This window comes from Tetrao urogallus (assembly GCF_951394365.1).
Source record: "Tetrao urogallus genome assembly, chromosome: 18".
Lineage (NCBI taxonomy): Eukaryota > Metazoa > Chordata > Aves > Galliformes > Phasianidae > Tetrao > Tetrao urogallus.
Window position 1 is genome coordinate 811597 of NC_136831.1, and position 69327 is coordinate 880923.

General features: G+C 49.7%; 3 protein-coding genes across 3 annotated transcripts; 1 reads left to right on the forward strand and 2 right to left on the reverse strand.

Annotated features, from left to right (window-relative positions):
* Positions 1-1939: 1939 nt before the first annotated feature.
* LOC306953449 (ankyrin repeat domain-containing protein 40-like) lies at positions 1940-5233 on the reverse strand (the record flags this gene model as incomplete). The annotated part of the gene is made up of 5 exons (XM_079544353.1): positions 1940-2083; positions 2731-2906; positions 3433-3906; positions 4501-4649; positions 5106-5233. The coding sequence occupies 5 exons, from the start codon at positions 5231-5233 to the stop codon at positions 1940-1942; spliced, it is 1071 nt and encodes a 356-aa protein (XP_079400479.1).
* Positions 5234-16491: 11258 nt separating this feature from the next.
* Positions 16492-20331, forward strand: WFIKKN2 (WAP, follistatin/kazal, immunoglobulin, kunitz and netrin domain containing 2; the record flags this gene model as incomplete). The annotated part of the gene is made up of 2 exons (XM_079544447.1): positions 16492-16692; positions 18820-20331. 2 exons carry the CDS (start codon positions 16492-16494, stop codon positions 20329-20331), a joined length of 1713 nt encoding a protein of 570 aa, XP_079400573.1.
* Positions 20332-38195: 17864 nt separating this feature from the next.
* On the reverse strand, positions 38196-39173 carry TOB1 (transducer of ERBB2, 1; the record flags this gene model as incomplete). The annotated part of the gene is made up of 1 exon (XM_079544196.1): positions 38196-39173. One exon carries the CDS (start codon positions 39171-39173, stop codon positions 38196-38198), a length of 978 nt encoding a protein of 325 aa, XP_079400322.1.
* Between the last annotated feature and the right edge of the window lie 30154 nt (positions 39174-69327).

The following is a 69327-nucleotide window of genomic DNA, read 5'->3' on the forward strand; positions in this document are numbered from 1 at the left end:
TGATAGCATATATGCTACTGAGAATATAAGTCCTGTATCTTTTTTTTTTTTTTTCTCCTTTAAGTCTTTTTAAGATAAGAAACCAACATAACCTGAACACATGGCTTGCTCAGTGTTTAATTGCAAGTTTTCATTCTTGGACTTTAAAACACAAAAATAAATGTTTAGTATTTGTGTGAATCGAACTAAAACGAATCCCATTTTTACAACTAAGGTATTCCTAGCTTCTTGATATATGAAAAATGGAAATAAAGTATCTTTGAATTTCTGTTACAAATTTGATGGTCTCTGTCATTAACATTTAGTATTAAATAAGTTTTTCTTTCCTAATAAATCTGCTTGTGTCTTCAAGCTTAGTCTATTAATTGGATGTTCAGTTGTTCTGTGGTTTGGCATCCTGACACCACTTTTATTTCTCATTTAAAAATATACTGCTATATGATTATTATTTTTTTTTAATTGTCTTTTTCAAAATGGTGATGAAACATCAGACTGGTTCTGTCCCCTGTTATCCTGCCCTCCCCCTGGGCCAGGGACCTGGGCAGGGAAACATCCCTGCTTCATGGAGCCCAGTGCAGTGCAGGTCTATAGCACTAACAGCAGCGGTTGGAAGAACAGAGACTTCTGTAGTTTGTTTCAGTTGTTGTTAACAAGTTTATTGTTCAAAGAAAGCAAAAGGAAATAACCCTGAAGTAGTGTGCCTTAGAGTTTATCAAACTGCATAAAATATACAAAAATATTTCTCTGAATGCATAGACTTCTTATCACAGTCAAATCGCAATTAATGTTTTAGTCTCCTCTCGTTAACAGTTACTCCTTGTCAAAACCAGAGCAAAGAAAGCTTTAAGACCAGCTGCTCCTACAGCTGCACGTTCAGTAATTGGTAGAGGCAGTCTTCACAGTGATGTCCTAAATACAGGAGCTGGAAGCAAATAACACCCAGTGCGGGTTTGGAGCAGTTATTGCACGTCGTCTGAGCTAGTCTGCAAGTTATCTCCTAAAGATGAATGTGTAATGCTATGGTGAAAGTGCCTTTCCTAAGAACAAAGTGGGAGCCCAGGGTGGGAATTCCTATTTCATAGTGTGTCTTTAGCTTATGAGGAGCTGGGTTTGGGCTTCAGCTCCTGGACCGAGGAATATTCAGTGCATTCATAGTGATAGGGAACAGGGGAAAAGGATGGCAATTGCTTTCAGTCCACTAAGCAGGAGTTTTAAGCCCAAGTAACTTAATGGGAAGCCTGAACAGCAGAATCTCAGCTGCCTCTTGGCCGCTTTTCTCTGAAATGGGTGCTGATAGCGGCGTCCCTCCCGGGGCCCTGCACTGCACAGTGGTGCTGGGAGCCAGCATGGGCGCAGGGCATCGCGCTGCCTGCTCGTGTCTGAAGGCAGCAGGGTCTGCACCACAGGGACAAGGAAAAACTTCTTAAAACTGTGCTACTGCTGAGGTGCAGGGGTGGTTGGAGTGCGGGTGCCTTGGGCCGGCTGGCACAATTCCCAGAGCAGTGCTGCTGCCTGGTCCTGTCCCCGAAACACTGCTTTAATACCACACAGTGTTTGTTACTGTCCGTGTTACTCCTGCACCGCAGGCCTGGGCCTGAAGGGGGGTATGAAAGCCTGATTGTCTTTTCCATCACTCCGGCTTGGTTCAAAGAGGGGGAGTACTCTGCAGAATTTCTTTGCTGCCCTCTGTTGCTTCATACAACTAAAGAACTTAACTGCATGGGAAGCATGTGATCTTAGTATACAAATGAGGTATCCTGAATTATCTGGATATAGTACCAAGTAAGAAAAATAAAAGCAAAGGGGGATATTAAATACCAAAGACATTATTAGTTCAAATATTAGCCCTAACAGTAACTCAAGGTTCCCCAGATGCCCATTCACTGCCTCCCCAGGGCAGCAGTGTATAACTGTTGTGCTTCCAGGCTGCAGGTGGCACTCAGTAGGTCAGCTTGGAGGCTCTGCTGTTGTAGCACGATCTCTCAGTCAAAGCTGGTGCAGCATTTCTGAAGGGAGAGCTGTCGCTTCTCACAAGAACCAACTCCAGCTCTTGGAAGTCCTGCAGCCTGGCAACATCCTTGTCCTGAGAGAGACAGAACAATTGCCCTCAACATAGCTGGCCGTACTTGGCACGTACTTAGATTAGCTAAAGAAAATGAAAACTAAAATTGGGGAATGCAGATGCAATGATAGGAATACGTGATGGATAAAAAGCAGCCCTGTCAGTACATGCTCTCAAAGCATAGTTTTGTTCTCTTGAGCCTTGTTATAATTTGGCTGTGTTTATGTAACTGAAGTCAGAGTTGGGACCAAGCACGTTTCCTTTACAAACTGCAGAACTATCTTTGGACCGTTAGAAATGCTTGTTTGTTAAAGGCTTATCTATAAATTACGCAAGTACCAGTTTCTGGTATTTCTTCCCCTAATATTTTTCTCCTTAAACAAGCTAATACTGAAACCCTACATGGCAACCCTATTAGTACACTAATGTACCCTGATATATTAAAAAAGAAAATGGATCTAACATTCCGTGTACTTGAGGAGCTGAAATAATGGCTTCCTTTGACAATATTTTAAGTGAGGTGCAGGACCAGTCCAGTGTCCTTTCAAGTTTGTGAGCTTGAGTGGTTTTGTTTTTTAGCACGTCACACTTTGCTGATGACTCACAGAAATGTCTTTGCTGGTGCCTGCAAAGCACTCAGTCAGATCATCCCCCACTCCACTTCCTACCTTTCTCAGCACTGTGTTTGGTAGCTTCCTGATCCTCTCTACGTGCTGAGGATTAACGCCCAGCTCACAGCAGCTCACTCTGAGCAGATCTTGGTAGGTCAGCTCCTGTCTGTCCAGTTCAATTTCAATGAAGTCGTCGTCTCTGAGGTTCTGCACTCTCACCTTAAGCACAAGTTCTGAATTAAAACAACAAAAACTGATTAGTTATTTCCCTAACAACTGGAGAAAACCAAACTAGAGTATCACAATTATCTTTTGAGCTCAGGTTGTACAATGCAGTGTCTGTTGCCTCACTGCGCAATGAAGGGAAGCGTTCATTCAGAGCAGCTGCAGCTGAAGGGCGCAGGCTGACAGTGCTGGCAGTCTGACCCACCCTGCTGCCACCAAACCACCGTGCTCTGTTCTGTGCTACGTCATATTTTGCAAAATGTGAGGTTTTCTGTTGCTTAGTCATAACAACTGATATTTTCCAGGTGTAGAGGAATGGAGCGTGCAGAGCATCACTGTGTTTAAGGTACAGTACAATAGCTATTCTTTCTTACACGAGCAGGAAGAAATAAAAGGTCTGTGTATCGTCTGTGGATTTGTGGCCAAAGAAATCAACATCCCCACAACACTGTGAAACTGGAACGAATCCTTAACTTCACCAATAACAAAAACATGGAACAGTGCAACAGAAGGATGAAAATTGCCCTTTGTTACCTTGCACGTTGCATGGGAAAGTTCCAGTAAAGAAGAAGGGCTGAAATGCAGGCGCAGGCCCAGGCGGTGGGCGGCTGCTCTGCGGCACAGCCTGGCTGGGTGCTGCCGGCACAAACAGAGCCGAGCTGCGTGCTGGGGGCTGGCAGGAGCTGCTCTGTAGCCCCAGCTCTGTGCATTCTGCAGCTGAGGGCACAGCGGGCAGGACGGGCAGCTGTGCTGCAGCAGGAAGGCTGTCCTCACTGGAGCACCGCGTGGATGCACACACACTTTCAACCTGGGCTGCTGAGGAACGAGGACTGATTTCGCTCTGGGAAGCTGGAGAGATGGAAGTGCTTTCATTTGGAGATTCTGCTGAGCTGTGCGGGGGGCTTCCATCTGGACAGCTGTGAGGGAACGGTGGGGCGGCCGGACAGCTGGCAGCAGCTGGGGGGGTCACAGCGCTGACTCCTTGACAGTCCTTTTCTTCTTCTGTGACTGAAGTTCAGCAATGGGGCATAGGGGATAAAGACAGAAAAGCCACTGCGTAACTGAATGCATCTCCCTCATTGAATACAGTGTTCATATGAAAGATACATCACGTCCAAGGTAAATAATACAAGGATAATACTACATTTTAAGGATGCAACATCAGGAAGACAAGTGGCTATGAAATGAAAGAAAATCAAGAGAAACGCAAATATCTCTGAAATGTGCTATTTAAAACAAAGTAGGAGAAGAAAAGCCATTGAAAAAGGGCGTTTCCAGAAGTGCAGTTCCTGTTACTCCAGAGCTGACCAGTGGTATTTCTCTATATCCCATTCTGCAATGCTTTAAATGCAGCACTGCAAATGGTTTATTACAGCCCACACCAGGGCATTAACCGCGCATCTCCGGTGAGGGGATGCAGCTCCAGGCCTCGTCCCGCCCCGCAGCCCTGCAGGAGGCCGAAGGAGGAGTTGGGAACTCGGCTCACAATGAAACCACCGGGCGGGAGGCGAGCGGCAGGCGCCGTTCCCCGAAGCCACGGAATCGGATGCGGCCCGAGCCGCGCGGAACGAAGCCCCACGAAGCGCGAAGGCGGGGCGGTACCTCCCAGAATCCTGCGGATGTGCGCTTTGGCCGTCAGCTGCTCGGCCAGCTGCCCCGCGCCCGTGGGGATGCGGCGGTCGGCGCCCGCGTCCAGCAGCAGCGCCACCACCGGCGCGTGGCTCCGCTTGCAGGCCCAGTGCAGGCAGGTCCTGCGGAGGGAAGCGGCGCCGTCAGAGCCTGCGGGGCGCGGCGCACACGGCGCGGGTTCCCGGCACGGAGCACGGAAAGGTCCTTCAACTCCGCTCCTACGGTTCTATGAACCCCTGGAGCCGCGATGCTCTCCGGGCCGCGCTTTGCCCCTCCGCGGTTTTCTAGCGCAGTGGCAGCGGGAGGAAGGGCGACTCGGCATCTCGGAGCCGCCGAGCTCAGCGTTTCTTTCCGTGTCACTCCGGGATGCGGAGGAACCGCTCCTCGGGTACAGCGCGGCCGCGGCCCATCCCGCAGCACGGCATCCCACAGCACAGCACGGCCCATCCCGCAGCACAGCACAGCACGGCATCCCACAGCACAGCACAGCACAGCACAGCACGGCATCCCACAGCACAGCACAGCACAGCACAGCACAGCACGGCCCATCCCGCCGCAGGCCCCTCGCCGCCCCTCACCAGCCGTCGATCTCGTTACGGGAGTTGACGTCCGCCCCCGCCGCCAGCAGCCGCCGCACCTCCTCGGCGTCCCCGAGCGCCGCCGCCTCCCGCAGCCGCTCCTGCAGCTCCTCCGGGCCGCCGCTCATCGCTCTCCCAGGCGCGGACCTTCCTCGGCGCCGCCACCCCACCCGCGGCCGCGGATCCCGTCACGGAGACGCGGCGTTACGCGGGGCCGGGCGGCCGCCTCCGCTCCCCGCCGCTCCGCCGGGCCCCCGCCGCCCCGAGGCCGGCCCCGCGCTGCCTCCTCGCTGCCGCCGCCATTTTGTGCGCGGGGCCGCGCGTCGCCCTCCGGCCGTGCCGTCCCGCTACCGCCGCCCGGGAGGATCGGGGCCGGCCGGGACGCGGCGGCGCGTTGCCCCGCGGGCAGCTCCCGCTCCTTCCCGGCCCATCGGCGCCACGGCTCCGAGCGATCCCTGCGCCCGAATCCATGCGGTGCGGCGGCTCCCCGCGGCCACCGCTAGGGGGCGGTGCGGCACCGCCGGGCTGCGCTCCCCGCTCCGGCCCCCGCGCCGCTCCCACCCCGCGGAGCGCCAGGCTCTGCGCGGCACCGACCTCGCGGTTACACAACGCGCCGCTGCCCGCAGTCATAAGATTTCCTCCCGCGAGAAAGGCTGCAGAAGAGGATTAGGACTCAACGCTCCCGCCTGCCGGCTTTGCCCTTCCTGCTCTGAGTCTCGGCCCAGCCTCCCCCTTACCCTGCTTACTGCCGCTAGCATACGTGCATCACAACTGAGCGAGGCCGAAAACTCGCCCTTCCCTCCCTCCTTTCCTCTCTGTCAGCCGACAGTCCGCCATCCCAACCCGCATGTGATTTCTGCACACTGAGCAGCAGGTCTGTGTGCCCATGTTGCACTGCAGCAGCTGTTGGCCATCAGCTGGGATCTGCACTCTGCTGCCCAAAAGACACCACGGAATTGGCTTCCTAAATGTCCCTCTGAAATGCCCTTGGCCTTCATCAGCAGCACACCGAGCCCCTGCTCTGAGCCAGAGGTGGAGGCACAGGAGGAGCCCAAGGCAGTGATATTTGGTTTCCACTGGGACTCATGGGTGCTCACCACCTGTATTCACCTCCCTTTGGGTATCGGTGGGAACAGCAGAACACACAGCAGTGCCAAGCAGAGCTGAGATGCGAGGCACTTTGACAGCTTGCGGCTCACAGCAGCCATCAGGGACCCGTCCACAGCAGCTTTGGGCCATCCTTTGTCCTCAGAAGTTTCCTGGATTTAATTGGCTAACTTGTTAGAGCTGCCTTTTTGCGCACTGCTGGCTGGGGCTGAGCTTCTGCAAGGGTTCTTTTCTCCTTTTTTGGTGAAACCACCATCCATGCATTAGGTTTGAGCTCCTTTTTTCCTCATTTTTAAGGCTTATGAATTCTTTCACTCCTTCCGCATTTCAGGTTTAATTCCCCAACTCTTTTAACCAACTGCTCAGCCATTTAAAGTTATTATTAAGCACCGTTTCAAAGGTTTAACCCCCAGTTGATCAGTGAGCATAGATACAGCTGCATTATTGCATTTGAAACACCCATTCCCCACCCAAAAAACATCTCTGAGGATTTTCACCAGCCCTGTACTGGCAGTAAGGTATTGGAAAATGCAGGGATAACCCAAAAATGTACCCATCACACTTAAAGCACAACTGCACACACAGCTATGAAGCCGTAGAGCATGAAGGGGCATGCAGATGGCAGGGCTGGTGGGGAATGAAGGAGAAATGAATTAAAAGCCAAGCCCAGTACTCACACTGGGCTAAGCAAACTCTGCCTTTCTTTTGCCCTAACCTCACAGCTCCTCCAACTGAGTAGGAATTGATGCACAGAAGGTGGTACAAAGTGCTGGGAGAGATGGCAACTCTCATATTTTTCCAGCACGTTCTCCTCTTCCCTTCATTTTTGCTAGATCTGCTCAGCCTGACCAATCCCTTCAAAAATCACGCAGACCATCTATTTGTGCAGTTGTTGATTTGACATTGTTCCTATCTGCAGGGCAAACAAATCACCTCTGAACAAACAGGGAACTGGAATCTGAGGGGGGTGGTACATCAGCTCAGGGACTTGCGGTTAAGAAGTCTGGTAGATTTTGATAACAACTGGAAATTGTTCAGTGGATTAGCGGCTGAAGCCAGTTTGGCTCTGAGCAGTGACAAGCCTGAGCTGCAGTGCGTGGATCCAAACTTCTGCCCTGGTTTGGGCCCAAAGCCCCCCCGGAGCTGAGTGGTGTCCAACCCAGAAAGCGAGCAGCCGAGGGGATCCCTGGCTTTTTGCCGGACGTTCTGCCGCGTTCCTCCCTGCCCAGGCCTGAAGGCCCTTGCCCTGCTCTCCAGGGCCATGGAAGCGGCCTCTCAGGAGCACGTGGGGCTCCTGTTCAGAGTCCTGCCTGCACCTTTGGAGCCGAGATGTTTCTGTGGGTCTGCTCCAAGTTCAGCTCCCGATGGCCTGTGTAGGAAATCCACGTGCTGGTAGCAGGACGCTGGAAAATGTTCACCTGCATTCACAAAGGCAGCACTAAGGTTTAGGCCTTGCCAGCGAAATCTTGCACCTGTGGGGCTGTGGTTCTGTCAGGAGATCCTGCCCCATGGAGAAGACCAGAGCAAGGCCTAGATTCCTCTTCAGTTGCATTTTAACCATCACAGAGGAAGCCATGAGTTATAACCAGTCACACTCGGGAGCTTTGCCCTGTGCCCTCCTCGCAGTGCTGAGGTGCAGCCAGCTGAAGCTACGCATCAATTAGAAGCTCTCCATTGACTTGGATGGGCTTTCTACCAGACGCTATTCAATTCCACAGAGTAATTAGCAAAGCTGTAACTAAAGAGGTCTCCATGGAGATTGACAGCATCACCTCTCAGCTGGTACATTCTCTGCCTCCTATTCTAAATTTGTTCTTGCTGTCTTCCTGGCTCTAATCCATAAGGTTTGCTAAATCTTCCAACGTTTGTGATACATCAAAGCCGTGGAGAGAAGGGCAAAGGCAACTGGGGAGGGAGCAGAGAAGGAAATAACCCGGTGCTATAAGGAAAAGAACAGAAACTGTTCAGACACACATAGTCAGAGTTTTGAGAATGGGATTAGGCAGAACAGCACCTCTGCCTGCCTGTCACTCGCAAATTCTTGCTAATACTTTAGGAGCTTATTGGACTCAGCACCAAACACCCAAACAGACTAATCTGTATTATAGACACATAATCAAAGTCACAAGGTTTTACATAATATATATTGGTGACACAAGAAGTGTTTGTTCGCATAATTTTGTCATCAAGATTAGCAGCCATGAAAGCCCCTACTGTGCACTAACCTGGTTTTCTATGGCCACTCCATTGGTATGCAGCAATTCCTCAAAGAAATCAGAAGGCACTGAGAAAGTGCAAACCAAGTACATGCTCTGAAGCAGCAGCATGAGTAGATGGCAGAGCAAGGAGTGGGTTCAAGGTGGATAATAATGCCATATCAACAAATCTGACCATTTTAAAAATGAATTTGTTTATGAAGTGCACAAAAGTGTATGGAAAGTCTGTTTTTTCCACTGCACACACAGAGCTGCTTGTAAGCACAGAGCTGCAGTCACAGCTCCAGCCGTGGGTAGCAGAGGCGATGTAAAGATTTTGCAGGCACACGGGTCAGCTCATTGTCATGCCTGAGGCACAGCAGAGCAAAGCAAAGGTCCTGTGAGGGTGCCCCACATCTTCCCATCCCACTCCAGGCAGCCTGGCCAGAGTTCACCCCTCTGAACTGAAGCGCCCCACAAGGAATCCCATTGCCCTAAGTGTCCCCACAGCCAGAGCTGTGCCAGCAGGACGCCTGCAGTGCAAACCGGCGCTCAGGAGGGCTGAGTTGTCCTCTGGGTTCACAGCAGTCCACGCGTTGCTCCCATGTGAAGCTGAACTCGCTCCTGAAAGCTGCTTTGTGGAGCAGAGCTCTGGACTGCCTTCAAGCTGAAGAAAAACCAAGCACTGGGTGGGATCTCCGGAGGGGTTGGCTACAAACTCACCCCACTCTGCTTTGAAATCAGGAGAATATTTACCATCTTCATCCATCAGAGGAAGAAAAAAAAAAAAAAAAAAAAAAAAAAAAAAAAAAAAAAAAAAGCCCTCATGGAACACGTTTGAAACATTTGCCTCTAATGATGCTACAATTCCTTTGTACCTCACGACTCACAGAAGACCTGCTGCATTCACCATTAAAACACAGCCTCAGCAATTGGTCCCAATTGTTCTGATAACAGAGCGAGCACAACACGCCCAGGGAGACAAGAGCTATTAAACCACACGGATCTCTTAAACGTCACCTGCAGTTGCTGTGCCGTCACATCAGGGCTGCTTATCTCCAGCCCTGCCAGCAAACAGCGAGCACTGCAGCTCATCAGGTCCCACTGCGCTGCAGGTGGACTCCTCATGCTGCAGACAGGGAAAGATTAAAAGGAGAACGTGCACTAATAAGCTGAAATCAGAATGAACAGCAATGGAAAAAAAGCCACAAAATACAAACATCCTGTCAGCAGGGCAGGCAGGAGTCCCACACATGAAGACCCATGGAAGCTGAGCATCACGGCTTGGCAGGCAGCACCTGCCAGCTGTCTGTGTGCTCAGCTCCATGCCCTGTTTGTACCATTGTCTGCATTTGGTCACCATTGGGTGTTTCCAGTAGTGGTGCCAGTGGCCCAAAGCAGATGTAGGAGCTGCAGCTGGGGGCCTTCACCCAGGTTTGGGCTCTGCAGGGCACAGCATGTCGTGGAGCTGATGGTGAAGGAGCACACAGAGCACTGCAAGCTGAGCAGCTCAGGATCGAGGGCTGCCAAGACGCCCAGCTCTGGGTGAGGGGCTGCTCCAGGCACAGCCTGCACTGCAAGTGAGATCCGGGAGTGGGGGTGTGCAGCCAGGCAGAAGAAGGCAAGAACTCTGAAGCTCAGATGATTTTTGTCCTAATTTAGATTTAAACTCCAAAAAGACAAAGTTGACGATGAGGATTTCATGGTATTTGCAGAAATAGAAATAGTTCCATTTTGTGAACATTAGTTATTGTTTATAGCTGAGTTTTGGATACCAAACCCTCAGAGGAGCTCTGGCACTTTCAGGTTATCCATAGAGGCTCCCAGGGCCCCGAGCTGCTGCAGGTTGGAGGGTCTGGTGAAACCTCTGCTCTGCTGCAGCCGACTTTGCAAGAAGCACAGAGACGGGCAAATCTGCAGCAGTTTTATTTTACTTCACAGCATTGCAGCTCAGACCTCCTTCACTGAAGGGTTTGTAACTTCCTAAAAGGAGCAGCTCAGAGTGGTGATGAGATACTACCTGCACATGGAAGTTGCAGGGAATTCAGTACAAACTCTGGCTTTTCAAGGGGGAAACATGGGGGCTGGGGGCTTAAATTAGTAGCTCTTGCACAGCGGCTTAAAGCTGTGCAGCTCGCATAAGTCGACTCACATCGCAAACAAAAGCAACGAGATGCTTCTCTATTAAATTAGGTTTTTGAAAAGCAAACAGTGCCTGTGGGGTTGGAAGCGGAGTCTCATACTGCAGCCTTTCATGGCCGCCACTGTGTGATTCTCAGCAAGTGGCTTCCTCCCAGCTATAAATTCCTTAAAATAAATAAGGAAGGTTGAATTAGGGTCACTTGCAGACTGAAGTGGGTCTGCACAATGGGTTTAATGATATTCATTAGCCTCCTACAGCAGTACATGTGGAACTAAATTAGCTGACGTTCCTGGAAGGATGTTCCACGCTCTGGTGAAAGATGAGCTGAGCCTACATCAGGCCAACGCTGGCGCTTTTACTCTGAGTTTGCATTCAAATAGAGCTGAAAGCAAGAAAATCTGAAGATCACCACTGAAATGCTGTAATGCCATAATGTGATGGAGAGCATAGCAGTAACAGCAGAGTGGCACAACCCTAAACCACAGCAAATGATAACAAGCCCAAATGCAGCAACCAAAGACACAGAAACAAAGGAAGAAAAACCATTACCTTTAAAAAGCCTCAGGTACACAGAGCTCTCCAGGAAGACGCCCTCATCTCCCCCTGCCAGCCCTTAAATGAGGGCTGGGAAGGGGTGGATCCTGGCTCCATCCCTGCTGATCAATCAGGTACATTGCATGCAGCTGAGCTCCCCTGGGTTGGCTCTGTCTTCCCACCAGGTGCTCCATCACTGCTTCAGGCCCTGACTCAGCATTTCCACTACAACCACCAACAACCAAGGCATCTGTTCACCACTCAGGATCGCATCTGTGGTGTACGCAGAACAGCAGTGCTGCAAGACTGGCGCTTTTCTGTTTGCTCCCTTTGCCAGAGTGTCCTTAGGTGCTGTTATCCAGACTAACAATCCTGATGTAAGGCAGGATGAATGCATCCCCAACATTTGACCTTTGCAGTCTTTACAACCCAAAAATACCAGCTGCATGGCCTCCCTGAATTATCTATGGGATATCTGAGCATTACCTCTGAAAGAGAGACAGAGAGACAGAGAGACAAGGTGGTGGAAAGTAGGCTCCTGCACCCAGCTTCCCGCATATCTCACTGATAACGGGTTGATTCTCTTCCTTTGCACCCTCTTTGCCTCTTGCAGTGCTGTTTCAAACAGAATAAACCTAGCAATAATGAACCATCATCAAACTGGCAATTGCTTCCTGCCCGGCTTACGTTAGCAGAGAAAGCAAATGATGATTAGTCGTATGTCTGCACTCAAAGATAAAACCCCTGAGCAGAAGCCATCTGCCAAGGCATAAAACAATAATTCTGGCACCGGCGTCGTCTGAGAGCAGTGCCATCAGCCCTCACCGAAACAACGCAGCGCAGGCCTAATGCTGAGCTCTAGCAGGTGGCCCATAACCCTATAATAAACTCCCTGACGTTATTGATTTTTCCCCCCGAACCGATCCCTTTTGTCTAACTACATTAACTTCTGCTTACTGAGCATCTGCACGCCAGGCAGGGCAGGACGTGCAGCCATGGTGGCTCGTTGTGGTGAGCAGTCACTGCTCTGAACGTGCCCCACACCTGCCCTGCGCGTGGTTATCTGCTCACATGGCTCATTTCTGAAGCCAGAACCAGCACCTGTGGGTAATCGCAGGGAACGCTGACAGGAATCTTAACTGGTGGCAATGTAAAATATGCTTCCATTGCTAATTACACATACAAATAGCCCCACAAATAGGTTCCAGGCACACCGGTGCATGCCTTCAACCCAAATATGCCTCTGGAGCTCTCTGAGTCTAATACAGCCTTCGCTGTGATGTGCAGAGGTGCATCGCATGATGCCTGCAATCCTGCCCTCTTGGCCAGCCCATGGCCAGGGCGGGTGTGAGATGCGCTGCTCTGAGCATCCCCCGTGGCCCAGGCTCCAAGCAGGTCCCAGCGGTGTCAGTGGGCGCCATGCAGCACTCACAGGGAAGACGTGGCCCTTTGCAGGTCCTGGGGAAACTAAAGCCAAGGCTGCAGAGTCATCATCCATATTTCGCAGTGGGTTTGGAAGCAACGTTACTGCTTGAGACAAGAGCTTGGCCACTGCGCTCCTAAAGGGACCTGGCAGCGAGGCTCCCTCTGAGACGCTGAGCTACCTGCCGTACACGCCGTAAGCTCTGTGGGCAGAATGCAGCACTGCTCCTTTCTGGATGAGACAGAGGTTTTTTCAAAAGCACTTTTCCGCTCAGCGACATTCGCGTCTGTGAGGTGACCAGGGCCGCCGAAGGCCCATGAGCGGCGCTGGCGGGGCTGTGGAAGACGGGGCTCCCCGTGAGCTCAGCCCCCGATGCCTTCGGAGGCCTCACCGTGAGGCAGAGGCTCCCGCAGCCCGTTCCCGGTGCAGCTGAAGCCACGGAGCGCAGGGGCTCCCGGTGGCACAGCGCAGTGAGCGAGCTGCCAGCCGGCGGTGCTGAGCGATGGCCTGGAGAGGGGCCGCTGCGTCTGTGTGCTGTGTTTGTGTTGGCAAAGCGGGCTCCGAGTGGCTGCCGGCCCAGGCAGCACGAGAGGGCGAATTCGCAAGGGCCCCTTCGCCATGGCAGAGATCAATGGGAGAAGGGAGGCTGAGCACTGCGGGGTGGCAGCTCCTGCCAAGAGCCCTTCCACAGTAACGCCAACAAACCCATCTGCCACCGCCTGGCAACTGCAGGTGAGGATTGCTCGTTTTGCCTCATAAATACCATCAACAGCTTACTGTTCCTTTCAGAGCAGTTTAAAAAGCAGCACCTCAACTGTACTTTATCCCATTTCCCTCCTCAGATGGAAGGGGCCACAGCAAACATTGGATCAGCGCTTGGCACGGTGGAGAGGGGCAAGGACATCTCACTGGAGCTTGGGAAGAGTAAGATAAAGGGCAAAGAAATTATCATCAATGAAAACAGCAGCAGTTAGGTCAATTGTAGGTCACAGCCCTAACCAGGAGCCTGGGCATCCTGGGATGGATTTCAAGGCTGTGGTGCAGTGTCGGATGGGCATCTGTGGAGTGTAGAGTGGGCTGCATGAGGAATGAGCCCTCAGTGAAACCCCAGGGATGCTGGGTGCATTAATCCCACAGAGCCCAGCTGACCCAGGGCTGTCTGTGTACTCGTGTCACCTCCTGGATGTGCCAGGCTGGGTCACGGCCTTTTGGTGATGTCCTGGCTGTGACAAGGCAGCTGACGAGAGTTATTCAGAGCCCTCACTGCTTCCTCCGACCTTGGGAGCTGCCTGCCCCCATCAACGGGAGATTTGTGGGGCTGTTGTCCTCACTGCCGGCGATGTTTGAGTGGCCAAGGGCTCCTTGTCCCTGCAGCAGTGGGACGCAGGGGGACACAATGTCTGTCCATGTCCATTGGATCCAGACAGGGTTTGATTCCCTATAAGGCTTCTTCTGAAAAGGTTTGGCTGAAAGCCTGATTTCTCAGTTAACAGAAATCTCCTATGCCTAATTAATGTCAGTCCCATCCAACTGCCCCTCCAGATGGATACATCTACCCACTCCTTTTTTATCTCCGTCAGCCTGGAGCTGAATATATTCTCATGTTAAATATGAGAATACAAAACGTGGGTGCCAAAAGACACAAGAGGAGTTACCTGTTCTGTGAGAAGATCCCTCTGGATGGAGGTGGCTGTAGCAGAGCAAAAAACTGCTCTGTTTGCCACCAACATGCACCTGGTCCTTCAGAGCCCTGCTCTACTCCCCCATGGCTGAAACACTCACCTGGGTCACCGATCCTCAGTCTGGAAGGGGAAAAATAAATCAGAGTTATTCCTTCCCGCTTACAGGCAGTCTCACTTAGGATGCACCCCTGGGTCTCTTATCAGCGCATGCAAGAAGGTGGCTTTGTGGCACCAGGCAGGGACCGATGATGCAGACCCACATTTGGGCCATCACAGCCCCGGAGGACCTTGGTAGGGGAAAATCACTTCTCCAAGGGAGCCACCCCATGGACTGAGGACAAACCCTTCCCTCCCTGTGGCTGTGGGTAAGACCCCGTGCTCATCACCATCACCAGCGCTGTGACAGCCGCACGGCGAGCCCCACGTACAGCTGCTTTCAAAGCCCGTCTGTAGTCAGTTGTACAATATAAAGTGTCTTTGTTTAGTCAACAGAACCTCTAATACATGTGATTTTGTTGTTAATAGAGCTGTAAGAATTTTAAGTACCTCTTGGGAATGTGTCATTTTGGGTTGGCTTTTTTAGGCATTGCAGGGTGCTGCGCTTGTCTTTGTAAACAAGTTTTGAATAAAACATTTGCGCACAGCCGCACTTTGTACAAGTGTCATGCAGGTTTCAGGAGTTTCAGAGAGAATAAATCAACTACAAACTGCTGCCTGGTGGTTGACTTCACTCCTTATAAATAGCTAATTTGGACAACTTTTCTCTACATGTCAGATGAAATCTAAATGCTGTGCCTATCGTTCCTGTGGGCGCACAAATCCCAGCAGCTTGAGCCCCTCTCATGAGCCCGGGGCGCTACAGAAATGCCATGGGGGGGGGGAAGACCCAACCAGGCTGCTGACCTTCCTTTAGAGGAAATTCTCAGGGGGCACCAGCAGGTAAACGCACCGGGGAGGAGCAGGAACCTCAGCTCCTGGGGCATTCCCACATTCAGGCCCATCCACAGCAGCTGCTGGTCATTCTGGTTTGCAGCCATCGTCTCTGAGGAGAACGGGGTCCTTTCTCAGCCGTTAGAAACAGCCCTGCTTGACCAAACCCAGCAGCATGGTGGCCATGCATGCCATACAGATGCAGAGCTTTCCCCACTCGCCGCTCTGCAGAGCCCTGCAGGGATGCAGCTCACCTGGAGCTCCCTGGGCACTGCAAGCAGGGGCTGCTCCTGGCAGGTGCTGAGCAGCTCTGACCTCTGCCACTTGTTTTGAGATTTTGGCAAGCATTCAGCATGAAAAGGATCGGCCTCTTGCTGTAATAATCAGTGAGTGAGGAACTCGTTTGGCTGAATTTCCACCACCCCCCCTCCTCAAATGCAGAATTGCTGTACATTCCTTTATGCAGGTTTCCATAGAGTTGAACTTCTACTTTTTTTTTTTGTTTTGTGGCCGTTAAAGGGGTCAGCAGTCACTGAACGCCGGGATCTCACTGTTGGGAAATGGGGGGTGGAATTTGGCCACAATTTAACATCTTGCCGGTGGGGTTGGAGGGTGGCATTCAAAGCAGCATCCTGGAAACCTCAGCACCACAGAGGAGAAAAAAGCCTGGAGGAGCCCAGGGGAATTGTGAAGACATTCTGCTTTGCAGATCCTAAGTTTAAATAAGTTATTTCTTCCCTACTTAACTGGGTTAAAATATGATATTCTAGCTTTAATTGCTTCAATCCTATTACTGGTTCCTTTTAGCGAGTGATTGTGCAGCCCCTTGCCGTGGGGAAATCCCCTGATCGCGGGTCCCTGTTATTCAGACAAGTACTCTTTCAGAAGTAAATGCCATTCTTAGCATAGGGAAGTACTTTAGGTCTAAAGGGGTTAAGAAGGCCTCCCTGCATTCAGAAACATGCAGGGGTCCCACCGTGCCAGTTCCAGCCTTTTAAACTCTTTCCAGCTTTTTTTCTTGCAACAAATCTGTCTGACTGCCACCAGGACATAGGAAGCGTGTGCCTGTCAAAGAAATCAAGTTTACTTTTTCTGACTTGTTAACAGAGGCAGGGTATAAATAGGGCTAACGCTGCTCAGACTATTAGCATTTCTCTTAAAATAAGGGGTGACTTCCTAGGACCTTTAATCCAATGAGGTCCAAACCAAGCTGCTCAAGCAGGACAGGCAGCAAAGGAGCTTGCTGAAGCTTTTACAGACATCAGGTGCACTCGGGTTCCTCGAAAATTTAAGGCTGACCAAAAGCAGCCCCCCAGGCAGACAGGCGCTGCCTCCAGCTTGGTCATTGCCGCTGCCCAGGAGAGGTTCTGAGATGGTGTTGGTGTTGTTCACGCGGTGGATGTGGATCTTGCTGGGGAAGAGCAGTGTCCTGTTGCTTCTGGAGGTCTCTCTGCAAGGGAGAGCTTTGCCCCCGATCCGGTACTCGCACGCGGGGATATGCCCCAATGACATGAACCCCAACCTGTGGGTAGACGCGCAGAGCACTTGCAAGAGGGAGTGCGAAGCCGACCTGGTGAGTGATGCGCTTCTGCACATCCGTGCGTGGCGGGCGGTGGGTTTTGTTGGTGTTTGCTGCAGGCAGCAGAGCAGCGGCGCCGCGCCGGACTGAATTCAGACAGCACACGTATTTAATTGACCCGTGACCTGTGTGTGATAGACAGGGTCTGACAAATTATCAGCGAGGCGAGCAGGTGTGTGACAGCTGTCACTTGTGCTGGTGTGGGTACAGAGCTCATTCTGTTGGATCATTTTTCTTGCTTTCTTGTCAAAAGAAACATCAGAATTTGATACTCTGGAACTCGGTGTGCCGTGGGGTCGATCCGCAGTATTTTGCAGCGTCACAATGTTCTTTGTTGTTGGTAGCCATCATCAGTGCTTAATACTCCTGTGGGGAGCTGTGTATGAAATCATCTGATTTAACACGTAAGTTGTCAGCCTTTGCTGCACTTGAAACACAAAGCATGCTTGGCGTGCAGAACAGGAGCGCGGTTAAAATGACCAAGCAGATGTTCTCTATGATGCTCCCAGCTCTAAATGTGCTTAACTCACAACCCTAAAACGCATTTTTCAACCTGTCAGCGCTGCAGCTCAAGCTGGCATCTGACAATACCTGCTCTTCCTGCCTCTTACAGCAACAGCAAAGCTCCTGCAGCCCAGAGCAGGCTGACAGCGCACGTACCAGGCAGGAAGGAGTCGCTGTGTCCGTGCTCCATGGCCGTGTTGTTTCTGCAGCGCTGAAAGCAGGGGGAAAAAAAAGAGGGGAAAAAGGCCGGTCATCAAGTGAACAAAGAGATTTGCTCCACGGATCCCATGTGCTATGAATGAAAGTATTCTTTCTACTTTTGCCCTTCTCAATTAAGCCTTCTTTATTTCAACTACCAGGTGCAGCAATGAATATTAAAAGCCTTGTAAAAACCCAGAAGCAGTGGCAGCAGATGATATTGTTTTAATAATTTACTGAAAGCTGGAAGTCACTGGATAAAAATGCTCATTTAGCCTCGTGTGCCTGCAGAGACCTGGGGACTTGTGTGCAGTGCTCTGCAGGCAAACAGACAGAGCCACAGGCTTTGCTAAACTGTGCTCCTTAACCTCATCTGAAACCATTTTGCAACTTTCCTTCTGAAACCTAGCAGTGTGCAGCTGGAAATGGGGAAAGAGCTGTGTTATTAGGTCATCTTTTTTCCCAATAAGGAAAGCATACTGCACTCAAGGGAAGCTATTTAGTTTGGCAGCTTAAAAAACACGCTGTTCTCACTTACAGAGAAATTTGGTGGATTTCAGGGGGGTTGTGGAGGTTTAACACACACTGGAAGTGTGCCCTGGTGTGTAGCAAGGTTCTTGGTCACTTAAAGTAATCCATACCGACAGCTGCGTGTCAGTGCACACAAATCAAATACCTTTTCTGTACAAAAGACAAAAATCCTGCTAAAATTAACCACAATTTAGAGCTGACGGTGGCTAATAAATCATCAGAAGAGCGATGCTGCATTTGAACACAGGGCTAAAATAGGACAGAGAAGCCATAACGAGCTGTTTGGGGTTTGTTTTTCTAAACACCATAGAAAAATTATTTTGGGAGCAAGAATTCTCTTACTTTTGAAATATTCTATTATTTCCTCTACAATGTGAACAATTACAAATCCTTGGCAGTTTCACCCCCAGAAGCAGGCTGTTAGTCTCGGGGAATTCAAATAATACTTTACATACTTTTCTGGAAAATAAGACGGATTACTGCCCACAGCCATATGATAAGTCTTTCCATCCGCTCTTGTTTCTCAAGGCTTGTCCTCGGGCATTTCGGAGAGTGCCGAAGGGGGGTTGTTAGCTCTGCAGTCAAGGAATCCATGTGACTCTAGGAGAGACTGACGATGTTTAAGAAGTAGCAATGCATTCTCTTCTCTAGAGGCTTCTCTCGGAGACCTTTGCAAACCCCCGCATGCTGAGCCTCCTCCTGGGAGCTGCTGGAGAGGGTGACACGTTGCTGGCGAGGACTCTGAGGTTTGGACCACGGATCTCTGTGGCAAAACTGGGTCCACTGAACTTGAAGCCTCGAAAGTTTCTGGGCTTTCTGCTTGTTGAGTCCCTAAAGAGGTCTTAGCTCTGTCCCCAGTAACGAGCAGGTTGCTTTCTTTCCCTGCAGGAATGTGAGACCTTCGAGAAGTGCTGCCCCAATGTCTGCGGGACGAAGAGTTGCGTGGCGGCTCGGTACATGGATGTCAAGGGGAAGAAAGGGCCGGTGGGGATGCCCAAAGAGGCCACCTGCGACCGCTTCATGTGCATCCAGCAAGGCTCAGAGTGCGACATCTGGGACGGGCAGCCTGTCTGCAAGTGCAAGGACAGGTGTGAGAAGGAGCCCAGCTTCACCTGTGCTTCTGACGGGCTCACCTACTACAACAAGTGTTACATGGATGCAGAAGCTTGCATAAAAGGCATTACTTTGAACGTAGTCACCTGTCGATACCATCTCACCTGGCCAAACACCAGCCCAATCCCACCAGAAACAACAGCTCGCCCTACTACGGCCTATTCCGAGACGACGATCATCGATATCTTGCCACCGGCATTGGTGAACAACCCCGTCCATCAGTCAGTCTATGTGGGAGAGACTGTCAGCTTCCTCTGTGATGTTACAGGGAGACCCAAGCCGGAAATTACGTGGGAGAAGCAGGTTGAGGGGAAAGAAAAAGTCATTATGAAGCCAAATCACGTCAGAGGGAACGTTGTGGTCACTAACATAGCCCAGCTGGTCATCTACAACACCCAGCTGCAAGACGCGGGTATCTACACCTGCACTGCCAGAAACAGCGGCGGCCTTCTCAGGGCTGATTTCCCACTGTCCGTCATCAAAGGAGAACCCGCATCCAAAGAAGCTGCCCAGAACAGAACACACTTTCCAACCGATGAGTGCCTGAAGCAACCAGACAGCGAAGACTGTGGAGAAGAGCAGACCAGGTGGTATTATGACGCAAAGAAAAACAACTGCTTCACTTTCATTTACGGGAACTGTAACAGCAACCTCAACCACTTTGAGACCTATGAGAACTGTATGTTAACGTGCATGAACGGCCCAATCAACATTTGCAACCTACCAGCCCTCCAAGGTCACTGCAAAGCCTACGAGCCCCGATGGGCCTACAACAGCTTGACAAAGCAGTGCCAGTCCTTCATTTATGGTGGGTGTGGAGGTAACGAGAACAACTTTGAGAGCAGGGAGGCCTGCGAAGAGATGTGCCCCTTCCCAAAGAACACGCACTGCAAAGCTTGCAAGCCGCGCCAGAAGCTGGTGACGAGCTTCTGCAAAAGCGACTTTGTGATCCTGGGCCGCATCACTGAACTGACCGAAGACCAGGACTCAGGACATGCGCTGGTGACAGTGGAGGAGATTCTCAAAGATGAAAAAATGGGATTAAAGTTCCTGGGGAAGGAACCCCTGGAAATAACGCTCTTCAACATGGACTGGAGCTGCCCGTGTCCCAACATGACCACGGTGGACGGTCAGCTCATCATCATGGGAGATGTCCACAACGGCATGGCTGTCCTACAGCCAGACAGCTTTGTGGGCACCTCCAGCATCCGGCGCGTCCGGAAACTCCGTGAAGTCATCCACAAGAAAACCTGTGAGCTTCTGAAAGAGTTTCTAGGATTGCATTAACCTCTTTCACACATGTCAGCCTTCCAGACCTGTGTGTTACGTAGGGCTAACAAGGGCTAGGCTAGTGCACAAACTAAACAAGCTGCTTGAAGATACACTGTAGGAATTATGCAGAACCCTTATTTTAATCCATTAATGATGCTTAGCAACAATGTAGTATGGTCTTTGGCAAGCACATAAAACAGCAGCAAAAGGCTATTAATCTTGCATTGAAATAAATTTGTCCATATAGGAATGCCATTTAACTAGATGACTCACTGCAGTAATTATACAATTTTTATATAGCTTCTATCATATATGACGGAATTCATAGCATTCGTGTAGCTAATTGATACACAGCTAAGTAATATATAATATCAACTTAATCTGTCTCATTTACAGTATGGAAATGTGATGGTAAGTTGTTATAAATAAGTCATACTCTTGCCTTCTCGTAGCAGCACTAATATATTTCAAGAGAAAAGCCTGTAAATTATTGTCTGTATTTACAATTGTGCAAATCTAACCAATCTATGCACTATCAGCTTCCTTATTCTAATTCCTAGCTGTTATCCTTTGCATTGTACCTCATTTCTGAATGGCATCTGCTGCCTGTCTAGTAATCCTCATTTGAGAAAATTCCCACAGAGGAACTCCCCAGATCTGAAATGCAGGACAGCAGGTCCATGCAAAAGGCCAAGGCACAATCTCACCCCTGAAATTACTTTTCTATCATAGCAATGTCAGCAAACACTCTTACTCTATTGCACTTTCCTATTTTTGTTTTAATCAGCACGTCGTCTGTCTCATGCAAACTCCAGGCAAGGAGCTGGCTCTGTGCTGCCAGCTGTCATGCTTTTGAAAATCCTTTACATTTGCAGCATCGCATGCAGCGATGTATTGCTTAATTTCATCTGAAAGCCTGTTTCTGTAGTTGGGAAAGCAAAATAAAAGCAGCCAGAATGAAGTTCAAAATAGGAAAGTGCCACACAGTCTGCAGAATGCATTTTGTGTGCAGTCATGAAGGCAGTGAAGGGCTGCACAGACACGCAGCGGACGCTTTAAAGGCATTTATCAATCTGATCATTTTAGGGCACACTTTCAAGCTGCCGAAAACGTTTTGCACAGAGTCATGTGCATGAATAAAAAGCCTGAGAGACAGCGCGAGCTGTGGGTGTGAGTGTGTGTGTCCTCATTTTGACATTTGCATGCCCAAAACGTGTAACTTTTGCCTATGCAAAAATCCTTAAATAAAGAAAAGGCTGTTCCTGGAAAAAGTCCTTCCTCCGATGGGGAATATCCCATCTGGCAAAGAGGGGAGAGCTGCACGGTGAGTCTTATCCGTGGCACCTCCTGGTTGGGTTGGGTCACCTCGTTGCCCAATGTGCCCCACTGCGGCGTGAGGGCATCTCAGGGCTGGGAAGGGAATCGGAGAGCAGGGAGGGTAAACTGAGGAGGTAAAGGTGGAGCCCATCTCCTGTTTTCCTAAAGGGTTTTGTGCCCAGCAGCCATGCTATGGTCAGGGTCCCCAGGATGGGCTCTTCTGGTGGCCTGGGCCTGGGTTGCATTCAGAACACACCAGCAGCAGGAGCAGATGTAAGTCTGTGCTTACCTGTACAATGTCAGAAGAGGCTGGGGGGGAGGAAGGGGAGCCTGGATCAGATTGCTGGTCAGGTAAACACCTGCTTATTTTTTCTATTGCATCTTTCTGAAGTGCATGTGAAAAAAATCCCAGTTCAAGATTCATAACATTTGTGTTCTGCTGAGGGCTGCTCTCCGGAGCCGAGCGCTGCCAGCCCTGTGTCCCCCAGCTGTGGGCAGCCCTGCCAGATCAGCCTGGGTTGTGGCATCTGTCATTTCCCAGGGAAGCAGTAGGAAGTGGTGAGCTCTTGCCATACCTTCCAACGCTGAGGCCCTGGGGGACAGAGCTTTAATAAAGATTGACTTTGTACGGTTCTTTCTTCCAAAAGCTGAAGGATGGGAGTGGGAGTGTTAGAGAGGCTCTGGAGATGCGCACCCAGTTGTTCCAGAATTTCTGAGAGCAAAAAGTGCCCCTTCGTGGCTTTTCCAGTGAGCACGGCGCTGTGCCTAAGCCTGGGCTCACACGTGCATTCCAAACTGCACGACCCTGAGGCAGGAGGAGCCGTGCCATGGGCGACACATGCAGAGGGAACTCAGTCCCTGGCTGTCCCATGGCACAGGGCTGCCCCAACCAGATCCTCTCTACCTCCTGACCTTGGAGATCTTAGCTCACCACTCCAAGCTAAAATTTTAGTTCCGCCTCTTCATAAATCCTTAAGAAGCCTAAAATTCAAGTCTGACCAGTCCTCCAGCTGTGGAAAGTACACGCACAGGGCCAAGCACTACAGGGTGTTGTTATAGCCCTAGCAAGGCTAATGGGTGCCTGTGTGTGGCTGCTGATCAGAAAATCTCTCTCGCATTGCTCACACTCCCTTGTCCATCCTGCTCCCTGGGCGCACGTCTCAAGGTGATCCTAAGGTTGTCAGAAATTTGAAGGGGAACGCCCATTTGTATTGAACACATGGGAGAAAAGGAAAAGCCTGTGTGTCTCTCCTGGCCCAGGAGGTGGGCAGGACCCACTGACCCACATCGCCTGGACCAGTGCCTTGTGGGGGAAGGCCTGCAGGTCCCACAACCCACACCAAGCTTTGCAGCAGGAGGGTGCCCAGCGATGGAGACATGCAGGGACAGAGGACCACAGAGATGGAGACCACCGGGGTCCCCCCCGGGGCTGAGGGATGGAGCAGGAGGTGCTGGTAGATCGGGAGCACGCAGAGCCGCTTGCCCACTTCCCAGTCTGAAAGTGAAAAGTGTAACACAACAATCAGCAAACCCTGCGGCTAAAGCAAGATGGAATCCATCCAGCATATGGATCTGAAAATGAGTCACAGGTTATTGCGCAAACCATCTGCACAGCCAAGCTCTATTAGAAGGACAGAATAACAGCAAAAAAGTGATGGTGAGCAGCTTGTGACAGCACACCCAGAGTGCAGGTCCCGGCTGGCATGAGGGACGGGTGGCAGGGCAGCTACACAGAGGTAGGAGGTGGCATCAACACAAACCCAGAGTGGCTGAGGTCAAGAGAAAGAGGAAACTGGGAAGGAGGAAATATTCTCATTGCAAGGGCTGGGGACGAGGTCAGGCGGAAGCTTTGGTGGGTGATCAGCTCCAGAAGTAGGAACAGAGATGGTGACACCACTGGGGTGTGATTCAGATGGCAGAGGTATTTAAGAGCTTAGCTCACAGTTGTTTGGAAGCAAATCAGGGGCTCCTGCAAGAACTTGTGCCTGCCATGGGCCTCAGCTGGCACCAGATGGGCACCACTGCCCCCACTTGAAGCACCTCCTGCCCCACATTGCTGTAATTCACGTGGTGTGTGCAGAGCAAGGAATTCTCAGTATTAGACAATTGCTAGGAAAAGAGTATGGCCAGAGTGGATATCCCCATCATGAGTGCTGGGGGCTTCTGGAGTCCATGAGAGCCCTTTGCTGCTCTTCAGCTGTGAGGACATCGCCCAGGGTGGGAGCTGTGAATGTGGAGCCCATGTTTTTATACCAAATATTTTGTGTTTTCCCTTCATGAGCTCTGGTTACTTATTGACTATAAGTGACCTCCAGCTGCCTTATAGATTTACAGCTGCTGTCACAGGACAAAAAATGAGTCCCGTGTCCAGGGCCTGAGAAGTACTCTGAATGGAGGTTGCACAACTGAATAAATGTCCCGCCAGCTCTTTAAATCTTTGGGAAAAAAACAAAAAAGCCAGCCTGGGCTCCTGATCTACAATGCAAACACCAGTGGGATATGAAGATAACGCTGTGGCATTATTGGACGTAACTATCAGCTCCAAAAGCAGCCCAGCCTGCTCAGTTCACAGCTATTTATGGCTCAGCAAATGATAAGACATTCAGACTTGAGAGTTTGGAAACGGAATGGAAAGTCTTTCAAAGGCTGTTTGGATTTCAGCCAGCAAACCCCAGTGGTGGCATTTCACTCTCTGCCTGTCGCAGCCTCCCCTCAGCCAGCTCTCCTTGGGCCAGCACCGAGCGCTGCTTAAGGACTCACAGCGCAAGTTCTCACCCCCTCATTTGTCAGTGATGGCCAGAAACGCAGACAGAAAGGAGGAGGCTGGAAAAAGAGAGAATGAGGAAAAGAGAGAGGAAGGGGAGCATCTCTGCACCTTAAGCTGGCACAGCAACGTGGTGGTTGGATTGTATTAAAAAAGAGCTGCCCCTTCAGAAGTTTGTAGCTTCTCTCCCTCCTTTGCTCCGCTCCTAGCGCACTCAGACCAAAGTGGGCATTGTAACACGTGCAAAGGACATCACTTCCTCTACTGCTTGAAATAAATAGAAAAGCAACAGTCATAAATCTCCAGAATCAGATGGTATTCACCCAAGGGTAAAAGTAAGAAATTGCTTAACTATTAACTGCAGCAGATAACCTTTGCTTCAGTCTGCTGCAGCAGCGGAGGGCTGGGGGTGGCACAGACACGGCTAATTTGGGGTTCAGTTCCTAGGGACTGGGCACCAAAACTCAGCAAGTCTGGTAAAAAGGGTAAGAGACAGTAAAAGTCACCAGGCTGACCAGAGTGTGATACAGAGAGGAAGAGTCTGCAGATGTCAGCAGGGCAAAGAGATGCTGCAGAGCTTTCCTTGAAGCCACCACAGGAATGATTCGGCTTGATGGAGCTGACGTCGATTTCTGTAAGGCTCCAGGGGAAGTTCTCACCCTGAAAGGTTAAGGCAAAGTGGCTGCCTTGCAGCAAGACGAGAGGCAGTCTCCTGAGTCCAGGACTGGTTAACACAGGACAGGGGTGAGAATAGAAGGTCAGCTTTTCATCGGGGAATCCATCGGCGGTGCCCCACGGAGCCCTGCATGGTGGCCAGGGCTGCTTCATGTGAGTGGTTGGAAAAAGGGACTGGAGAGGCTGGTTACCAGCTCTGCTGCTGTACAAGATATTTGGGGCTGCAAAAAGGGAAGCTGGCTGCAAGGACACTGCATGATAAGCTGCAGGATATCGTAATACCCGGCAGCAGGATGACAGAACAGCAGATGAAATAGAATATTGCTTAATAATCTACACTGGGTGGAAAAATGAGTCCTAACTGCACTGCTGTGATACCTTCAAGCAATCTATCCTCGTCTGAGACCTGGCTGATCCATCATCAAATTTGGGACTGAGATTCCCCAGATTTGCTACTCTCTGTATTCTGGGTCCCCACCTCAGCACACAGGGCAGAGCCCAGCTCTGCTCGGCAGCATCCGACCACAGGAATGTAATTACAGGAGCCAAACCCGAGCAGCTGCTCCCACCGCGCCCCGGCGAGCGGCACCCCGGCTCTCGCACAGCCACCTTTTCCCATCTGCGCGCTACTTGTGGCTCAAAGTGAAAACTCCTCACGTCCCGGCACCGAGGTGACGCCGGAGGGGCCGCAAACCGGGAGCCGCGGCTGCTCCCCGGCCGGACGCGAGATGGCGTGCGGGATCGCGCTGCGGGATCGCTGCCTGCAGCCCCGGCCGACGCTTCCCGGGGTGAAAGGTTCTCCCCCGTTGGGGTCAGTTGGCCTCGCCCTGCTGAATTTAACTGTTCCGCAGAAGCTTTGCCGTGTAATTCAGAGTTTCCGAGGGGAAAGCAGACCCTGCAGAGCTGGGTCACGTCGCTGCTTCTGTCCCTGGCTGCCTGGAGATACAGCTGGATGGACTGAGGCTTATCGGGGAAAATGGATGTGGTCAGGATGTGATAAGGCAATCAAATCCATCTCCAGAGCTGCAAGAAAAGGACGCAATGTATAATTTATTTGGCACTTTTCGTCTCCCTGTTTGCAGATTGCTTGGTTTCTAAATATATTTGTCCAGTTATTCAAAATTACTCATGGATCTCTTCAGTGAGTAATACTTGACCTGCAGATCATCCGAAAAGTGAATATTGCAATCAGACTCTCAGTTTCTGCTGTTGTTTCTTGTAGCTAACAGATGTATGCGACTTAGGTAATCAACTCAGGAGGAAACTCCAATTTGATTATAATGTTTGCAGTTCAGTTTCCACTGTGCCCGCTCAAGAAGTCACCCGGTCAGGAGATGGCCAAAAGGATCTCATCTCTGGCACAAAGCAAGGGCTGCCTTTTCTGCTCACTACAGACACAGAGCTGCTGCAGGGGGAGACTGAGTGCAGCCTCATGGACCCACAGAGTCATGGCCAACGCACAAAGACTGAGCGCCAAAAGGTAACGGCTTTCCACTTCCACAGGTGCAAAATGAGACTTACACCAAAGGTGTCCTCATCACCAAGGTCTCTGATAACTCTTTCTCCAGGAAGAGACATGAAATTGGAAAAGACCTTCACATCGCTTCCTCAGGCAGCCCGTCCCAGTGCCTCCCCGCTCTCTCGTTAAGTTCTTCCTAACGCCCAATCTAAACCTCCCTCATCACAACCTGAGACTCCTTCCTCACATCCAATCTCTTGCACCTGCCTGAATCAACCCTTGGGTGCTTCAGTTCTTCTTCCAATTTGCCATCAGACTGCAGAGGCCTCCAGGGACCCCAGCGTTAAGCTGCTCTTTGCCCCCACCAGCATTAAATGCATTCTCTTATTCCCATTTTCGTTTGTGAATGGAAGTTTAAGGTATCACTTAATCACATAATCTCCAAAGCAGGAGCTTTAGGAGATCCGTCAGCCACGGCAAAGCTCACAGTACTACACCAGGGTCAGAAAGAGCAGTGTTGCCATCTAGGGACTTGCTGTGAGCTTTAAAAAAGAGAGAGGTTTCTTTGGATGAGATGCTTCAATTATTCCATAGGAGTAGTGGCAGTTCGCTTGCTCACTGTAGGTGTGCTGGGGAGGAAGGGGGTTTTGCAAAATGGCCTTTTAGGCTTGGCTTTTGTTTTCCTGCCATGCAAGGAGCTCTGCCCCGTGTGCATGCAGGAAGCCCGCAGCCAGCAGCTGCTCCACCGCAATCTCAGCTCCAGGACTGCAGCCATCCCCACACCCACTGCGCCTGTTGCTCACTGATGCTGCTCTCCATGTTTACTGAAAGTAATTTTTCAGTGGAGAAAAATGGAGGGAGGATTTGCTGTTTATGCCCTGGCAGGAGGGTTTACACATGAGCAAATGGTTTGTAACAAATGCAGTGTAAGATCGATGGAGCTGCTCCTCTTGTTCACAAATTGTTCACTGTCCATGGGCTTCAAGATGAAGAAAATTTTCCTTTGTTTTGTAGAACACACACACACACGTTTTCTCATTACTATTATTTATGTATACATTCACTGGAAAAAAAATCCACTCCTGAGAACACCTTTTGCAGAATTATTTTGGCTCACGTGTTGTTACAGTTGTAATCTGGAGAGAAGACAAGTGTCAGGTATTTTTTTCCCCCATTTCTCCCTTTTTTTTGTTTTTTTGTAATTGTCCTATGAGCCTTCTGTCACGGGTTTGAGCCTTTGGGCACTGGGAGGTCGTAAGACTTTGGCCCACCTTTCCCTGTGCAGTGAGTGCAGCGTGGAGCTGCTCCTGAGTGGTGCTGGGGTAACACAGCTCCTCCAGCCTCACTCCACCAAAGCCCCGGGTTCTTCACAGGGAGCCCTAAAACCTCCGGTTCTCCATGAAGCTCTGAAAACAACCCCCCACACCACGGCATGCTGCAGGCTGAAGCCCTTGTCTATTTCTACTGCTGGGGTGGTTTTGTTTCCTGGATAAAGCTCTCTTTTCCTATTTCCACAGCTGGAATGGAAAGGCACTGCTGTGCCCTTGGCAGTGGGCAGCTGTGCTGCTGTGTGTGGGACATGAAGCCCCCCCGGCCCAGGTAAGTGAGGCCACTCCAAGCCCAGCTCCTGCCCTATCTGCGTCCTGCAGGAGTCAAAAGCCCCATGAAACATGCATTGCTGCAGCCTGCCTAACAAAACCTAGCAGTTCATTAAAAAGAAGGAAAATATTATATTTTTGCCCTGAAGATCCAGGCAGTGCCAGGTGCTAAGTAGGTCACTATTCAAATCCCTGTCTTCCTTCCAGATGTGGGCATGTGTGCATACTCTACATATTGATTTGTGCAAACCATGTAACATACACAGAACTCATTGGCCTGTGAGCTCAGCAAACACACAATTGCTCTGCAAACGCATCGCTGGTAGCAGCAGTTGGGTTGCTTGCTCAAATAAATGCATTTGCAGACTCTTCTGGGTCTGCTTTAAAAACACCAGTTTGTTTGCATGGTGCAGTGCAGCCAGCTCTGCTCCACAGCCCTACAGCCTCGAGCTCAGGTGCTTTCAGGTTTGCATACAGCAATTCCGAACACAAGCGCATTTTTGCAAACATAACTACCAAAAAAAAAAAAAAAAAAAATCTCTTTTGATTTGTAATTTATGAGCAACTCATTGTTTTGCAAAGCAGGAGCTGATGTGGCGCCCTTAGCTTGTGCAGGTTGGTTACCTGCTCAGCACCTCCCGGCTTGCCCCACAGAGCAGATCCATGCCATCTTGTTCTCCCCACACGGATTTGTGCTGCCATCTTGTACACCCCATTCAGATTCATGCTGCCATCTTGTTCTCCCAACAGCTGCTTCTGTGTCCTCCTGCTCCACCAGCGCCCCGTACAACAGCCCCACGAAGCAGCCATCCCCAGTTTAAGCCCATCCTAATCAATCAGAGGTTGTTGTATGGGTCAAAGAGCGAACGACCCGCCTGTCTTTTTCCAGCCTGCCCAGATACACACCGTGATGGGGAAGGCTGGGAATCTGATACGGGCTGCAGCCCAGCAGTGCTCATGGGGAGGGAAGCGGCGGCTCCGGGTGAGGATATCTGTGGCAGTTATATGACTAATCCCGACATCTACGGATGTTTTCCCCTGCGCCTGTAAGAGTTATGTGATCCTAAGCTTCCTCGAGGAAAACAAGCCCATTCTGTCTAGATGACTAAGTGCTAGCAGAAAGCAAGTATGTTTTTCCATATCTGATGAGAGACCAATGTGTCCAAGAGAACAGCGCCCCACGGAAAAGCTCACCAAAGCCACTGAAAGCTGGGCACCTGAGAACAGCTAGGTGCTCCCAGAAAGCAGCTGGGAGCCAGAAAAGCAGGAGCCCTTCTCCTACTCCTTTGCTCAGGCCAACATAACCCGGGGACTGGGAAGGGCAAACAGGTGTTAAATGTCCCTGGGGCTCCTCGGAAAATAGGCAATGTCAAAGCTCTAGCTCCGAGTGCTTTGGGAAAGTCACACCAAGGGTTCATGGTCCCCATCTCCACCTCCACGTTGCTCGCTTTCTGATTTCACTGGGAAGATATTCAAGTACGCAGAGTTCATTTGTGCTGGCAGCAAAACTCCAAACCCAGAGATCTCTGACCAATGTACAATGCAGTGTACACAGAGCACACTACCTGTGGGTGAGGAAAAGTGTCACTGGTGGCTAAAGGCAGAAACACCTCACGTGCTGAAGGTTTCCCCCTCTAGACCGTCCTGGAGGTGAGCATGGTTTCCTCCTCCTGTGCTGAGCTGCAGTGATGGAGCATCATCTTCTCAGTAAGTGTGGGTATTCTTAGACTAATAGGTTCCACAAATTGTTTGTAAAGGAGCTTGCTTTGCCTGAAGCACCTACTTCTTCTCAAGCCTCCTGTGATGCAGTGTAAACCAGGTTGCTAATAAAAATCAGTCTTTAATTTGCTTCCTGAAAACAGCTGACAAAATACACGATTTATTTGGGAGTGTCTGTACACTCTTCTATTTCTGTCCTTTTTATTCAACCTCAGAGAGCAGCAAAGGGAACTGTGAGTACAGAGAGAGCCAGCCCTGCCCTGAAGAGATTACAGTCTCAATCAGATAATGCACTGCAAATTATACGTGGTGAGGCAGAGACCTCAGACAAGCTGAGTGGGGAGTAGGCTTGGTTTGGGAAGGAAACTGGGAAAAATAAATTTTAAGGAAGATCTTGCAGGAAAGTAGAATGAAAAACTGAGGAAAGGATCTAGGAATATCAAATGGATGAGAGAGGTTGTACTGCAGAACACTGAAAGAAACCTGAATAGTGAAGATGAGATCTAGAGCCTACGTTTCACTTACTTTGGGCACCAAATTTCACATGGTGCTTACACTTCTGTTAACTGGGCTAACATTACCTCCACTAACTCATCAAGGCTATGCCTTTGTTTGTAGGCTCAGCTGAGCAGGAATAGGGACAATGGTGCAGCACCTGTTGTAGGAAGGACAGTGCCAGATGAAAGTGAACAAGGGCAAGGAGCCGGGACATCATTCATTAGGGCAGCTGGCACACTTGGAAAAATGCTTTCAGGCACATCAGGCTTCCTTGGGTCTGAAATAGAAGCAATAACCTTAGAGCTAAATACAGGTTGAGAATAATTGTTCTGAGTTAGACTTCATTATATTAATGAATTAGGCAATTTGGGAGAAAGAACGATTGGTTCCTGTTGATCAAAGGGAGGATACTCACCAGAGGACAGCTGATAATGTCATTTATGGCACGGAGTGGGGGCGAGAGAGATGAGAATAATTATTGCCTTGGGATGACTGGCAATAGCAAAAATTATAGTGTAATATGCAAGCAGGATCTGTGTGATTTTTATATCCTAGAGTCAGGAATTCTAGTACTCAGATGTCTTTTGAAGTTCTGGAGAGCTTCCTTAAAGGTTAGGAGTGAGAGGTCAGAGACCCGGTGGCTGATCTGTCTCTGTGTGTTTCTGTCCTTTCCCATTTTGTAGGAGTCAGTTTGGGTTGGTTACCAACCGCTGGATCTGCAATGCAAACTGCACAGCAGTACAGGAGAGCAGCAGACAGAAGGGCGGCGGTGGCCCCAGTCACTCAGTGTCCCTCAGAGATCTGATTCAGTTAAGCAGCTGCGATTAACTGCCAGCACTCATGAGTTCATCCACATCCATTCTGTGAGCCCGTGACTTCCTATGGATCTAAACTTTCACTTAACAATGAAGTCTTTTTGTAGCATTGCATAGAACAGCTTGACGTTTCTCAAATTTATTTACATTTATACCCAGAAGATGAGCTGATGTGGTGCAAGGTTGATTATTATTTATAGTTAGCTCATAACTCCTAAAATACGCTTGGAGGCCTGGATTGGAGCTTCTCCAGTGACTCGGTTTGACAACACTGACAGAAGTCTTTAAGGACAGCACTGTAACTTTCTAGAAGACCCAAATCGAGAACACTGTTCTGTATTGTGCAAGAATGAAATTCAGTTGTTCTCAACCAAAATATGATCTCTGGCTCAAAGCAGTTAATCACTACACCATGGGATTCACAGAGCACCTGCAGGGCAGGTAACTGCCCCAGGCATTAACGTTTTCAACCGAATCAGGAAGATCTGCACTCTTCCCACTAAACTGCCAAACCGAGGTGCTCTTTACACCTGGCCAATACTGAGAGATGCAGACGGACTGAGAACCTGTTGGCTTCAGAAATAAGCTGCAGAAATAAGCTACAGCATCTGAGAGTCAGCAGGGAGCTAAAGCTCAGCTGTGGCTCAGAAGTACAGAAAACACTTCTGGCAAGGCTGAATCAATCTGCTGCAGACTGCCCAGAGTTCACAGCCAGCAGCAGAACCCGGTCGTCCCATCTCTGTGCTTGCGTGCAGGATGCTTAACATTATGGTCTATTGAAAATCAAAGGGGAATTTGTTTTAGTTTGTAAAATCTGTATGCAAGCCTAATTTTGACCAGCAGCAACTTCAGTGAGTAGGCTGGTGTAACATTTTCACATGATTTGTACTGGAGGAATATATACTTCTATATCTATAGAAACACCCACAGAAATTCTTTTAAAGAATCACAATAGTTGGAATGTGAGATCTCACAGCTCTTGAGGCTTTCTGCTCCAATGGTGGGTGAACCAAACTCCAGAGCATGGACAATGAGAATTAAGTGTTTTACTTGTATACGCATGCCTTACTTCTAAGTGGAAGGTCACATACCTTAACTGAACTGTACAACAGAGAAGACTCAGCTAAAGGCAGTAGAACTGGGGGAGTGACAGGTCAACCTCAGATGCTCCTGTGGCACACAGAAATCGGATAAAGTTCAGCAGAATTGACAACAAAAAGGCAGCAATAGCCAGCAAATATCTAACTTGAATTTCAATGGTGACAGAGAAGGAAACCAGCACAGAAAAGGGCAATGACTCACCCAGAGTCAGAACTGAAATGCGGGTGCCCAAATTGTCATCCGTTGTACCACATTCCTCCTGAGCTGCCACCTCTTGTTCCCACCGACAGGACTGCAACCTGCCAGGCTGTTGTACTGTTGGGCACGGCTGTCCAAGCAGCAATTTCACCCAGTTTAATAAGACTGCAAGAATGGAATGTAATTAACTGCATTCTGACATTCAGTAGTTCCTTATGCTGTCTTTTTATATAGTGAAGTGGAGCCAGCCCAGGGGAGCTCAGTGCATGCACTGTACCCGAGTGACCGGAAGGAATGGAGCCAGGATCTCCTCCTTTGCAGCCCTCATCTAAGTGCTGGCAGTGGAGGTAAGGGGATCTCACTGGAGATACCTGCATACCTGAGGCCTTCCAAAGGCAAGCAGTTTTTCTTCCTCTGTTTCTGCATCCAGGGCTGCTGCAGTTGGGCTTGTCCTCATTTGCTGCAGCCTAGGATTGTGCCCCTCTCTACTGCTGCTGCACTTTCCATCACATTGCAGGAATTATTATATTCTGACAAGGAAAAAAGGTGTGTTTCCAGGGTTGTTCTCGATTGCATTAATCTTACTGCTATCACCCCTCTCAAAGAAGCTTCTCCAAGAAGGTACTAAACCATAATTAAGGCACTGCATTCCCAGAGATCTCTTTTGTTTTATGCTATGGGTAATCTTTAAGCTAAGGGGAACACGGAATGCAGCTCAATGAGCTCCATGAGGGCACAGGGCTGGCAGCCTGTTTGAACATAATGGTGCCTCTGCTCTCAGAGGAGCAGAGGATCTCTGATTTTAGGCCTCTGAAGCGCTCAATTACCGAATAAAAACTACAGCGAGTTCCCTCAAAACTGCAGCCACTGATGTTTTGTTTTCAACAAACAAAAGATGACAGAATAAAGGATGGGGGTAGGGGACGTCTGCACTGTATGCCAAGGTTTTTCTAAAAATATTTTACACCTGCTATTTGTTGCGCACACTGATCATATTTTGTCTGTGAGGTAAAGAACTCGCAGTGCCAAGGAGAACATGGTTTATGTTCCTGAAGCCTTAATGCTTTTTCCCTTCTGCGAGGCGAAACTCCTTACTACCTTCACTAAAATAAAGCCAAGAGGACAAAAGTCACACACACGCTGCCACAGTAACAGTTTAACCATGCCTCTCGCAGAGCTTTGGAAACAGTCCCTTCAGCAGGATTTTACTGCTCTGGCACTTCAATTTAGCAAACTTTTTATGCAGCTCATGAGAGGAACGGAGCCAACTCTGTACACTCAATTTAAATCAACTTGCTGATGGTAGAAAAAAGAATGCTGAACCGTCGGTTTGCTTCATCTGCTCCAAAACTACCAACACAAACTCTGGGGTATTTATTACTGAAAGTTAATAGAACAGTCTGGGGCACGAGCTCAGTGAATGAACTCTGGTTTGATCCCATGCCGACTGAAAGAGCTGATTTAACAACTAGTTGTTTGGTTACTTGATATTTCCGAAGCGCAGCAGGACGGTTTGCTGTCGCAGGCCACTGTGTTTGTGGTGCAGGGGAGCACAGAGCCATGCTGCTGCTGGGCGAGCATCTGCCTGTGGCCTGCAGCAAGATGGTACCAGCAATGCTCCAGAGCCTGCTGATTTTGCATGGTGAAGAGCAGGGAATGATCCTTTTGTGACTCGAACTACAGTTTGTGTAAGTTGTGACTCTTTGCTTGAAGCTGAGAGAACCACAAAAACCTGCACTCACCGAGACTGCAATGCCAGGCCAGCCCATGGCCTCCGGGTTCACCGCCGCAGGTGGAACGTGGAGAACATGGCGTGGCAATGAAGCACGATGCGCTGTGAACTTGACCCGTGAACCGGCTCTCCCTCATGAAAACAATCACATCATTTAATTTTGGCTACTACAACGAGATCCAGAGTGAGCTCTGTCATTCATCCACACAACAAACGCAGCCCAGACCGTAGCTGTCAAGCCCTCCCTGCCCCACCGTGCCAAGCAGACCCTGAACTCAATTTCAGATTCCCCCATTACAATGTTCAAAAGTAATCAACTTGTGCTGAACTGAGTCAGCCTTACAAATGAATGTGTGGCCACCCCTCATCAATGGCTACACCAACGCTCGAACACTAACCTTGTTTTAATGTAGCATGATTGTTTAAAAAATCTTAAATGGAAAAGCAAATTAGTACAACCTTCACTGCAGTTGTAACTTTGTCTTCGTAGGGTAGCAGGCATGGCTTAGGTCTGTCAAATTCCACAAATCTGGCAGATTTAATAATTATTATTTTAGGCTTTGCGCTCCGTTTAATTAAGAGAGGAAGAATGGACATTTTAACAAAATAACCGGACAGTGGGAGAAAACAAACCCCGGTAACTACTGATTTTGACATTTTATAAAACCAGCAGAAATACCTTGAAAATTCCGCCTTGCATGTTTGAAGAGATCTACACTAAAGATAGGTGTGAGCAGTAACTACTGGAGGAGGTGGCTGTGCTGCCGTAAATGTGGGCCTGCAGCCGCTCTGACACTGACATGGCTGCAGTCAGGTCTGCTTCTGGTTCAGAAGTGAAGCAGAACACTACTGCTACCTCAGATCGTTGTAGGGATCGGTTTTTGAAGCTCGTGCTGCAGACTCTGAGCGAAGAGACAGGATGCGCTATGGGAGACGCGTACTTACAGCATCGCCTTTTCTTCACTGCAAATAAAAGACATCTTCTGAGGTTTAACTGGCACCTGCAATTGTAAGGAAGCAAACTGCATGCTCACAAGAGAAAACACAAGAGAACTCGCACAACTGAGCAATGCTTCCTTCTTTCACCTTCACTCCATTGAGGCCCTTTCTCTGAAAGCCAATGCGCTTACCTGAGAGCACGGCTGCAGGAACAGAACACTGGGTGCATGCAAATCAAACGAGACTGGACACTCGTTTAGAACAGTATGCTGCAAAGTCCATGTTTGAGCTAACAAGTTCAGCACTAAGCTTTAGTAAAAGGTGATAAATAAACGGATGAAGTGGACTGAACAGAAAACAGTAAAAGCTTTAATTTCTAGAAGGAGAAGGAGAACACATTAAAAATGTTATTTGCATTCTACAAGAACACCAAATGCTTTTTCTCCAGATTGTCTCCTTGCAAAGCACCATAAACAACCCAAGAAGGACAAAAACCTGCTTGTTAAGATCTGCTTTATATTATGAGGTGCTGCTGTATGCAGTCACATAAAAAATAATAAGCATCTTTTTTTTCCAGAGTTTTCTCCCAGCAACGACTGCCTTCACTGCAGAGCTGGTGATGGTGACAGTGAACAAATCAGAAGAGGGTAGTACTGCTGGATGGCCTTTAAAACAAATGATCTTAGCTTAAATCACAGGAATATAATTACAGAACACAGCCTCCACCATCACAGCTGCTCAACCTCTTTGCCAGGTTAGCGATTTCTACACTGTGATTACTGAACTTATAGGAGCCTTAAACTTTAGTCATATAAACAGAGTAACACACAAATCAAACATTCTGCATGTTTCAGTATTTTCAAAAATTACACACGGCTCAGGGGCCTTTTAGAAGCAAAAGCACACACTTAAAATTAGTGATAACGCTTTTAAGTACAGCTCTGCCCACTGATGTGCCGTCAGAGAAAAGATAAACCAGATGGCAAACTCAATAAAAAGCAGCAGACAGATGAATGCCTAAAAAAACGTTCACTCCACTATTGCTTTGGAATTGGTTGTCATGGCATTACAAATTGACGGCATGGTCAGCCTCACACCTCCAACCCATCCATTTGCTAGAGCAATACTTCTCACAGCTTCACTCTGGCCAAAGCAAAGACCTCAGTGCTGTAGAAATACGCTCCTCCTCACAGCGCCAGGTTATTTCCACCAAGTCTCTGTTCGACTCCCACCAAACTGGGTGGGGGTGTGTGTGGCACAGGGCTGGCGCTGGGACAACTCACGCCTTTCACAAAAGCAAGTGCATCAGACAAGCAAAGGATGATCTGCATTCTCAAACACCGATTTCAGAACCGTAAAGTTCAGACAATTTTAATACCGTGCTCCTTTTGTAGCTCAGAATTCCTTGCTGTGAGCCAAAGCACAACCCACCGAGCACACATCTTCTCTTCGTACAACTGGAACTGGGATGGAAAACAAGTTGCTGGTTAAGAGTTCGGCATTAAGTAAGCAAGTTTCTCTTCCCCATGACAACATCTGTTAGCAAGGAACAGCATTTGTCAAAAAGACAGAAAAGAGAAAGGGATGCCACGGAAAATCTGGTTTTTGTCACCTTCTGAGTTCTTCGTCCTCCCACTCACGTTCATGTTTTGAAAACCTACGAAGTTCAAGTTGGTGAAATCCACTAGAACAAAAACCTTAGATTGCCACACTCTAGTTGCATTACATTTCTCATTTTAATAGAGGCATATAAGATGGAAGTTTACAATGAGCGCAGTAACCGTACATCAGCACTTCTATTCAGCTGAGCTGAGTTACTCATCCCCGGTACAGAACCAGAACGCTGATGCATTGTCTGGGACCTGCCGAGATAATAGCTCAAATCCACTGCTTACACAGAAAGCGAGCTTCACTGAATCACCTGAGTACCTTCCAGACAGCTCACATCGCCCAGCAACTCCGCACTCACACCGCTCGTAGTCTGAACTCTCAAGGCAAAAACAACTCACCGCCTTTTGACTTCAGCAAGCCACAGAAAACAAGCAAACATTTGCTCAGTCGCAGGCAAGCGGTTCATCAGGCAGCGCTGTCAGAAGCGTCTCAGGATGCAACCATCACTGTGGTGCACCAATGTGGAGCCCCTCCATCGCTCCTTGTGCTGCACCACGAGCGCTGGGCACACAGCAACGCAGCACCGCGACCTTCAGCACAGCAGCAGCACAGACCACAGCAGCCAAGTAATTTTAAAGGATTTTAATACAAACTTAATATAAACTATTTCAGTCCCTCTTAACATGTAAGACACTGACTCAAAATACTTTTATACCTTTTTTCAAGTATTGCACAATGTAGGTACAAAATTAATATTTACGATTACATTTTCTTCCATAATATATAGCAAAAATCTTTAAACTTTTAACAGAAAATACAATTTGTGTTTCTTTTGAAAAAAGCAAATATTTCGTACATTTTTGATTCCACCACTAAGGAATATTCTGTACACAACTTTTTATTTTTTTTTAGAATCGATGTCTTTAAGATGGATATCTTACAATTTCAGTAAAAAAAATACAACATGAAGCTGCTGCAGCTGTCACAGATCACTGTAGTAAAAAGATATAAATGCAATACCATGTTGTAGAAACAATATATATACTCTGATATTTTACAAACTTTGTACTAAATTAAATTATACAATTAGAAAAAGACCAATAAACCCACTTACTAGTGCCAATTTTTTAATATATATATACATATGTTTGCGTGCATATATATATATACACACAAAAAATTAGCCATGTCCTTGCTATATCTTAAATACTGTAAGAGGCCATATTTTGAGAGTATATTTTTTAATGTACAGTCAGTATAAAATAATTTTGTGCTTGGTTGGCAAATGAAAAAATGATGCATGTTGTATTTCTCTAACCAAGCTTGAATGTATTCATACTACAAGCCTTAAAAAAAAAAATATCTCAAGAGGTGGAAAAAAAGATACACCCTTGGGTACGTGCATTTTTACTTGTACAATAGTATTCACTTGGATGTCACTTCTGTTTTATTTTTAGTTAGCCATAACTGGCTGAAATTGCTGGTTAGAATACTGCATGTTGTTTAAGCTAAAATTCAAGCCATCCACAAAAGACTTTTCATTTAGACCTCCATAGGCTGCAAACATATCAAAGGCATTACTGTACTGGAGAGGACTGAGGTTAAGGGGGCTGTCACCAGGAAACACGCTACCGGCGCTACCTTGACCCTGCATGTTGGGGAAAATAAACTCCTTGGCATTAGGAGAAAGGGCAGAAGTCTTCTGCTGTTGCTGCTGCTGCTGCTGATTGCCTAAGCCAAGCCCGTAGAGAGAGTGCATGGAGGAGGAAAGGGCTTTCTGCTTCAGCAGGTCATTGACATTCAAGCCAAGGTTGGTGGGAGAAGTGCGGGCGACCTTGTTGCTACGGCCGCTATTCTTCATTTTGGTCGAGCCAAACTTGGTGGCAGCAAATGTGGCAGTGGTGAAGGTTAAAGGCTGAGTGGAGCGGGGCATGAAAGTTGGGCTCACAGCAGCAGAGTGACCAAAGGGAGGAGAAGGAGAACTAGACACTGAAGATGCTGGGTCACTAATTGGCATGAACACCTGGGCCTCTGGGTTAAAGCTGTTCTTGATTTCCTTATCCAACTCACATCCATTTTCATTATCATCCACATAAAGCACTTTCACTGGTCCCTTTTCACCAATTTGGTATGAAACCTCAAACGGGTCAATCCAAACACTAAGATCCTGAGGCAAGTTGCCACGAACATCATCAATGTCCAAACCACTCTCTTTGGATGCTTGTTCTATGACCGGGTCCACTTTCTCCCCTATGTGTATACATCTAAACCCTGATCCTTTGTATGGCTTTTCTGGATACCAGTGCCCTTCATACTTCTTCTTAAGAAGTCTTTCAAGCTCTTCACCAAAAATGTTGACACGTCGTCTGGGAAGCTTATTGTACAAATATGAAATAATAAAATTGAGTGCTACTTGGATTTCAAGCTGCATAGCTGCTATGCCACAAAGGTGTAAGTCTGTTTCAAAACACGAAGAAAGTGTTCAAGATGCCACAGGGAAACAAAATTTCCTTCAAAGTGCTGATGCTAGTTGATTATTATCCTTCACCTTGAGTGCTCTTGTTCCTTTAAGAAAAAACAAAAGCAAACACATCCAAATAAGGAAAGATAAGATCAAGGTTCAAGGCCTATTCTTTCAGCTTCACTTTCTGCATAAAACAGGTGATGTTTTAAGTGAAAAAACCCACAAACTATTTATGCTTGTGCCTGCAAAAGCTGAGGGTGTCAGCTACGTTCGGTATGACTTACAAGCAGCCCTGCAGAAGGTGCACCAGGCATGTGTTTACATACGCAACATGGGGCATTTCAAAATAACATGAGCTTGCAGTTTAGTTATTCACAAAGCAGCAAGTGTAATTCTTAAGACATCACAGGACTGCCAGGTCTGTCAAGGGTTCAATTACCAACCCGCACTTGGCTGATTTATAGTGCTCAGCTGCAAAATTCAGCACTGGACTATTAGTTTAGATTGCGCTCCTAGTGTGACAATCATTTATCACTTTAAAGTTTGCAAACACGATGGTCACACCGTAAGCTGCAGAGATACAGAAATATTTCCAGTTGCTTTAGAGAACTTCAGACAAGAACCAAAAGTATGCAACACATTTTAATTCCAAGGCAACCATCCGCACAGACTGCTGGAATTATGCTGAGGACTACGCTGCACTGGTGAAGTTGCATCAAGCGAAGAGAAAATGTCCACTGTTCACAGACAACACTTCTTCCTTTCCTCAGAAGAGCTAAAATGATAATGCAGGCAACGCATACAAAATAGGTGCATCGATTTCCTGCACTGGGAATGGCAATGATCGTGAAATTAATTACTTATTTTTCCTACAAATTATTCCATTCCATTTTAAGTATACATACTGCATTTCCTATAGTCCAGATTTCAAAAAGCTAGAGCCAACATCGGAGCCAACGGGGCTCTGCAGAGCTCCAGTAAAAAAACAGTCGCCCTCCTCCTTCTCCAGGACTCCATTTTATATTTAATATAAAATATGGTTGTTGGTCCTTTAAAGGACAAAAGAGAAAACAGCCATCTGAAGTCAAAAAAGGGCAGAATGAGGTATCAGCACACAGTGCAAAGGAGGACCTGCAGAGCTCCAACAGGGCGCCCAGCCCCCGGGGACACCTTGGCATACAAAGTTCCAATGAAACAAAACACGTCGATTTCGTGAAACGCCCAGCATGAATTTCAATTAAGGGTGTGCTTTTCTGCACTGCATCGCCAGGGATAAAATTCAGCGTGGCTGTCAGTAAAGATTAGAGAAATCAAAGTCAATATCAAAATCCCATTATAAAAAAAAAAAAAAAAGCTTTGTATTTATGCTGTTGTTTCCTGCTCCAAATAATCTCCTTTAAAGGCTGGAACCCTATTTCCAAGCCACTCGCGCTCTCCCCAAGATGGTATGGGAATATGTGAAAGCCTGCACGATAAGGCGACCTTTAAACGTTTGCTGGATCAGCACTGGGTGGGGATAAGGAAAAGATCAAGGGCAAACAGAAGATATTTACAAAAGGGACACAATCGGTGCAGAAAAGCTGATTGGGTGGTTCAGAGGGACATTTAAAAATGATTTATTAATCCGTCTGTTCTGCTTCCCCGCCTCTGCGTCCCCTTAGGAAAGGAACGAGCCTTTCAGGGCGCACCGGGAAGCCAGCAGCCCCGCGGGCAGCGAGCGGTGCGGGGCCGGGCGGTGCGGGGCGGCAGCCCCAACTTCTGCCCCTGCTTAGAAGACAGCGCTCCGACGGCCCCGGGCCGCAGCGGCGTTACATAACAGGCGGCTGGGCTCATTAGATTTCTGCTCACAGCCCAGAGAGCTCCGGCGGCGGCGGCAGCAGCAGGAGGAGGAAGGGCGCTTTCCAGGCCCAGAAGGGAGAAAACGAAGCCAGGTGCGCGGCGCGAGGCCCGCTCCCCGCGGCGCAGCCCGGAGCTCAGCGCGTCCTGCGGGCGCTCCGTCAGTCGGAACGCCGCCTCCTCCCCGCCGAGCGCGGCCCCTCCCGGCCCCGCTCCGCGAGGCGCCCGTCGCCCTCCGCCCTCCCCGTCCCGCCGTGCCCCCCTCGCTCCCGGGCCGCCCCGGCTCCCGTCACCCCGCAGGGCCGCGCCCGCCGCAGCCCCCGCCGGCGCCCGGGCCTCCGGGGCCGCCCCGCCCTCAACGAGCGGCGCTCCACGAGCGGTACCGGTACTCACCCGGCGGGGCGCGGCGCGAACGATCCCGGCGGGCTGCGAGTGCCGGGGGCGGCGGGCTCAGCAGCCGGCCCCCATCTCCGAGAGCCGGCTGCCTCGGCGAGGACGGGAGGGGAAAGAGAGACGCAAAAAGAAAAAAAAAAAAAAAAAGAAAAAAAAAAAGAAAAAAAGAAAGAAAAAGGGGAGGGGGAGGGTTGGAAAAAAAAAAGGGGGAGGGAAAGGGGGGGGAGGGCTGCGCTGCTCACACCCCCACCACGGGCGCGCTCCGCCGCCGCAACCGCGCTCCTTCTGCTCCTGCCCCGCCGCGCGGCGCGCCCCTATATATGGCCTCCCTCGCCCCGCCCCCCCGCTTCGGCCCCGCCCCCTCCCCGCCCCCCGCCGCGCCCCGCCCCCCAGGCCCCGCCCCCGCCCGCAGGGCCCCGCCCCGCCCCTCGCCCTCCCCCACCGCCGTGGAAGCGCCGCTCTCTACGTCAGCGCGTGGCTCGCCTCGCGGCAGCGCTGCGTCACGGCCCGCGTCAAAGCTGCCCTCGTCAAACCCTGCCCTCGCGGCCCTCGGCTCCGCGCGGAGGGGGGAGGGGCCCGCGCCGAACTACAGCTCCCATCGCCGCCGCGATGACCCCGCGGAGCTGGGAGGCCCCGATCGCGGCCCGGGAAAGGCTGAGGCGCCTCACCGCGCGGCGCAAAGCAGCGCGACCCCTCGCAGCCCTCCCGCGCCGCCGGGGCTAAAAATACTCCCCGCAGGTAGCAACGGCGTGCGATTGGCTGCCTGCCCGCCGCGCCGCCTCCCCATTGGTCACTCGGTATCGAGGAGGACGACGTCAAACGCCCGTTTGAGGGGAAAATGTCCCGGCGGGGCGCGGCGCGCTGCCCTCGGAGCGGCGGGGCGGGGCGGGGGGTGCGACGAGTCGTGGTGGTTCTGCTGTTTGTCTGGCAATAAAGATTTCGGCACCGCCGCCGCACGGGACCCGGGTTTGGAAACGTCGGGAGGAATGGCGGCCCGGGGCCTCTGCAAAACGCGGCTTCGTTCGGGTGCATCAGCGGGCGCTGCCCCTCCTGGGGATGGAGGCATTGCAAGCAACGTGAAAATCCCAATTCGGGCTCCAAATAGCTGCTACTTCCTATTATTACTATTATTCAATATATTATCTCACTATAAAGGCTTGCGTGGGCTGTCAGAGCGCTGTGACTGCAGGCGGTGTCACCTGGAGCTGCCAGGACCTGCGGGTCCCGCTGGGGATGTGGGCATTGGCACCGCGCTGGGACGGGAAAGGCAAAGAGCGGTTTTTAAAATGAGAACGTAGAGATCTGGTGGGGACACCAAGGACAAATGGGCGGATAACATCTGCCGGTGCAGCCTGCAGTTCACCTGTGTGCTCCGCGTTCCCTTTGCGGTGGGGGCGCCGCGCCTCCTCACAGGGCCGTGTTTGCAGGTCAGGTTTGGGAAGCGACCTTAAAACCGAATAACAGCGCTGCTGAAAATGAACGGCTGTAAAAGCCGAGGCTTCCTGCCGGATGGCCTTAACGTGAGCGTTAGGAGCTGAGTTAAACACACAGAGCTAATTCTTGTATAATCAAGACTGCTGTGAGACGCTGTAAAGCTGGAGATGTGCTTTCCTGTGGCTCGCGTGAAGGATGCTTCTAATGCGGTCGGTGCTTAAACTGCATGCTGCTGGGGAGACCCGATGCTGGAGATGAGTGATTGCCCTGTGAATAAGGCTGCAGGCTGGCAGGAATCAGGCCCGCCTCTGGGGCTCCAAAGAAACTTTCGGTTTATCCCTTTTTGTCTGAAAAGCAAATTCTGACTTCTAAACTTCCACAGAGCACACATGAAAGATAGGTGGCCAAACCGTAGTAGTGTTAAATTACTGGCACTTAAGAACAAAGTCTAATCCAGGATCAGCGGTATTCTTGAAACCTCAACTGGCTTTCTGGTGCACGAAGAGGTGAGAATGAGGCCTGCAAGGTTTTCAGGCCTTTTGGTGAATACAATAGCAAAAGATGCCTCCCCCTTTAAAGAAAAATCTTTAAAAATGCAATCAATACAAAATAACAGTTCCTGCAGCAAAGTTTTACTCAGGTTGCCAATTCTATTCAACCGGAAGATTCACTGTAAATATATATACATATTTCTATTTTTTCCTGGAAGACCTTGACACTTTCTCTCCCCAGCAGAACAAATCGGCAGAAGTATCTCAGAGCATTGCAGGAAAGGGAGATTAGGAGACTTTTAACCCATATTACCCTGGCAGGGGTTTCATCTCTTTCTTCACAGCTGTATCCTGTGGTGGCTGTTCGACGTCAGCACCAGAAGCTGAGCTGCAATTTCTGCAGTCTACATCTCCGCAATCTAATCTGGAGAGCCAGATCCTTAAAGTAATTGATAGCACTCTTAAAATCTAAACCAGTGTGATGCACTGATCAATTTAAAATACCGTTTATTAAAGGAACTTAAAATATCCAGGATTTTTTTAATAACCTACATCAACATAGACGAGAATTTCAGAGAAGCAGCAAGCACGGCTCACTCTCATCATCCGTCTTTGTCCTTTTCACCCTTTCTGCTACATGAATGTTGTTGACCCCTGCAGAATATGCAACATGTATCCTGACAGCAGATATAAAGCTTTGTAACATTTGTTCCTGAAAACAGTACAACACAGTTCTCCCCTTAGCATGGGAGCCTGGGCTTTGGTTTTAAAAAGGTGGGAGGCTTTTCCCCTTGCATTCATCCCTCTTTAGCCCAGTTTTGTCCATTTGCTGACTTTAATGTGTGTCTCGATTCCCCATCATGTATCAGCATAAGCACCCAATCCTGACTGGTCTCCAATATTTGTCTCCTCTCAGTAATTTGGAAATGTGGTGTAGATTCTCTCACATTTCACCTTACCGACCAAAGCAGTGGTTTCCCTGTTAATGCCTGTGATGGCACATACACGTACCAGACAATGCCTGGCCTCAGGAACTCTCTGACCAGAAGATGGGAACCACAAAATTAGCTTGGCCATAACACTTTGGTGGACTAAAGAGAAACCCAGAAAAGAACTCAGCCAAAACTGTGAAGTCCATGGGTTCCAGGTCATCTTCAAGAGAGCCCCGAGCCCTCCCTGCTTTGTAGTGTGCTGTTAGTTTGGGAAGCCCCAGAGACAGGGCTACGAATTCCCACAAAACACCCTGGGGTTAGGCTGCCCAGCTGGGTGTGCGGCCATACACCCACAACAGAGCATCTTTTGCTTTAAAGTATATGATGATGTTGGCTCTGGCGTGCCAACACATTAAAAACCTGGCCATGGAGAGCTGGAGCTCATATGCCAAGGATGAGGAAGCAAGATATGGCTACCTCCTGCTTCAGGCAGTCAGTACAGTCTGACAAAAGAAACTTCTAAACTGGTGCTTTCTTAGATGTTAGTGATTCTTCTTTTTTTTTTTAAAAAAAAAAAAAAAAGAGAGAAGGAAAGAAGAAGGAAAAGGAAGAAAGGGAGGAAAGGAGGAAGAGAGAAAGAAAAAAGAAAATGAGAAAGAATAAACATGATCTTGCTGGGCAAATAAAAGCAAAGGGGATTGACCCGCAGGAGCATAGGGCTCACAGCATTCACTCCTAAGCGCACTGATGCTCTGCTTTACTTGGCTGAAGTTACTGGAGTCCCAGGCATGACACAGAAGGCATCTGCTCAATAAGAAAAAAAATCAAAACTAGGAGAAACCTGGCATGCTTCAATTAAGACTTTGCACCAAAGCTCTGCTGTTTCAGCCACCTTCAGGGATGAAGTGAAAAGGTTTTGTGTCCTGAAGCTGCTATGAGGCAGGATCTGTTGCAGAAGAACAGCCTGATAATTGATGGTGTGAGAAAGGGGAACCGATCCTGAGAAAGCCAGGCACAGAGTGTGAAATGGGGGTAGTGAGTCCAAATAAAACGGCCGAGACAATGAGCGCTCACAGGCAGGTACTGTGATAAGGGCGAGGTGGAAAAAAGGCAATGGGAAATGTTCCGTGAGGATGAGGATTTTCTGTAGCTATGAGAAAACAGAGTAAAGTAGAAGAAGGGAAGAGAAATTGATTTTATACCTTAGAGAGGTTGACCTCAGAGGAAAGTTTTATTAAAATCCAATATAATTTTTTTCTCGAGTTAACTTTTGCTCTGGATACAGCCAGTCTAACGCCAGCCAGTTCTGCAGGGTCTGCTGACAGACAGAGCTCTGAGGCGAGGACTGTCCTAGCTGATAGCCACATAGCTTCGTCAATCAGCTTCAAATTACTCGTTATTCTTGTTACAGTGATTCATAAACAGCCTTAAAGAGACAGAAAGCTGCTTGTTAAGCTTGGGGACTGCTAACCTTCATTGTTTTATGGGGACCAGAAATAAACACTGAAGATGAAAGGCTGATTTTCTGCCCTTTTAATTTATGATAGATGAAGGCAGACTAAAAAGTTACTTCTAAAAGTAGGTTTCATTAAGAACTTGCTGAAGAGTTTTGCTTACTTGGTATTTTCCAGGAAAACTGTTAAATCTGTTTCCTCTGAGGTGGAATTCAGGCAAGCTGGTCAGTCCTTTTAACTGAGAGATATTAAACGTGAAAAGGAGATGCTAACATTAAAAACTGACCATGAAGGAAAAGTGCTTTCATTCGGTCTGTTTAAACTAACAAAGGAGCAATGGAGGGGCATTTGCTTATAAAAATGCCTGACAAACACAGAAGTTCTTCTCCTGATCTTCTGTCATTCTGATTATCTTCAGTTCGGGTAAAAAAGGTGCCCGAAAATGCCTGGGGACTCTCTTGGAAGTAAGTGGACACTCACCCCTACTGGGGCAGCGATCCAGCCAGCGCAGGCTTCCCTTGATGCCTGAACCGCTGCTCTGAATTCACACCCTCTGGCTGTCCCTGCCATGTGAGGTTTGGCTCTGCAAGGCCAGCCCTGCGCTGCTCTCCAGCCTTCCAAGAAGACAAGGGAGGAATCTTGAGTGATGAAAAATGTAGGGAAGCCAAAGGTGACATGTCCTGAGTTTGAGAGCATTCATTTGAGAAGAGCCAAGGCAACCTTCTGTGCTGCCAGACCCTGACAATTTGAGTGATGGTGGCTTCCAAGTAAAGGAAGTTCAGATGGCAGCATCGTGATGGGTACAGTATGAAACTCCTCACGAGAGGAAGATCATTGGGAACTCTCTTCACATTAACAGCTTCCTTTCAGGGGAGCAGGAACCTAGTGGCTCTGAACCTGTGACACAGTTTCTAAGCAGAGGACTTTCAAGACTAAACATGAGTTCAGGTACATCTCCATGCAGCATTGGCCTTTCTGTGCAATAAATCAGAAGGGGAAAAAATAGTATTTGTGGGTAAACTTGGCCACGACAGCTAAAATGCACTCACACTTAGAGAATGCTGAGGTCCCCCAAGGGAATTCCAGGAGCCTGAAGTAGACACAAAGGTCTAGCTGGACAAAGAGATGCCAGCTTATGGGGGAGGAGTGTCTGACCTTGGGTCTTTAAGGGCATTGTCCATGGAAAAAAATCCAATGGAAATTTCTCTTGCCTGTGCTCTATGTCTGGCTCTTATTCAACGCTTTAAAGTCTGTGGAGTTATGGCAGTAGGAATGGTGGAATGGAATTAAGGTTCAAGCTACGTGGTTGCTCCTGGGATGTGAGGAGTGGTTCTTAATGCAGTTCCATTATCCTGTCCGTGTAAGGAGTAGTGCATGGAAGTCTGAATTTCTCAGCGATACTGAAACGATCAGCCAGTTTATATCACCGGTTTAAAGCATAGCAAATCACTCATTTCCTCTCCAAGCTTTGATTCCCAAAAGTATAATTGCTACAATAATATAATAGCTGCTTTAAAAGATGGAGAAAAAAAGTTAAAATTAGCGTAACATTTTTCCTGAACTAATGGCAATCGTCATTTGAACCCAGAGCCACATCTAGAGATCTCCCAGCTCATTGGGCTTGTGGCTTTTCATGCCAATAAAGCCGTGGCGAGGAGAGAACACAGAGCTTCTATTTCACTCATCACAGGTCTTCACCATGTGATGGACAAAGGACCAAACCTCACATACCTTCATGTGGAATACCCGCTTCACTACAGCAGAATGCTTTCTCTCAAGTAAAACCAGTAGGAGCTCTTATGCAGCACGGGGATCGGTGTGCAGGGCTGCCGACGGCGTCTGCACGCAGCAGCAGAGCTGTCGAGTCTCAGGAACAGCCATAAGCAACGGCTTCAGAGGAGAGAAAGCAGCCGTTGCACAATTACATGGGCAATGGGAAGAAGAGATTTCTTCTGCATCCCACGCGGTGATTATCTGATTCGCTGCAAAATGAGCGCTGACATACTTTTTATTTCAGCTAATGTAACTCAGACTTGTAAGGAAGGTGATTCTGCTGTATGACCGTATTATCTAAATTGCTTTGTCGCCAACGCATCGAAAACTGAATGTAAAATTGACTGCACGTAATTGAATGCTGACTCACCCTCCGATTGGGATAAATGGTGCAGTATTCCAGGATGTCCTGGAGCTTTCTATAGTCTCACAATCATATCTGAAAATTTCTGATGGATTTTTCACCACTCCAAGCAAACCTGTGTTTCGTGCTCCTATTTGGGGCTGGGTGGAACAAATCCTCCCACTGTCACACGGCGTCTTCCCTTCTCCCTTAACTTCATCCATTCTCTGCTGAAGCTCTCATCTTTCATCCTGGCTGCACACTTGTCTCCCTTGTGATTCTCCCATCTCCAGGCTCTCCATATTCATAGCCCTCTCTGACCTCCAGCGCTACCTCCCTAGTTTCTAAGGCTACATAGCTGGGAACAGTTTTCTCACAAAATGCTTTTCCATAAAACCTCCAGTTCAGTCCAATCTGAGGCTGTACCATTTTACATCCACGATGCAGCTCATGGCAGACCATTTTAATAAAAGCAGTGCAAACACAAAGAAGCAAACGCAGGAAATCTTTTTTTCTTTCCTTGAAAATGGCCTCACATCACGGAACTCCGGTAGGAGGTGTCAGTGCGTGACGCTCCTTAAAAACAGAATGCTGTTTGGTTTGTGAAGCGGGGTGGAAGAAGCAATACATATTTAGGGAGCGGTGGCAGAACAGGGCTGTGAGCCCTGGGCAGAGCTGTGTGCACGGGGTCACCTCTTTGGGCTTTACCACACAGGCAGGGGAAGGGAGCAGAAGAAGGGTCATGACCATGTAATGGGGAGAACAACAGTCACTGACCAATGGTCCCACTGTAAGTTCTCTTCCAAGTTGGTTCAGCTTGTCTTCAAGGACTTCCTCCCACAGAGTCAGAAGAGGCTCAGTTGGAGCTGTATTTCCAGAAACAGGTGAGTCCTCGAAGTAAAAGAGCAAAATTCCTTGTAAAAAAACATGACATGTATATGATATATATTTATGTATGGACAGTGTGAAATCCAGACCTGATCTGCAGCTGGGTCAGAAGCTGGTCAGAAGTGAGGGTCTGCTCTCCTCTGGTCAATGCAAACGAATGTGGTACTATTGCAAGACACAGAGAGATTTAAAAGACAGAATGAAAAAAAAAAGGGGGGGGGGGGGAATCTCCAGTGGTGATGGAAGCAACACATTCTCAGGGAAAAAAAAAAAAAGACATTAAAAAATAGCAGCAAAAAATATTAAAGCATCCAGGTTGTTGCTGCTTATCCAGGCTGCACTGAACAGACCTCTCACCTATCTTACCAGCAGCTTGTATCCAAAACAGAGGAAATTAGGGAATTCTGCAATGCAGCTGTGTGGAGGCAGCACCCAGGTGGCTCACAGAGCACCATGGAGGGACCTGGAAACATGGGGCAGCACGGATGTCCCTATCCCTACAGCCCTGCCAGCAGTTGCAGCACCAGTAGCATTTAAACCCTAATGTGCAGCGCCTGGTGGGTCACTCGATGCCAACTTTCCATTGCACTGCTCAGCAAGGGCAGGGCTGGGAGGCTGGGGCACCCCTGGCTGGAAACCTGAGCTCATTCTGCAGTGGAGATAAGCCCTTGGATGGAAGTCCTTCAGAGGGCTGTGAGCAGGCAGCGTCACTGCGGGGTCTCGGAGCATGCAGGTGGTTCTCCCTTTAATGTAGAGAAGACACGAGGTGGTCAGGAAGGGGTACACTGTTAAACGTGCTGGAGAAGCAAGGCAGCTGCAGCTTTTCTTGCCAATCTGCCAGGCTTTGGGGTTCCAAAGAAGCGGCAGTGTCCACACAATCAAACAGGAGAACTGTGCTGGTCTTGCCCTGAGGCTTTGCTCCAAACTATAACTAATGAGGGCAGAGTCACTGACAAAAAAGCTTCCACAGAATCCCTTTCTCAGGCCTTTGATTTTGCTGGAACATGCACAGCAGAAAAATTCACACAGCTGATGGAAAAGCCATGTCCTGGCCTGACCCCACTACTGACGACAGCCAGACAAAGGGGCAGCGATGTGGGGTCACGTTCAGGGAGGATCCGTGATTCAGCACATCGTTTTGCTAAATCTCCTCTAATTTGTCACAGAACGAAGGAGCGGGGCAAACACCTGCAGCTCCAGGCTGCTGCTTTACTGCCAAAAGGTAGGGCAGGCAGTAGTGAGCTTCTAAAGAACACACGATGCTCAATTAGGACAGTAGGTCAGAAAGAGCGCAGTGATTCATAGTCAGGACACACTCAAACCATCCACAGCAACACGCAGCAATCCCATACAGAGAGCCCACAGACAGCCTGTCCTTCCGCAGCGCTGGCAGTGACAGGCTGCAGGGCAGCACCACGTGCTCAAACCCCACTGATTCGTGGAGCAGTTGGGCTGGCTGGAAGGAAACGGCTCCCAGTGCTTCCCAGAGACAGCAGGCATGGCTCTGTCTAGCAGCTCTGTCCTAGTGGCAGCCGACCCCTAAAATGAGGGGATGCGGAGGGGCTGAGACACACACAAAATTAATAAACGAGGTTCCCAGGCTGAACAGCCCCTTTGAGAGAAGGGCTGCATGCAGTCTGCCCAGGAGCGAGCTGCAGGTTGCCGCGGGTCAAGTTTAGGATTTCTCGGCCCCAAGGGTACGGGGACTGACAGTGCTCAGCTGTGCAAATGGTATTTTCCTTGCCTGGCATGAGCTGCTGGGCACTGGGTGTAATTTTCCATGCTCGCAGTTGGCTGTTGGTTTTACCTTGACACGTTTTTGATAGCCTAAGCTCCGTCAACACTGTTTCACCCCTTAGAAAATGATAACTAAGAAGGCCAAACGAGGAACGTGTCAGTACCCAGCAGTTTGGTGACCAGGTTTACCTTAGCCTCGACAGCAGCTTACTGCTGTGCAACAAAATGTCTCTCCCAGATTTACCCAGAATATGGAAAAAGCCGGGGATGCAAGGCATACGCTTGGTTGACTTTCATCTCTCTGAAGACAAATCTTTTAAAATTTAGATCAAGGAATCTTTTAATGAAACAAAGAAATTGTGCCACTTGTATCCGTTCCAGATATAAATAAATCAGCTAGAAATAAACAGGAGCAAGGCAAATCTAAAGGAGACAGACACGCTCTGCAATGTCAGCCCAAAGAGACCGTCTGATGGATGATAGTATGGCTGGCTCAGAAGAGAAGTCAGGGTTTAAAAGACTCACTGTCAGCCATCTGGCACATCTTCTGAAATACACCGCGGTAGAACTTCACTGAACTGCTGCCTTTTTTGCATCTGCTCAGGTTTGAAGCGTAGTGAGGACTGTGACATCTCTGCCAGGGCTGCCTCTGTGGGGCTCATCACAGTCCGTGGCTCAGCCCCCCGCCTGCCACATGTGATGATGGCATACCGTCAGCACTGGCGGTGGGACCTTAATGATTCAGTGATTCGGCTGTGACCTTCCCAAAGCAGTGAAACTGTTGCACATTTAGGGTCATGGAGATGCTCAGCACAGCCGGCTGTGCTCACAGAAGCGCCGGCTGTTGGGAACCTGCAGCCCACCCCCTGGTGCCCCGGGCAGGCAGGACAGCGGGACCTGCAGCGCTGATCCTCCTGCTCCAGGAGCATCATGCTGCGTTGCTTTGAACTGAAGGGCAAGGCTTCGTGTCCTAATGGCGTAGGCCTTATTTTATACCACTGAGTAATTTGGACTCTGTATATTAAATATCACCACTTGCCGTTTCCTAATAACCCGTAGCAACACAGTGATAAAAATCTATGACCCCTTAAAGAGATTGTTTTCCTTTTCATGAAGATCGATTCAAAACTTACAGAGCCGGCTGCCCTGCTGAATGTTCGTGGCTTTTTTCCCTGCTTCATCAGCTCCTCCCACCTGGTCCCCATCCAGCTGTGCCCAACGCTGTCCCCCTCCCTTCCTGACATGGGGTGCAGCGGCTGCGGCCACGGTGAGGGAATGCTCAGAGCCCTGCATGCTGGATGGAGCTGAAGGCTGCTGACCAGGCACCCCTGGGCTGTGATGTGGACCCATTGAAAAGCTATTTTCAGCTTAAATGATCTTTGATACTGAAAGCAGAGTTAACCTGAGTGGCAAGTGGAGATCATCTGCCCTGAGAAATAAACCCAGGGAAGAGGAGGGAGAAAAGCAGGAAGATAATCACAGAGAGAGACTCTTTGAGGAGGGAAATTAATTTGAAAACATGCAGTGATGGGAAAAGAAGCACACAGGAAAACAGTGTTGTTGCATCCCCCGAGTGCTGATCAAGTCCCTGTCCCCCCTCAGCTGCCAGCCAGGCTCCTAATTTGTAATTCTCTGCCTTCCTAGATAGATGGGGCTAAGCAACAGGAGCCATCTCCATAGCAGCTCCACACATCTCACCTTTGTCATAGCTGTTCTCAGCAGCTGGAGCCAAACTGGGCTTGTTGCTAAGATGGGTTCCATCCAAATTTCACCCATGTACAGCAGTGACTTGTTAACAAGCTGCTCCAGGAGATCTTTATAGGACAGTGGGAAGCAGGGAGAGGAAATAATTACAGCATTTCCACCTACAGCAGTCTGCTTCAGGGCAGGTATAAATAGATCCGTAAGTGTTTGTTCACTTAAGAGAGAGCTCAGCCTAACTGCTTTTGCAATTGCCAGCAGCAGAATTGATGGTTTGTTGGTTTTTTTTTTTCCTTAAAAATGAGGGCAAAGATCACTGACTAAATATCACCCTCCCTTCCTCTCAACCACAAGGAGCATTTAAGAAGTTTCTGAGTTTTTACCAACTCCAGATGCCAGGTGTACAAAAGAACAGGCAATTTTTCAAAGCTGTTCTATTTGTCTGGGAAAGGAAGGATAATTAGATCCGTTCTGCTTCAGAACTGAGGAAATTAATGGGGGAAAAGAAAACCAAAAGCATGCACATTTCGTCCGCTTGAAAGGAGAAGAAAGCACCCAAAAAGCTTTGGAAGGATTCATGCAAACAGTGCAGGAAGGAGAGGAGCAGAGATCCCACAGTTGCATCCATCCATCCATCCATCCATCCATCCGTCCGTCCGTCTGTCCTTCCGTCCATCACACAGCCCTGCTGCCGTCCATCTTCTCTGAGCAGAATTGAGGAAGAGCAGCTCCCTGCTGTGGGCTCACAGAAGTGCCACAGACATCATCACGCGTCCTCCCGGGTCGCACTGCTAACGGACAATTAATGGTGTTCCGGGCAGATCTCCCCGCTTTGCCTTCAGCCTCATGCATGGAAACCTCATTCATCCCCAAGCCTGCTAGGTGGCTGCAGAGGGCAGGGCAGTATGTGCAACATGGAGAACTCTGTGCAAACTATTTCAGTGCTGTAGCATCATCAACATTTTTCAATGTCTGAGAAGCTGGGTTTGGGGATTTCTTTTTGCCTGCTGAGATAAGGTGACTGAGAGAAGGAGATGAGGAGTTCTCAAAAAAATAAGTGACGTGTTTTTACACGGCCAAGGCTGAAAGAAAGCAATAATTGTCCTAATACATAGGCACAAGTCTCCAGAAGGGCTCATGATTTACTTCCAGAGACATCGCTGACAAAAATGCCAGGCATGCCTTCCCAGGCCAAGGCACAGCCTGATGCTGCCTGGAACCCGGCCTCGTGCTGCCTGCCGTGCCCACCACGAGCACAGTGCTGGCTGGGAGCTGCCATCCTCGTGCCCCGTGCAGCCATGCAAGAGGTTCCTGTAGCCATGCAAGAGGTTCCTGCAGCGCCCGGCCCTGTGCCTGCTCTCACTCTTCCCCTGGTGCATACACACCCAAGCCCAGCCCCTCTCCCTGCTGTCCTCTGCCAGCTCTTCCACCTGCTCCTTCCATTCTCCTGCACAGCTCCCACTAGCTCTTACATACGCTGATCCCATTCTACTGTTCCCATTCAGCCCCAGACTTCCCGCAAAGTTTTCTTGCATTGATCTTCCAGTCATCTTTTGTCTTTCAGTCATCAAGGTTCTCTTTGTTTGTACTCCTCTGTCTGAATCTGAGGGCAGTTCTGCTTTTATTGGCCTTACTGAATCTGGGTCCTTGTATTTTATTAAACTCTTTGGGATGAGAGTGATGGCTTTCAGGGATAGATGCATATCGTGCCTGGTAGATGCGGCGGAGGCTGATAGGTATCACCAACCACCCAAGTCTTACCCTGCACTAGGTACTGGCTCAAGAAAGATGTTTCCATGGCAGATACCAGCTCCAGAGAGCCGCTTCGATGGCAGCCCTGCCAGGAGCAGACACTGACTTCATGGCAAGCTCAGCAGCCAGGTGTCGGGAAGTGTTCTGCCCTGGATTGCAGCAAGCTGCTCTGCTTTTTCCTTTTTTTCCCTCCTATTGATTCAGTTTGGAAGCATTTCAGATGGCACTTTCTTCTGTTATATGGTGATAAAACCCTGAGCTCAATAACTGAGATCTGATGTCTGGCATCAAAGCAATACAAATAACAATAAAAGAAACAAAATAGTGGTGAGTCAGGCTGGTTTCTGCTTGGGAAAACATCAGTACTCCTTATTACTCATTGGCCTTGCCATCTCCTCTGGGGGACTCTGCCGGCCACCGCAGGCTGCAGAAGAACAGAGGCTGGGCTGAGCTCCGTCCTGCCAGGACCCGCTTTGCTGGGGCTCAGTGGGTTGTGTGCCTGTGCTGATGGCACCCAGAGCACATGGGAGCACATCAGCAGTGTGCCCAGCCAGCCCGGCCCTGCTGTTTTCTACCATCAAGACTTTTATTGGTTCATGTCTAGCTTGTTTGCTTCCTTTTGGCACCACTTTTTCTCTGCAAGTGAAAAATTTACCCTGAATCACAGCACGTTATTTTCACTTGTCAAGATAAAGGTTAATGAGGTACTGGTAACTGCATCGCAGATCTGGCTCTATCTGAGATTTTTTATGGTGCGCTGTGCTGTGCAGCTCATGCATGGAAAAGGCCAAGATTAAAAAATGATGATAAAAACAAAACAAAGTGTTAGAGGTCAAGAAACTCGCAATGGCGGAGCTGAGCCGCTGCCCATCGCTGCTGCCTCTCCCTGGGGCCGTGCAGTGGGCACAGGTGAGGTTTTCCCCAGCATTCCCAGTTCTGCAGCACCGCAGTATTTGAGCAGCATTTCCCTTTGCAAACATTGGCTCCCTCTGGGTAGCGACTGCTTGGATATTCATGCACCGTATAAATAATAGTACAGAAAGTACGTGGGTATGTACCTCCTGCAAATATATATATAGGATTTAGAAGCAACATCACGATGTATTTGATGCGTAGCTGTCTTCAGAAAGATTTGCACCGGAGTTGCAGAAGGATTTTGCACGCTGGCTGCACAAAGTCTCCCATGCCCTGAACACAAACCAGGGTGGCACAGCGGAGCTGCTCAGAGCAGCAGGGCTGCGAGGCTGGAGGAACCACGGCCACCAGCTCCTCTCAGAGTCCGCAGGCACGAGATCAACACCAAATCCTGCTGATGCTAAAGATGCACTGGCTTAGCAGCAGCCCCTGCGGCTGCAGGAAGGAAGGGAGGGGCAGCCTTGTTTTCTTCCCAGGGAAGGCCAATGACTTGTGGAATGGGTGTCAGAAGCTGCGGGTTGGGCTGAGTCATGAGGTTGGCATGGGGCGTTTCTCATTAAGGCTGGCTTGAATGCGTGCCAAAGAGGATTTCCAAAATTCACAGCTCGTCATAGGGTTAAAAATCCCACGGTCTGCTATTCTGCTCCATCGCGTGCAACCAAAAACCTGGGGAGGTTATGCAGAGGTTTGTTCTGTAAATACATTTTTTAAATCTTGAGTACAAGTGAAGTTTAAAAGCAAAAACAACAGAAAACCCCGCTTCTAAAAGAGTGAACCCTCACAGAGGACCTTTTCCCTCTCTCTGAGGTGGATCCAAAAGCTGTTGTGAACCCTCAGTGTGGATTTTATTACGGGCTAAATCGAGATGCTTTGGAGTTGCTGAAATTCAGATCTGAAGTTCATAGTTTCAGCCCATATGCTGTGTATAAAAGGAAGAGAAAGAGAGGCATGTGCTTTTTCTTCCTTTTGATATGCAAAGATTTAGATGAAATACTTACTTTCCAATTTTCTTTTTCAGTAGAAACCCACCAGAGTTGCTATCGAACATGAATTACCCTGCGATGCCTGAAGAGCTCCTGGAGTGATGGAGGACATCGAGAGCCAAGGGATGTGTGCAGAGCAGCGGAGGGAGCGGCTGCTGGGGCAGCTGGGAGCCTTGCTGGCTCCTCAACATCTGCTGAACTGAAAGGTTGTGTCGTCACGGACCTGACCTCAAAATCTAAAGAGCTGCTCACGGAAAGGAGATCTGCCTGCAGCAGCAGTGCTGTCCCTTTGGCTGCAGACATCCCAGTACGGCCGAGTCAGAGCAGCAGTGCGTGGTGGGACCTGACTGTCCAAACGCTGCCAGGCACAGCGCCAGAAGGAAAGTATTTCAGATTTCATGTATTCATGAAAAATAGTAAAAGCGGATGCAAAAATGAGACAAAACAAACCTTTGCCCACTAGGTGGCTGTAATTGTTATGGCCCTGCTTAGTTTTTGCTATCAAATTGTCTTCAGCAGAATGCTTTCCTCCTTCCTGTCCTGCTCTGTGCACTGGGATCTCTGTTGTGCCAGGCAGCAGAGAGCTCCTCGCTCAGTGATCAGTGATCTTTACCAAACATCAGTGTTCAAACCAGCTTGCTGACTGTGCTGGAGGCCCAGCGATGTTCTGAAGGATGGAGCGTGCATTCTTTTTCCCTACCAAAAGAAGTACTTCATTTTCAGATGGCATAAGTAGCGAACAGAGATGAATAACCCTTTGGAAAGGCTTTCCCCATGTTGTGTCGTTAAGCACAAGCAGCTTTCTATTACTGTTGTATCACCAAAACTTTGCAAAGCTGATGGATGAAAGCCCAGAAGGCAGGATTGAGCATCTGTGTCCTACATTTAGGATCAGCGCCGATGTGAAAAAGAAGCGGGATCTGCAGGAAAGGAGGCTGGAGTGATGCAGCACAGGGAACGCGCTGCTCCATGCTTGCACCAGGCTCAGTTCTGGGAGGAGGAGCGGGGCAGTGCTGTGCCCACAGCCTGCAGGCCCGCCTGCCAGCAGCACGGGTTGTGTCTCATTCCAGTGGGATTCCCCTCACCCAAAGTAGTGCCCTGGTACCACGCATATATCCAGCACCTCTGGATTTCAGAGTCTGGAAGCGATTGGCACAAGGGGAGCTGCAAGATCTGCCTTAGAAGAATTTCAGAATGGCTCTGGCGGTGGTTTCATATCAGTCCAGTAGACCATGCCGTGTATTGCTCGCTCTTGCAGAAGTGCCACAGGAACGCGCTCGGAGGCCACAATTGCAGTCAGACCAGTTGTGTTCTCCCGCTTTAACTGCTTCTTCCTAAATGAATCCCAGCAGAGTGCTCTGTTTTTGCAGGCCCCACAGAGGGAGGTGTCCCTGGGCACTGAGCTCACTCAGCTGCACACTGGCCGTGCCCCAGGCAGTCGCACTGCTGTGCTGCAGGCTGCCTCTGCCCTTCCCACTGCATGCAAAGCCAAATGCAAAGCTGAGCCATGCATTTCAATCGAGTTCATCACCTGCTGTCTGAACACCGTATGGAATTATGGTAATCCAGAAGGCATAATGAGCCTTCACATTCACCTGACTGTAAGTAAGGATGAAGTGCTGAACTAAAGTGGCTTTTTCATCCTAAATTGGTCCTTATTCCCAACACCTCTACAAAATTGTCCTGTGTGCAAAGCTCTGAACTGGGTCATTGTGCCTGCGTTCTGGGGATGTCCTCAGTGAACTGTCACCAGCCTGCACAGGTGTTGTTTTCCTAACTACAAAATAGGATAAAGCATTTCTGATTCTGCATCAAAATATTGAGACTAATGGCTGAAAGAGGTAGGACCGTTAAGGGTGGAGGTCTGTTTTTAATTCTCTCCTGCTTCCTTGAAATTAGTTCCTGCCATCATCCTTTGAAAGAGCCTGAGCACATCCCCAGCACTGGGGCTCTTCCCCAGGCTCCCTTGGCTCGCTGACTCTTGGCCTCCCTGTGCCTGCAGCAGGTCTTGCTGAGCAGGTTTAGGTGAAATAATCTCCACACAAACATTCTGCAAACAGATCAATTCCGTGTTTGATATCAAACATCCTTTCTGGACCCCAACAGGTTAACAAATGTCTTAGTTATGAAATTATCAACCAGAACAGCAAGTAGCATCAGACCACATAGGTCTGAAATAATTTAACTTCCATCACGGAAGTTTCAGCGCTGCAACATCAGCAGTATGAATAGCTGCCATTTCTGAGAACAGCAAAGGACAAGTGGTTATGGTCTGCAGCTCCACGGCTGCATTCGGCACAGAGCTGAAGACTCCCGAGAGCAGATTTGGAAAGGTGCAGAACAGCTGAGGCTGCTGACATGTTGTGATGGAGTTATGGATGCCTTGTGTTCTCAGCCAGGAGACACACAGCAGCAGAGGCATGCAGACCCAGCCGGCATTTTGGAATGCCACACACCTGCAGCCCAGAGGGAGCCGCACACGTAAGGGTAACAGAGGTGTGTGTGTGGGGCTGCCCCCAGGGTTGTCCGACCCATGAAGGAGATCGCAGCTGGGAGCCGAGCTGTGAGGCGCAGCAGTGAGGAGAGCCCCAGCCTCAGGCAGAGGGATGGAACAGCAGCCCTGGGAGCCCGGCCCCGTGCCAGCCTGGCGCACGCCTTGCCCGGTGAGCAGGAGCTCTGTGTCCTCTCTCATTTCACCTGGGCATCGCTCTGAAGCAAAGCATTGCTGCCCAACACGCACTGCATTTGGTGGGGAGTTCTCTTTGCACGCTCCCTTTTGGTTTTGTACCATTTCCAGCATTTCTGGCAAAAACATTTCCTCTGACTGTTTTCCTTCTAGAAACAGCCTCTTCCAGACAGGGCTGCTCTGCCACCGCGCAGCGGGCAGACGTGTGGCTATTTAAAACGTGGAGCTGGAACGTCAGCCAAGCACTTGTCTTGTTCCAAGCAGAGCTGGAGCTGAGGGCACACAGCAGGATGCACCCTGCCCGGCCCGGGGGCTCAACAGCATTATGGCTCCTGTGCTCAGTTCAAGGCTTCTGGTGACCAAATCAGTGACAAAACCCAACAAGGTTTTAGGAGCAGGTATTTCTCAGCCTGGTATTGCTGCCCTCGGCTCCCAGCTCCTGTGCTCTCTGTGCCCAGCAGTTTAATTAGTTGCCAAGCTGTACGCAGCAGTGCTCGGCACCTCCATCAAATCCGATGTTTTGCTAACGTGAGGGTCATTGGTGATTTTTCTGCCACCCACTGCAGCCCCCCCGTTCTGCTGGGAGATGCAGAGTCATGGCTCTGCCTGCCTGGCTCCCTGCCACCCAACTGCTCCTTTAAAACCCCATACCTCCCATTGAAAGAACTCGGTGTCCTGTTCGCCAGGAGGACGTCAGTGTTTCTATGGAAACTCTTCCCAAAGATTCTCGCTCGGCGCTGCTGCTGCGTATTGTATGACCGGCTTTGTGCATGGCAATTCATTATAGAGGCTGTGACGAAAAGGGAGCAGCTTTCTGCCGAGGGAAAAAGCATTCAGAAAAAAAAAAAAAAAAACACAACAACAAAAACCACCTCCGTATTAATAAAGTAAGCCACTAAAATGGAAGGTGCCAAAGCCATTCGGTATGTGAGTTATGAATGGAATCTGCTCGCCTGCACTGCTTGCAGAGAAGTGAAATGTACCGGTACCCGAGTAATTAGCTGAGCTGAAGAAATGGACACATTCCATATAAGATATTTTTTGTTCTGAGTCGCTGAGGAGAAAGTTTTCCACCACAATCGCCACGATCAGTGAGTGCCACGCAGTAATGAACGGACCCACACAGAGCCTGGGACGTGCGCTGCTGTGGGTGCAGGGCTCTCATCCAGCTCAGGTTTCACATTTGAATTAATGTCCGTGAAGGGGACGTGGGATTAATAGGCTGACAGAAGATTCACATCACTTTCCCATTTTCCTCAATAACAGAAAATCATGGGGACCAGCAGAGGACACTCTGATGGCACTTACGTCAGTCTCCCTTGCAGGATATGTCCAAAGGCAGCCAGACTGCTCACCCCATGGAAACGAGCAGCACACATTAAAGGGCAGCAAGGCAAAAGGTCTGTGTCTCATTCTCACCTCTACCCCAGGATCACCCTGTTGTTTCCTATGGGGAGGCCTCTGCTGACTTTGAAGATGTGGAACTCTGGGAGGTTGATGTGACGGGGCCCAGCAGTGGGCTGGCAGCAGGGCTGTGCTCCCAGCACGCAGCTCCGGGCGTTGGGCCGCCCAGCACAGGAGTGGGAAGCAGCCCCAAACCCAGCAGCCGTCTGAGATCTCCTGAAGAAAACACAATGCTCATGCACTGAGCCGGGAAACAGCACCCAGGGAAAACTGGGCAGAGAATGAGAAGAGACAAGTATTTTATTTTTAAACCTTATGAATTTCTGAGTGGTTCTGCTGTGTTGCTTTCCTAGGGAGGAAGGCAAAGTTGGGAAAATAGGAATTTCAAACCATGCTCCCTGATCCTGCACTAAGGATTCGCATTACCTTTAGCTGACGGTTCTGAGTGCATTCTCATTGATCTACCACAACTGTGCTCTTTGTGCAGAGAACATTCTATTCTGAGAGTGTAATCTAGACCCATGCAAACCATATAGATGTTTCCTGATAACATAATTTAGAAAAAGAGGATGTAATCACTGCCTGTGCTGCATGCATGGCAGCTGTGCGCTTTACGCCCAACCCGTGGCCCCGTTTGGAATCTGCACCGGGGAAATCTCCCAACGCCCCCGATGTGGTTCTCGTTTTGCAGAAAGCCTTTTCCATCTATTAAATATGCAAGCCTTCGTGCCTTTGATTTTAGCTTGCTAATGATATCTCATGCTGAAATTATTTCGAAGGATCTCGGAGGTTCTTGCACATGAAATTCAGGGATTACTCCTGAGGGAACCTCTGTTCTTGGAGGAGAGGAGAGCAGCGACGCGGGCAGCAGCTGCAGAGCGATGGGCACAGGGCAGTGCTACTGGGGGGAGATCGTTCCTGGCAGCATAACAAGGTGGGTTCTTGCTTTCAGGAATTACGCATAGAAGAGCTCAGAACTCATCTGACCCGCTCCAAAAAAAGATAAAAGTCTGTTTGCCTACGCAACCCATGTGGTGCTGTTGTGTGACTGAAGGTGAATAGCTGGTGTGTTCTTCTCATACATCAAGCCATTGCCATTCTGTTTCATTGCTAGGGCCAAATCTGTCTCAGTTCAGCAGTGGCTGCAAAGTATTGTCGACAGTGGGGTTTTGTGTGAAATAAGCACGCTCTGGTCACGATAGGAAACCAAACCAAAATTAAATCCAATTCAAATTTAAAAAAAAAAAAAAGAATCTCCTTCTCGGAAGGCAGCAGAGCAGGTGAGTCAAAGACAGAGTGGAAATATAGGTAAAGGTGGAGAAACACAGATATAACTACGTTTATCTTAAAACATTCCTTTAAAGTCACAGGAAAGCCATTTAGCGCATGCGATGCCTGAGGTTTCTTAAACAGGGAAAGAAATTTGAATGCTGATTTTTGCTTTCATTGTGTAGCAGCAAAAACAAGCGTGGCTAGGAAGGCTGACCCATGGGAGATCAGAAAGTGAAGTCACACACTGGCAAAGGCAGTGCTGGCGGGGTGCAGAAACAGCGGGGTGAGCTGTTGTTTGAAAGACAGCACAGTTCGGGGCTGAAGATGAAGGAGAGGTCAGTGCAGCTCTGGAGAAGCGTCCTTTCAGATGCTGGACATGGTCAGGTCATGACAGCCATGGCTTATGGCTGCGGAGGCGCTGGGCTGCGCTAAGCCGGCGTGAGGGTCACCAGGTGCCACCAGGAACTTACAGCACTTCTATTCTCGAGTTTCCAAAGCAAATCACCTTTACAGAAGTGATGGCTCAGCTCTCACTACACGCCACGTCTCCTCCAGCGAGGCGCCCGGCAGCACCGTGTATTTCTGCCAGTCCTGAGCAAAACCCAAAGCGCGGAGCAGCTCGGCGCTTCGGGGAACGGACAAACCCACCCCGTGTGTCCTTCTCATCTCTGGTTTCCATGACAGTTGCATAATCAGACATTTATGTAAGTAGAGGTTTCCTCTTTAAATAGCAGGCTGTGATCTCATGCGCACCTACATATCACCCATCTGAACGGCGATGATGTGCCAGTCGTGTAGAACTCGCTTTGCTTCCAACTGATTTTCCTGTTTTTATGGTGGCTGATGAGCATGGAGGGAGCCGCTCACACACAGCTGATTTCTCAGGGCCCGAAGCAGCCGCCAGCCCCAGCTCTGACACGTGGCTGTGCTCAGGACTCATCAGGTCCTGCTCCACCGGGGATCCTCACACATCCCCCCACTGCTGCAGCTGCACCATCGGCCCCCGGGGGCTCCTGCAGGTGGGGGTCATTCAGCCAGCACTGTGCTGGGCCTCCTGCAGGGCTCCACCAAGCTCACACCAACACAGAGCTCCATCCACGATGACAGAAATACAGCCCTCTTCCCAGGTGAGATATTAGTTGAAATGAGGAGAAGCAGAGCTGCTCTACAGAATTTCTGTCCTGCTCTCACCTCAGCTCATGTAGTGAGATGGAGATGCACTCAGGGGTAACTGCAGTTACATCTGCTTGCTGAAAGATGTGAAGAGAGCTGTGCTCCCTGGAAGAAGTGGCAGCAGACGCTGCAGTCCCAGTGCCAGCAGCTCTCGGTGTCTCTGGGTACTGTGGTGTGCTCCACATGTGTGCTGCACGTCCTGCTAGCAGTCAGTCCTTCCCAAACCATCTCTTTAGTACTTTTTGCACCACTACAGCACCGTATGCAGAATGTGCTCTGGGATGAGGAGAGCGGTGTGGGGAAGAAGCTGGCGGCCGTGCCAGCCTTCGGCCTCAGTTCAGGGCCATGGCAGCTGCTGCACAGAGCCTGCTCTGACTGACAGCATCGCGGCCTCTTGTTCCCACTAGCAAACAATTGGCAAAAATGTTTTCCTTCGCTCCTCAGCCTAATCCTCCTCCTCCCTCTGAAGCTGCTGTAGTGACCCAGCAGGGCGGATTGGGCTTTGCAGGTGGTTCAGATGTGTTTTGCCAACCCAGCCACATCTCCATGGAGCTGCCATCCCCCCGTGGTCCCACTCTGCCCACCTCAGCACCGCCTTCAGTCCCAACACAGCCCAGGTTTGGAGCCGGGGTTCCCTGCTGGTGTGAATCCCCCGGAGGCAGCACGGCTGCTCTGCCGCGGCCGCTGCGACGCAGTTATGTAAGGGGATTGTTAATGCTTTTATACGTTGGCGGAACTGAAATTAAAAGAGGAAATTATTCTCCTGATGCTCAACTCTAATCCCCATCTGTCTGTGTTTTTACTTTTCTGCACTTGCAAAGCTCCCTGATCAAAAGGTCTTGAATAGATTCCAGATTTCCAATTTAGTTTGCTTATGCAACCCAAAATATTATGGCAGTCTTTCCTGGGGGCGATTAAGCATATATTTTCAGTTCCTCCATTTCTCTTGGTTCCAAGAGTGCTAAAAATGGCATAAAGCTTGAGCTCATCCCATCCCATTAGCACCACAAACAACCTTTTTTTTTTTTTTTTTAAGTCTTTTTAAAAATATGGGAATAGTCATCAGCTTTGCAGGGAAGGAATATATTCTGAAAAAACGTGATCTGCTGACCGTCCCCTGTGCTCAGCACAGAGCAGTGTGTGCAGATGGAGCCGTGCAGCCGAGGCTGCCAGCAGGACAGGGCAGACAGGGGCAGGGACCCGGGCCCAGAGTGCTTGGGAGCTATTTGGGTCGAGATTTTCTTTGTCCCATCGTGAGGATGAGCTGCAGATGCACAGCTGGGAACAAATCTCATCTTTCTTGTGGTTCAGACAGCACTCGTTCATCCCCATCTGAAAACTGGCACTGAGTGCTTTGATCCTTTTAATCTTTCTTCTGCTTTCCCCACCCCTAGCCAAGCAGTGGGGCTTTGTGACCCCAAAGGTTTCCTTTGGGGAACAAGCAGAGTCCTGGCAATGGGAGATGGGGATTTTACCCAGAGCACAGCTGGGGTTTCATCCTGCTGTGCTGCTGGGATCGTAGCCCCTGTGAATGGTGGGGGGACAAAATGAATCTGCTGGGTAGTTTAGGGTGGGAGGAGGCCAGCAGCTCCTGCAGCTTTCAAGGGCAGGATGCTTGATCCCAGGAAGGTCCCCCTCTGGCCACTGTTCTGGACCAGAAATCTGAATGGCAGTTGGTCCAAATTTGGGCTGTGGAAGCTGTTATTCATGGCTGCCGCTGAATCCCAGAAACTGCCGATTTCTGGCTCGGCCGGTGCTGGGCTCCAGGACAGTTTGCTTGGAGAGCCCAAGTGCTGTCAGTCCAATGCAGTGCAGAGGAACTCTGTGCTCGAGGTGCCCGGAGGCAAACAGGGATGGCAGAGGATGGCACACAAACCACGAGCTGCTGCCTTGTGCTGGAATCTTCAGACCATCTCTGCTGACTGCTTAAATCAACTGCTGACCCGTACACAAAACACCCCCAGCATGAATTTTCCCCTGGTGATGCTTTCGTCTAAAGCACACAACTGATGAGCATACCTGTAACCTTCAAACAGAAAGGATACACCGACAGGGAGCCATCCAGCAAAGAGAGCAGCAGCCTGCGTGGCTCAGACATACTCAGCAAAGCGGCTCTGCCCAGATCACATAAGCCATTTATTACCTGCACTTCAGCATCACCCACAGCTTCAGAACCGGTGCTCTGCGTGTTCAACAGCAGCCAAATATAGAGCAGGGAGCACCCAGTGCCACCACACAGCATCACCCAAAGGGACGCAGTAATCCCCGCAGAGCAGCAGTGCTGCCAGGGGTGAGCTGCTCCGTCTGGATGCCAGTAGGATATCTTAAGAAACCTCTGTCATGTTTTTAGCAGGACAGAGGCACCAACTGGTGCTGGAGAGGCAAGAGGTGAAATCACTAAACTCCACAATCCAGCGGCAGGCTTTAAAAGGAAACTTTGCCTTGTGCTGGCTCACATCTACATGCAGATGAGAGGTGCTAAAGAGCAGGAGAGCTGAGCTGTGGGGGTTCCCCCTGGTGCCACAGGTCCCAAAAGCAGGCAAGGAAACCCAGGGCAGCACGCACCGCACAGGGCGGCCCCCGATCAAATGTTGCTGCTCTCAGCGACGAGCAACTGCTCATAAATGGCACCGGATCCCATTACTTCATGACCTTCGCTTCCCAGCCCGGCAAGGCACAGATTGCGGTGCCCGCAGGCTGTGCCCATGCAGGCAGCCCCGCACCGCAGAGCTCCCACACGAAGCGCTGGTGATGCCCCGTGGTGATCCGGCCCATGGAGGCCGTATGGGCAGCAAGGTGGGGCCACCCACACTTATTTCACAGAATCATTTGGGGGCGGTTCGGTCAAGTCTGGCTGTTGGTGGCTGCAGTGGCTGCCCGCACACTGGGACACAGCTCACACACTGGTGCTCCATTGCTGCCACTTTGAGAGGACATCCACACAGAACACGGAAAAGGATGGGCAGTTGGGGTCAGTGCCTTCTCAGCCATCTTGTGACAAAAACAGGCAGATTTGGATAGATCTACATAAAATGCAGCTGTGCTTTGCAAACCTTTTGTTTTTTTTTAAACTAGGTCTTTTGAATGCTAACCAGCAGATGAGGTTATTTAAGTGCATGCAGCACACAGCACATCACTGCCCTCCCCCTCTCAGACTTCCATCAGGAGGAGATTTCCTGCTCTCAGCTGCAGCTCCTGGCCGGACTGAGGGCTGCTGGGCTCACACGCAGTGATCGGAGCACAGGGAGGGCAGCTGCAGCACCCAGAGCAGCTCCTGTGCTGACAGTGAGCGTGGGACTGAGGGGGACACATGGAGACACGTGGAGGGAAAGAGCATCCAGAGAAATAATCGCCATCCCAACATCTGTCCCGTCACACCCACTGCCACAGCATCCCATGCAGCACTGCTCAGCAGCTCCATAGGAAAGCGCAGTGCCTTCAGGACAGATGTGTGCCCCAGTGGCTGTAATTGCCCAGCGCTGTCTGCAGTACAGCACAGCTGGGCTCGTGCTGCTTGTTTCTTTTAAACTCACCATGAAGAGTCTACCACCAGGGTCGGACCACAGAATTTGATTTGGAAATGTTACTAGGATGATGATGAGCAGCGTGCAACTCCTGCCCAAGCACTTTGCCGTAAATATGTAAAGGCCTTTAAGGAACAGGGCTCTGCCTGTCTGCCCCTCTGCTGCACTGCCACAGATCCACCAGCATGGGTTGCAGCGTTGGCTCTGCGACTTCACAGCCATTGCAAACAGCAATCCTGCTGGTGCTACTGAGGAGTGTGGGGGAATCCCAGCTCACCCCAGAAATGTGTTCTGCCCTGAGCACCCCCTGCCCTCATGTTGATCCCATGGGCTCTGTGCCAGCCAGGTGTGCGCCAGGGCTGCTGTTGCTGAGGGGGCAACGCAGGGCTGACAGGAGAGCGGTGGGCTTCTCTCTAGCTGGAAATGTGCTCTTCTTTACAGGGTTGAGGTTCCCTCAATAGAGCTCTTCATGCCTGGGGGTACCAAAGTCCCAGTGGAGCTGGCTGTGGACATGGGATGCAGCAGGGCCACGTTCTGCAGAGCTTCCTGGCACACCACCAGACTTTGAGCCTCTTGGATTCAACTCTTCTGCAAAATGTATTTTGATGGGGATTTTTCTTGTTGCAACCACAAGCCCTGCCAGCTTCAGGATAAGCAAAGCTGGTCGAGCTCATGGAGAAAATGTGCAAATTGCAAAACATGGCAAGTTTTAATGATGGAAAGAGCCCAGATGGATTCTCCCAGTGTGTTTGCAAGGGGGAGGAGTGATTCTGAGCATTGCTTGGCACGTGGATGGGGCACAGTGGCTGAGCACCATGCAGCCCCCGTCCAGGTGCAGAGCACATTGTCCTGCAGGGAATGAGCAGAGCTTTTTTGCCCACCACAAAGCCTGCTGTTCCATAAGCTGCTCCACATTTCCTTAGCAGAAGCAGTGGTAACCTGAGCGTGGCTTGGCAGCATGGCCTCGCACCCGCCTGCAGTGCTCATATCCATGGTGCTGCCACTATGATGGATGGGAGTGTTGGGGAAGGAGAGGTGGCATGAGGGGCCCCTTCAGCAGAGCCTCACAAAGAGCAAAAATAAGCCCTCGCCTGTCCCCATGGCAAGCACTGCTCCCAAGGGATGGGAAAATGGTACAGGGAGATGTGTGCGTGCCGCTGCCCACGCCCCGAGTGGGAAGAGTTTAATGGGAGCTGAGAAAGAACGGCATGTAGGAGGAGATGTGAGCAGCACCTTTTTGTTTTCCTGGACGGCAGAGGGAGGTGGAAAGGAACTCCCCTCCTGTGAGAATGGGAGCTCAAGGTGTGGGACAGAGCCGCCCGCCCAGGCTGAGCACCAGCAGCACCGCAGGGGTGGCGGCAGCGGGCAGAGCACTGCTGCCTTGAGGTGCCCGACCTGAAGCTCATCCCTCACCAACTCATACAGACAGGAGAGATTCCCTCTGCCCTGAGCCACTCCGCTACAGTGATGCCGGTGACCTTGCAAAAACTCATCACTGCCCCTAAAAAAGTAGGCACGTGTGATGGAGGCACCTGCAAAGGGAGGTGCAACGCCAAAGGCCGCTCAGCCCGTAATGCAGCACGGCTGATGGCTGCATTCAGTTCCCCACATCGCACTCTGCCAGCACTGCCCTCAGCACACACAGCTGTGTGAAGGAGGCTCTCACAGATCCCATCTTGGAGAAACTCTGTGTCCTTTGGTCACGGAAAGGAATGAAAGCTGCATACAACATTCAGTACTCAGTAACCCTGCTGCACAGCCCCGTGCCTGCATAAATCAGAGGCTCTCATGAATATCGCACTGTACCTGCGGCCGCCTGACCCACCCGCTTAACAAAGATAAATAAAACTTGAACAAAGCGACAGTCACAGGGCCCAGCAAACAGCAGTTCTGAGAGCCTGGAAGGTCACAGGGCACAACGGGAGACGGATCTCAGTGCCACAGCAGGAGGGCGGCGTGACCCCACAGTGCAGCGCCCCGCCAGGAGCACACAGCACACAGCGGAGCACTGCCCTGTGAGCAGGGCCGGCTGGGAGCTGCGTGCTGGAGCTCCCCCCCAACAGCATCCCACAGGAGCCCAGCCTGTCAGATGTGGTCATTCAGGCACAGAGTTGCTTCGTGCTTGTTTCTCCAGTCCTAACATCACATGCGATTGCTGCTGCAAGCCCCTCAGAATCCACCAGCGGCCCCAGAGAAGAGCTGAGCTCTGTCCCAGACTATTTTCTACAGCAGCTTGTCCTTGCTGCATGACTTCACCAAACAGCAGCTTCTGCCTTTAGGAACAGCAATTCCATGCAGCTCCTCACCCTGCAGCCTCTCCTCCACCAACACAGTGCTGCACCCCCATCTCTGGACTGCGAAATCCTGTCTTAAAGCATGCAGAGAAGGTTTGTGTTGCAGCCAGTGAACGCTGCTAAAAGGGCATCGAATGCTTTTTCCGTTGTCATTAATTGAGTGAAGAGAAAACAGACTCCGCTGCTGTCATATCACGTCAAAATAATTAGCTCTGCTATAAATAGCATGGCTTACTCACTTGTTTCTTTTGCTTTAAGGTCAGGGCTGCAGCCGGACAGAGCAGCACACTGCAGAGCCACAGCACTCTGTGATCCCACGGCCACGCACTTCCATCACATTCACACCAGCCAGCACTCATGTTCGGATAAGAAGAGAGGAAAAAGTGTGTTAGCGAGCCACACGTATGCAGATTTGCACGGCCTTAATTAATGAGCGTTTTCAAACCAACTTTTGCTAAACTGCCCTTGTTTTTGTTGCATGATGCTGTGCACGTTCTTTTCTCCAGGTCCTTGCTGAAGCCCACAGCAGATCTGTAGGAGCAGTTCTGCACGCTTGCAATGGTTCAAGCCCAAGGTCCGAAGCACTTACATCAAACACTCCAGAGCAGCCTCGAGACACAGGAGAACCTTCTACAGTCTTTTTACAGCTGAAATGAGTTCCTGCTGGAACTCAGGATTCAAAGTGCCCTCCCAAATGATGCTCTGTGCACCCACGGGTGAGACCCCAACCTCATCCTAATGTTGAGATTTTCTGGAGCTGCCTGTGGTAATGGAGAACGGTTTCTTTGAAATACAAAGAACAACTCAGTAATTATATGACTCGTAATAGAGACGTTATGAGAGCTATCAGATGAAACTCTGCACGCTGAATCTTTTAATATTGAAGAGAAATGTAGCAGTTTTCTGCCCATGCTAAGCCTGAGCTCACTGGCAGCATCTCCTGCCTTGCTCCTGCTGCTCCCTGTCTTTTAGATGAGCGCATGAATCAGAGTCTAATAATAATTTTTGAAGAAATCCTTCCTTCCTAGGAAATCACATTCAGCCACGGTTTGAAATGAATTCTGTGAATTCACCAAATATTTAGAAAATACATCTAGAAGCCAACAGCAACACGCTTCCTTTACCTACAGATGTTG